Source organism: Triticum dicoccoides, chromosome 4A (genome assembly GCF_002162155.2).
Source record: "Triticum dicoccoides isolate Atlit2015 ecotype Zavitan chromosome 4A, WEW_v2.0, whole genome shotgun sequence".
Classification (NCBI taxonomy): domain Eukaryota; kingdom Viridiplantae; phylum Streptophyta; class Magnoliopsida; order Poales; family Poaceae; genus Triticum; species Triticum dicoccoides.
The window spans coordinates 461,646,166-461,718,254 of record NC_041386.1 but is presented as its reverse complement, the minus strand read 5'-3'; positions in this window follow the sequence as shown (position 1 = coordinate 461,718,254).

The window sequence follows — 72,089 nt, the reverse complement described above, 5'->3', positions numbered from 1 at the left end:
CGCCTTAATAGCCTAGCGTTAGTTTAGGGCTTATTTATTTCCTAGTCTTCTTTTCCCCTGGTTTGCTAGTGGCCGCAACAACCATGGGCCATATATGGACCGTGGTAACCTTGACCCTGCTACGAGCCGTAGGATCCATGGGCCTCCTACGGGTCATCTTTAAATGGGCCTCCAACACGGCCATAGAATCGGTGGGCCTTAGGCCGTCAGATAAATGGGTCTACATGGGTGGTAAAAGGGCGTAATTGGTATCGGCCTAGTATGGTAACAGGTCGTTAACAGGCCGGAGGACAACAAATGCTTAATTCTGTCACAGGCATAACGGGTCGTTAATGGGCCAGAATATAGGACGGGCTGGAAACGGCGCAACGGGTTAACAGGCCAGAAACGAGCCGACTCTTGCCACGGGCCGAATTTGGCCCATTAGGGGCACATGCCAGTAATGGGCCGGAAGTAATCGAGTGTGGCACCCCGGCTTAGAGAAACCGGAACGCCCCGTATTCCAGCCCAGAGATCGAGGAGAAGTCTTCTGGAATACGACACTACTTAGCATAGAAAAAATCAGCTCTTTATTACAAGCTATGTGGGTACAAGGGAGATTACATCGGCACGGCGACACTACGCCTGCCACGGTTACTCCATGCAAGCAGCAGAACAACACGATGCAACAGAATAACTCTAGCAGCAGAACAACGACGACGATGATGAACTCCACTCCACAGGGACTCTGGCTGGAACGCTTATCCTAGCTCGCAAACAAGGAATCCACGATAACAAGCAATCAAATCCGGCATGACCTGCAAACTGGCATGACACGCCAGGTCAGTACATTGAATGTACTTGCAAGCTCACAATAACCAGAAGCATTCAAGACAAACAACAACATGGCAATTACAGGTTAAGCACGAATTATCATGAGATCATCAGGATAACATGGCATGAACAACATGAACATGATACCACTAGAACAATATGAGCATGGCATGAACCTATAAATCTGATGATACCAGGATGCAATATGATGACACTATATGCACCATTTATTCTGCTCGAGTTACATCGTAACCATCACATGCATCACTTACCAACCTCATACATCACACGACAACTCAGGATCAAATCATGCTTGGTATAAACAATACCGTAGTAATCATTAAATGACCACAAGGACCTTGATCTTTACCCATGATTCTCGCACACCATCACGAATATCCAACAACTTGGTATCCTCGATACCACCGTGATCATTCACAGATCACAAACGGAACCACTCTTGGCTCAACGGGTTACCTCGTAACCAAACTGTGATCATTCACGGATCACATAACGAACTTATCTCATCATCGAACCAGTGTTGTTATTAATCAAGTTATTATTAATACTGTTGACCCATAGTGTGACCAACTACGAACTGGGCCCTTATCCGCGGGCATGGCTATCGATAGATTCAATATACACTCTGCAGAGGTTAGCACACTGTACCCACACCACGGAACCCATGGCCTTGCACTCCCATTCGGGTGGACCAACGGTGTTCTGACAAAACCGTCCTACTACTATGACACTCTCCCGGCCACTCCAACCAACTCCCCTTTGGGCTAAGTCATGGGTGGCCCCGTGCCTACCAAAGGCACCAACGGCCACCGTCGTGGCAAACATAAACGGTCCCAAACAGGGACAATGGATCCATACTCAACAACGGGCACACAAGGCTTATGCCGTCCTACCTGATCAGGGTAGCGCCCACGCATAAGCTTCCCTCGTTGGAGGCACTGGCGAGAGGCATGATAATAGACCCAGTTAGGACCTTCCCATAAGGCAAGCGTGGTTGCACTGGTCAACTCGATATGGTGGCACGATGACTCAGCCAACAGTTGTTCAAGTTCAATTTAATCCGGTTAAACTTGAATGCAATATGCTGAGCCATGATAAAATAACATGATGCAATTACAATGCATGAGCATGATATCAACATGAGCATGAGCGTACAACATAACTATCAACCATATCAACAATTAATCACATCCAACTGAGCATGGCATAATGACGAGCATGAATATCACAAGTACAACACTACTCATAGCATAACATGACCACTAGCATCAACAATAAATACCATGCAAGAACACATTAATAACATTACCGAGTAAACACTTAACCAACTAGTAGCAAAGGAACAATGCATATTAACAGTACTCGGTAACCGACGTTAGTCATGCACCAAAGAACATGACCACCCCAACAGGTACTATTATCAAGCATGGCAATATGAAAGTAATACTAGCAAGTAGTTCATGATAACAATGTGCAAGAAAGCATAGCATGATGGTAACCACCGATCCATAAGCATAACCGAACTAACGACATCAGTAGCAAAACAAACATACAATTATTAAAGATTCAAGTTGAAACCAAAGCTACTGCATGGCTATCATGCAAATGCTGGTTGTGGCTTGCCTGGGGATGAAGAAGGTTCTGGGAAGAAGTGTGGAATGATCGCGGACGGAATCGCCGGAAAGGTTTCTCTCCCGAAGGGGGCTAATTAGGGGCAAGGGCAAAATGGTCATTTTCAGTATGCCAAAACATAATGAAAGTGACACCAACAGAACAGTCTCGATGAGACGACGAAGTGAGCGTTGGTTTCACCTCAATCAGAGTTACGGTTGCGGAGTTATGAGGTGTAGAAGATGAGGGACCTAGCTATGAATGTTTTCATCACCAACAAGTCCCTGGCGGCTGAAAATAGAAAACGGATTTCTGAAAATATGCTTTTGGAATAGAGAAAGCGAATTCTTGGTGGCAGAAGAAGAGAATACATTCTCCAGAAGAGAAAACGCATTCCAGCCAAAGAAGGAAAGAAATACGCTTTCAGAGTTCTGAAAGTGCATTACAAGAAACCATCTCCACTTAACATATCATGGGCCCGAGGCATGAGAGGCTTACAGGTGGGACCCAGGGGGCAGGGGCCAGGCTGGCGCTCGTCTTCTTCCTCGCTAGCTCTGCCCCGAGCGAGACAGAGACGAGGCAAGGCAAGGCGGCAGGACACGATGGGGCCGGCCGGCTCCAGCGGTCTCCGACCCGGCCGAGGGCACCGACTGGACTGCGGGGCCGCGGGGCACCCGTTCAGAGGGGAAGGGACCGCCGGGGAGGCCCGGGACAGCGGCGGCGGGCGGCGCCATGAGGGGACAGAGAGGCACGGGCGGTGGAGGAACTCGACGGTGCGGCCACTCCCGCGACCAATAGAGGGGTGGGGGAGGATCTACGGGACGTGGGGAAGCTTGTGGTGGCGACGGAAGAGAGGGAGGAGCTCCGGATGGCCGAGACGGGGTAGTGGCCGAGAGGTGGAGGCGGTGGCCGAACGTGGGGAGGCACGGCCAGAGGCGCTCCGGCGAGGGACGATGTGGTGGGGTCACTCTCGGAGACAAGGGGGACTCGTTGGACAGCTCGAAATGACGAGGGGAGGTTTAGTTTGGCCGGAACCAAGCCGAGGCCGAGGCGGCCATGGAGGATGACAGCGAACAACGGCGACTTCAGAGGGCAAATGAGGCGGGGGAGGGATGAATGGGCTGCGGAGGGGTTCGGGGGTCCTATATATATGCCCCGGGAAGGCTCTCGAGCTCACAAGAGAGCTTGAGCAGTGCTATAATGGAGGTCAGTGGCTGGGCATCGCACGGGCATGGAGCTAGCGGAGCATTTATGGCGAACCAGGACGAGGCACCGATGCAGGGCGACGCAGTCCAGCATGTGCGAGCTCCTGGACAACGTTTGAGGTCGAGAAAAGGAGGGAGTGGACAAGCATAGTGGCCGGAACAAGCCAAAGCACGCGTTTAGCCATGATGCAAGCGTGATCACCACGCGCACTGGCACAAGCGGCGCGCTTTGGCATGGCCGACCATGTCCAGTAGATAGACCGTCGTGCCTTGAGTCTAAATGAAGAAATAATTGGGTCCAGGGGCAAAGAATAGATTTGCACTTAGCTCCAAAGTAAATCAACAGAAGGTGTTTGTAACTTACTGTGGTGACACCAGCTTGGTAACATGGTAAATAATTTGTCTGGTGATGGTAACATGCTAAGGTGATTAAGATGGAAAAGTTTCAGCTCAAGAAGAGGAGTTTAGCTAGTGGTTGCTGTAGAAACCACCATAATGGACAGAATTTGAAATTTGGATGATGCACTCGTATGGATAGTCAAGTTGAGCTGAAATTGGGCATGGCCTAATTATTTTAATATATGAGGATGGCCAAAAAGTTTCATGCCATTTGGATGAACAAAAATAGCACTTTCTTCATATAGCTTTGCTCTAGACAAAAACTTGGAAAAATTGCACATGGCAAATGATGTAATGGATTGAATCAAATTTTTGTGGAGAGTGTTTATATGGATAAGAGAATTCCCTGGAAAATTTTCAGCTTAAGTGAAGCAATATAAAATATAGTTGCTTCACAAACTGAAAATCTGACCAGAAACTAATATTTGGAGCTGGGCTCACTTAGATGAGTTACATGAGCTCATATTTGGTGGAGTGTCATGATTAGATCATATGAAAGATCTTTCAAAAATTCAACTCATTTGGATATGCCTAGCTTGTACTTCCTTCACAATCATTTCCCTCGGGCAGGAACTTTGAAAAATTGCTCAGGAATATTTACTTGGCAAATTTAGTTGAATTTTAGCATGGGGCAATTATATGGACAAGAAAAGGTGTCAAAAAGGTTGGGGTCAATTGGGCAAAGATAAATGGCACTTGCTTCACAATCTGCCACTCAGGATAGAATAGGAAAATAATTAATTGAACATGATGGAAAACATGGCAAATGAAATATTTTTCCATATTTTAGGAAGATATGACCCAAAAAATTTATGAGAATTATTTGGGAATTTTGGGAGTGATGGAAATATAGGTTGCTTCACAACCTAGGGCTTAAAGGATTATTCCTTTAATAGAAAAAGGAATATTAATAAAAAGAATATTGGGTTAGGTCAAGGATGGAAATGACAAGGTCTTGGGAATATGAAAGGATCGATATGGTTGACTAGAGGGGGGGTGAATAGGCAACTACCAATTTTTAGCTTTTCTTACCAAATTAAACTTTGCATCAAAGTAGGTTGTCTAGATGTGCAACTAGGTGAACAATCTATATGATGCAACAACAACAAGCACACAAGCAAGCAAGGGAACAAACACTAAAGAGCTTGCACAAGTAAAGGTAAGAGATAACCAAGAGTGGATCCGATGAAGACGAGGATGTGTTACCGAAGTTCCTTCCTTTTGAGGGGAAGTACGTCTCCGTTGGAGCGGTGTGGAGGCACAATGCTCCCCAAGAAGCCACTAGGGCCACCGTATTCTCCTCACGCCCTCACACAATGCGAGATGCCGTGATTCCACTATTGGTGCCCTTGAAGGCGGTGACCGAACCTTTACAAACTAGGTTAGGGCAAACTCCACAACTTAATCGGAGGCTCCCAACAAGACCATGAAGCTTCACCACAATGGAATATGGCTCCGAGGTGACCTCAACCGTCTAGGGTGCTCAAACACCCAAGAGTAACAAGATCCGCTAAGGATGAGTGGGGGAATCAAAAATCTCACGGTGGAAGTGTAGACCGGGGCCTTCTCAACCACTCCCGAGCAAATCAACAAGTTTGGTTGGCTAGGGAGTGAGATCGGGCGAAAATGGAGCTTGGAGCAATAATGGGGCTTTAATGGTGGAAGAGGTAGATCAAAGGGGGGAAGAAGACACCCTTTTATAGTGGGGGGGAACAATCCAACCGTTACCCCCCACTCAGCCCCGCAGAGAGCGGTACTACCGTGGCGGCAGGGCGGAACTACCGCTCATAAGCGGTACTACCGCTCCCCCTCAGCGGTACTGTCGCGCTAGAAGAGAAGGGGCTGGGGCTGGGACCCAGAGCGGTACTACCACAGAGGCAGGGCGGTACTACCGCTCACAAGCAGCACTACCGCCACTACTACCGCAGCTAGTACCGTAAAACCCGACACGAGAAAATGCGCACTCGAGTCGAGGCGGTAGGAGCACGGAGCCACAACGGTACTGTGGCTGAGGCCAACCAGCGGTACTACCGCTTACTGAGCTTCAGCCGTACTACCGCTATACTGCAGCTGGTGCCGTAAAACCTGACACGAGAAAATGCACACTCGAGTCGAGGCGGTAGGAGCACGGAGCCGCAGCGGTACTGCAGCTGAGGCCATAAAGCGGTACTACCGCTCCGAGGAGCGGTACTGCCGCTTAGTGAGCCTCAGCGGTACTACCGCTGTGGCCCGCGGTACTACCGCTGGGTCCAGGAAAAAACACAAAGGGGAGAAAAGAGAAGCTCCAAAGAGACGGAAAGAAACGGTGGGTGTGAGAAGAACGTGTATGTGTTGATTCCACCCAAACCATACCGAAGCAGATCCCCTCTTGATAGTACGGTGACTACTACGAAACTTAGTCCACCAACAAAGTCACGAAGGAAGCTACACCGTCTTAAGTAGAGCGCCGAGGGGAAATAATCGTTTCGTGCCGAAGGATGAATATCTGAAAGAACTCAAAGCACCCGATTAGTCCGCAAATGCATTGTCATCAATCACCAAAACACCGTAGGGATAAATATGCCCTTACAATCTCCCCCTTTTTGTTGGATTGATGACAATACGGGATTTGCACAGAAACGAGTAATGACATAGAATGCAAGAGAACCCACGTCTCTAAAAATAGACGGGCTCCCCCTAGATGTTGTGCACACTAGATAAGTGCTTTGGACTACACGGCACACATACTAGGATCACGACTCCCCCTATATTTTAGAGACCAACAACCTAAGCAAGATGTATGAGAACAACATATATGATAGGATAAGCATGCAAGCTATAAGATACCGAGGTGCATAACACATAGATAAGATAACAAAGGTAGCATATGTCTTACACCATATGTCTGGAACTTAGGTCTCACAAGCACAAAACCAAACAAAACCAACAACGAGAAAGCAAACGAACGACACAAAGACACACTCGCAAACACAAATCCCTAAACTCTCTCCCCCTTTGGCATCGAGACACCAAAAAGGGCAGAGAGGGACACTACGACTCCAGGTGATGGGCGAGGAAGGTCCTGAACATCACATCTCTGCATCTTCATCGTGGGTTGAAAAGTGCTCGGCATCGGAGTCGGTCTAGTGACAGTTCTGATGAATACAGTCCTCCTCTTCAGTGATCTGTCCCTCAGACCCACTGACAACTGTGGCTCCCAACTGATGCATGATCTCCTTGTGGCGCGTCCTGGCATTCTTTTCCGCCACATGAGTCATGTACTGACCATGGGACTCCATGCAGAAGAGCTTCTTCATCTTGCGCTTGAGCTTCTGGGCCCAAGATGGTTCTGCACTGGAGTGGCTAACGTCCTCATCATGGGCATCAGGAGCCGCCTCACCCTCAGTTCCCATGGCAGCAGCAGCAGCAGACGGGCCCCCCGTGGCAGCAGTAGCAGAAGGACCCCCTGTGTGAGGCGCTGACCAGTTGTCCTTCTTCCTCAGATGCTTGATCTCATGTGACACCAACTCTCCAGTTTCTAGCAGCACTCTGGGATAAGTCTGTGCCCAGGCCCTCTCAATGAGCCTCATGATGAAGGGACCATAGATAGGACACTTGCGCTCAGACACAGCAGATACAAGTTCAGACCACATGACATGAGAGATATCCAGGCTCTCTCCAGTGTTTGCTTCCTTCTCATGCTGACAGAAAAGGAGCATGTCCACGAGGTAGGAGTGAACCTGATCCAGATTCCCAATGCGAGGGAAGAGAGTCTCACGGAATATGCGATGAAGAATGTCCAGATACGAACACAGCTCGTAGGTCTTCTTCTCAGTGACAGGGTGAACCTTCACAGTGCAGTAGGGCCAAAGAGCTTGCTTGTGGGTGGAAGTAACATGGCGGTGAGGACGGAAACCGACAGGAGTCTCAAGCCCGTTATCCACCACATCAAGTAACTCCATGAACGCCCGCCACTTGACAGAAAGCCGCTTGCCATTGGTCATCCAAGTCAGAGTCCTGTCGCTATCTGTTCCAAGATGGACGGTGGCATAGAATTGAGCCAACAAATCCGCATTGAAATCCTTGTTGAACTGCATGATCCTGAGAATGTTCAGCTGAGTGCACATCTGAAAGGCTTCTCCAAAGTACTCTGGATCCTTCTCCATAGCATCGGTGTCAATGGAGCGAACATCAACATAGAGATTCTTCTTGGCCTTGATCACATCAAAGTAGATGGCAAACTAAAAATGGTTCCAGAACGGACGGTTGACCAAAGTGGGTTCTTGGTCCACCGTATAGGGGTTGCGGCGACGCTTCTCCCAAAACTCCTTGCTGTTCATCTCAGTCACAGCCTTCCCTTTTGGCTTGTTGGCGGCTCGCTTCGATTGCTGAGGAGGTGGAGGAACAGTTGCAGAAGCACTTTCTGGAGGCGGTTGGGTGCTCGAGGAACCACCGGCAGGCTCTGAGGTCCGGTAGCGCTTGGAGGTGGCACGCCCGGGGTTGATACGGCGACCTTGCTACTCGGAAATGTCATCACCTGGAGCCAAACACAAAAGGAGGCAAAACAACCAGAAGAAACGAGCATAAGCCAACAAACACAACAAAAAGATCAAGGGAAGGTAGGAGAATGATGTAAATTGGCATGCAGCGGTAGTACCATGACCTGCCCGCGGTAGTACCACCCCAAGCGGTAGTACCGCCCCAAAGGTAGTGGTAGTACCGCCCTAGGCCAAGCGGTAGTACCGCTCCAAAGGGAGCGGTAGTACGGCTTGAGGCGGATACACAGCAGTTTCAAAGCGCGAGGCGGTGAAACAGTGGTTTCCTACTACCGTGGACAGATCCGGCACTACCGGCCTACCAAATTCAAAAATATTCCTACCAAACATCAATCTAGATGATCTAGTTGCCTTCTCCAACCAACTCAAGCCTAGATTTAGCCAAAAATCTAGAGATGCAACCACCATTGCCCCTAAGCACAAGATCTAAAAGCAAGACCAAAAGAGAGAAGGAACGTGGGCAATACCGGCATCCATGGCAAGAGGACGAGGTGGGGATTGACTCCACCGAAGGAAATGGAGAGGAACGCCCCGAAGGAGGAGATCCACCGGAGCCCTTCCGCGGCGGAACGATGCTGGAGAGAGGGAGAGGCACGAGGGGGCGAGCGAATGGGTATGGGGGAGAATAAACCTCCCCCTGCCCCGATAAAAACCCCTGGCCCCGCCCCGCAGTAGTAGTACCGCGCTGGGGAGCGGTAGTACCGCTCATAAGCGGTAGTTCCGCACTGGTGTGGCGGTAGTACCGCTTAGCACGGTAGTACCGTCCATCACCAGCAGTAGTACCGCTTATCAGCGGTAGTACCGCTCGCCAGCAGCGGCAGTACCGCCCAGCACACCGCGGCAACTAGACTACATGGCTTAGCTCAAAAAAAACAGAAAACCCGCAACGAAAAGCAAAAGAACACACCAGCAAGAGGCCAAGAAACCTCTCTTCAAGAGAGGGCGGTGGCCGAAGCCACCTATGTTTGAGTCAAGAGGTATGGCGCCGCGAAGATTTTAACCTTGGGCCCATGACTAAAACTCGTCTTTTGAGCACATGTGCCATCAACAATGGCTAAAGTGAAAGACTTGATCAATTTATGCATAATGGGGGAGGGAGAGTTCATTGAGAGAACAACACTCCCCCTATGTCCATGCCTACACCTAAACTAGACAACAAATTGAGCGTGGTAGGGTGTGCACGGGTTCAAGCAACATTGCTCGAATCAATGATATTTAGCTCATGCCTTAACTCGCGAAATCTTGCTTCATCCAAGGGCTTCATGAAAATATCTGCAAGGTTGTCATGAGTGTTGACATAGTTGAGCTCGATCTCTCCTCGCCTAATGTGATCCCGGATGAAGTGATACCGAATCTCAATATGCTTCATCTTGAAGTGTTGCACCGGGTTGAGAGAAATCTTGATGGCACTTTCATTGTCACACCAAAGAGGCACTTTGTCACAAGTGACACCGTAATCCTTTAGAGTTTGCCTCATCCATAAGAGTTGTGCACAACAACTACCGGCCGCAACATACTCCGCTTCGGTGGACGAGAGAGATACACAACTTTGCTTTTTGGAAGACCAACTTACCAACGAACAACCAAGGAATTGGCATCCTCCGAAAGTGTACTTCCTATCCACTTTGTCTCCCTCCCAATTGGAATCCGAGTACCCTACAAGCTTGAAGTTTGATCCTCTTGGGTACCATAAGCCAAAGTTTGGGGTATGAGCCAAATATCGAAAGATTCGTTTGATGGCCACATAGTGACTTTCCTTAGGTGCGGCTTGAAACCGTGCACAAATTCCCACACTCAACATGATGTCCGGTCTAGATGCACAAAGGTAAAGCAAGGATCCAATCATGGAACGGTATACCTTTTGATCCACCACTTTACCATTGGGATCTAGATCAAGTTGGCACTTGGTGGGCATTGGGGTGGAAGCCGGCTTGACGTCACTTAGCTTGAATCTCTTGAGCATGTCTTGAGTGTATTTGGATTGATTGATGAAGGTTCCTTCTCTTCTTTGCTTCACTTTGAACCCTAGAAAGAACTTCAACTCCCCCATGGAGGACATCTCGAACTTTGAGGTCATGAGAGCGGCAAATTCCTCATTGAAAGCTTTGTTAGGAGAACCAAATATAATATCATCAACATATAATTGGCACACAAACAACTCCCCTTTGACCTTCTTAGTAAAAAGAGTGGGGTCGATTATCCCAACTTCAAACCCACGGTCTTGTAACAACTCGGTAAGGTGGTCATACCACGCATGTGGGGCTTGTTTAAGGCCATAGAGTGCCTTATCGAGTTGATACACATGATCGGGAAAGTAGGGATCCTCGAACCCGGGGGGTTGCTTGACGTACACCAATTCATTAATGGGACCATTAAGAAAAGCACTCTTCACATCCATTTGATGTAACTTAAAGTTATGATGAGAAGCAAATGCAATCAACATGCGAATGGATTCAAGACGAGCAACGGGAGCAAAGGTTTCACCGTAGTCGATACCCTCGACTTGGGAGTAGCCTTGTGCTACCAAACGAGCCTTGTTACGAATGATAATCCCATGGGAATCTTGCTTGTTCTTGAATATCCACTTGGTTCCAATGACATTGTGGTTCCCCGTTGGCCTTGGCACCAATCTCCACACTTTGTTGCGCTCGAAGTTGTTGAGTTCTTCATGCATGGCATTGAGCCAATCCGGATCTTTGAGCGCCTCATAGACCTTGTGAGGTTCCACACAAGAGACAAACGCGTGATGCTCACAATAATTTGCTAATTGTCTACGAGTGCTTACCCCCTTTCTTAAGCTTCCAAGCACATTCGTCATGAGATGATCCTTGGTGGAGAGCTTGGAAGCAACTTTGGTGGCACGACGCTCTAATTCCTCCTCAGTGGTGAGTTGAGGAGCGGTTACTTGATCATCTTGAGCGTCGTCATGAGCTTGTTCTTGGTCTTGAACTTGCTCGGGGGAGAGAACTTGACCTTGAGCATCACTTGGTGTGTCAACACCGTCTTGAGTATGATCTTGCCCTAGGTCTTGTTCATGAGGTTGAGGGCCTTCACATTGTTCTTCGGAAGCGTGTGGGCCTTGGGTTGGTGATGGCTCCACTTGAGTGGAGCATTGTCCTTCTCCTTCGGCCACAAGGGGTTCCTCAATGGGTAGGATGAAACCAACACCCATTCTTCTTATGGCTTGAGGAGGAATTTCATCACCTACATCACAAGTGCCACTTTGCTACATTTGGGAGCCGTTATTATCATCAAACTCCACGTTACACGTCTCCTCAATAAGTCCCGTGGATTTATTGAGGACACGGTAAGCATGAGAGTTTGTAGCATAACCAACAAATATGCCCTCATAAGCTCTAGCCTCAAATTTAGACAACTGAACACCTTTCTTGAGAATGAAACACTTACACCCGAATACCCGGAAGTACTTGAGGTTGGGCTTGTTACCGGTGAGTATATCATAAGGAGTCTTGTTCAAACCCTTGCGGAGGTAGAGCCGATTTGATGCATGACACGTGGTGTTGATGGCTTCGGCCCAAAAGTTGTACGGAGACTTGAACTCCGCCATCATGGTCCTTGCCGCATCCATCAACGTCCGGTTCTTCCTCTCCGCAACACCGTTTTGTTGAGGGGTGTATGGTGCGGAATATTGATGCTTGATTCCCTCATCACTAAGAAATTCATCCAAGGTGTAGTTCTTGAACTCGGTGCCGTTGTCACTTCTTATTGTCAAGATCTTTGCATTGTGTTGATGTTGTGCTTCATTGGCAAAGTCAATGACGGTTTGTTGGGTCTCGCTCTTCCTCTTGAAGAAATACACCCACGTGTACCTTGAGTAGTCATCCACAATCACCAAGCAATACTTTCTACCTCCAAGACTATCAAAGGATGGAGGCCCAAAGAGATCCATGTGAAGGAGCTCCAAAGGCCTCTTTGAATAAATGATAGTCGTGGGAGGGTGAGCCTTCTCATGTAGCTTTCCTTCGATACAGGCACTGCAAGCACGATCTTCAGCAAAACTAACATTCGTTAGTCCACGGACATGGTCCCCCTTTAGGAGACTTTGCAAAGATCTCATATTGACATGGGCTAAACGGCGATGCCAAAGCCATCCCACATCAACTTTAGCCATTAGGCATGTCGCGGTCTTAGTGGGTCGCTCCGAAAAGTTAATCACATATAGACCGTTCTCGACATGCCCAACAAAGGCTACTTTAAGAGTCTTGCTCCACAAGAGGGCCACGGTATCGATATCAAAGAAAGTGGCAAAGCCCATGATTGCAAGTTGACGAACGGAAAGTAAATTGTATGCAAGGGACTCAACAAGCATGACCTTCTCGAACGTGAGATCATGAGAGATGACCACCTTGCCAAGTCCCAATACCTTAGAAGATGAGGCGTCACCCCACTCGACATTGGTGGGCATAGATGGAACCTTGTGCACGTCCACCACCAAGTCCTTGCTTCCGGTCATATGATTTGTAGCTCCGCTATCGAGCAACCATGATCCACCACCGGAAGCAAACACCTACAAGAGATCAATGCTTGGTTTTAGGTACCCATTTTGTAATGGGTCCTTTGATGTTAGTAACAAGGGTCTTAGGAACCCAAATAGACCATTCAATGTGCTCATGAAGAGAACCAACAAATTTGGCATAAACATGCCCATCACTAGCACGGCACAACACATAAGAAGGATTAAAATCGCCGACTTTGTTGGGTGAGGTGACATTGCCCTTCTTGACTTTGTTCTTCTTCTTCTCCTCAGGGACACTCTCTCCCGCCCTCACAAAGGTTTGCATGAGGGGAGGAGGTCGTTTGGTCTTGTCATTCTTCTTCTTGTTTTTGGAGTCGGGGACGTACCCAACCCCTTCCTTCGCCACACCTCCCTTTTGGTTGATCAAGAGATCATTGAGGTTCTTCTTGCCTTGTATGCAAGTCGCAAGGCCTCTCTCAAGTTGCTCCTTCAACTTAGCATTTTCCTCAACAAGATGTATATGCTCACAACACGGGTTAGTAGCATTTGCATTATCAATTAAAACCATATGAGGAAAAGTTGCTTTCTCCTTAGTTAGCTTCACTTGGAGTTGATCATGAGACTCCTTGAGACTAGCTTGAATACCCTTCAAGGCCGTGTGGGCCTTGTCAAGTATATCAAACTCCTCTTTGAGTCTAGCAAGATCAACTCCGAGTTTGGCCTTCTCGGAATTTAGCACACGAGAAACAACGAGGGCATGATCATAATCTTTCTCTAACTTAGCATGATCACCGTTGTATGACTCCTCAAGAGCCAAACGAAGACCACGCTCTTCCTCAAGAGCATTGGAAAGATCTGAAATCTCATCGGCATAGTCACGACTATGCCCTTCCATCTTTGAGATGGTGTCTTTGTGAGCCTCGATCATGTCATTGGCCTCACCAAGTTGTTCCAAGAGAGCAACAAAGTGCTTCTTGGATTTTCCCTTGAGTTTGCCCATAAAGGCCTCAAACTCATTAGCCTCCACATTAGCTCCCTCAACTTCATTAATGCTCTCCGATGGGGAAGGATGATTAATGATGGTAGTTTTGATGTTGGAGGTTACCTTGTTGGTGGCTTTCGCCATGAGGCACTTGGCGTTGATGCTCTCGTTAGGTGAGTCGAAGAGAGACACTCGTGACATTGTGGCGATGGCGATGGAGGCCATGGCAACCGACTCATCATCTTCATCATCGTCATCATCCTCATTGTACTCTTCTTGCACAACCAAGGCCTTGGGAGGAGTCTTCTTGGTGAAGTTGTTCTTGTTGGGGAACGACTTGGCCTTGTCCTTCCGGATGAGTTTGCCACCATTGTCTTCCCTCTTCTCATATGGGCATTCTGCAACGAAATGACTCACGTTGCCGCAATTGTAGCAAGTCCTTACACGTTGCTTGCCCCTCGTGCCACTCGAGGTGTTTTTGCCAAAGTTGTTCCTCGAGTTTTTCTTGCTCCAAAATTGCCTTGAAGCAAGTGCCATGTGTTCATGATATGCATACTTTGTATCTTCGGGGTTGCTCTCTTTCTCTTCCTCTTCTTCTTCTTCCACGGCGAGCTTGGCCTTCAAAGCAAGGTTAGGCTTCTTTCCCCGTTGAGAACGGAGCACCGCATTGTCGGCGGTCTTGTCCAAAATGTTCATGGCAACAAACTCATCCAACACCTCGCTTGAGGTCAAAGTGTGGAAGTTCGGTCTTTGGCGGATGACGGAGGACATGGCCTTGTGGTAGGGCATCATTTGCCTTGAGGAATTTGCGCTTGATCCAATTGTCATCCGTGTCCTTGCTCCCGTGATCTCGTAGTGAGACCGCGAGTTTGGTGACTCTCCGATAAAGCTCACGAGGTTCTTCATCTTCCTTCATTGCAAACTCATCGGCCTCATCTTGTACCACTTCATAGTTGGAGCGTTGAATGCTTGCGCTTCCCCGGTAGAGAGACACGACACAATGCCATGCATCTTTGGCCAAGGCGAAGGGACGAAGATGAGGTAGGTCTTCAGGTGGAATTGCATCTTGAATCATGAAGAGAGCATTCTCATTGAATTGATTGTCCGCGGCTTCTCGAGGAGTGAAGTTGCTTGGATCATGTGGGTAGAAACCTTCTTCAATGATTCTCCAAAGGTTAGTGTTCACATGATTTAAATGACGTTTAAAGTGGTAAAACCAAGAATCAAAATCCTCATTTTTCACAATCTTAGGAGGAGGACCAGCATGATTCAAATGAGTAGAAGGAACAGGTCCACCATACACAAGTGGTGGTTCCACATGGGCAAAGATGCCGGTGCCATTCTTGCCACTAGAAGAAGGAGCCTTTTCACTACTAGCTTCCCCCTTGTCGGGGATAGCATCCGACACCTTGTTGGTGGGATCCCCCACTTTCAACGGTGCGGTGGATAGTTTAAGCCCCTCAAGAAATTTAGTAAACATGTTTTCAACTTTGGTCATCATGGAGGTTTTCAATGTCTCCAAGGCTACATTGAACTCCTCACGAGAGACCGAAGTTCCCCCATCGCCCGTAGACGAGATAGGATTCACACCGGAGTGTTCCTCCGCTCCGTCTATGGTATCAACCATACTCTTTGGACGGTAAAGTCCTTAATAAAGAGACGAGGCTCTGATACCAATTAAAAGGATCGATATGGTTGACTAGAGGGGGAGGTGAATAGGCAACTACCAATTTTTAGCTTTTCTTTACCAAATTAAACTTTGCATCAAAGTAGGTTGTCTAGATGTGCAACTAGGTGAACAATCTATATGATGCAACAACAACAAGCACACAAGCAAGCAAGGGAACAAACACTAAAGAGCTTGCACAAGTAAAGGTAAGAAATAACCAAGAGTGGATCCGGTGAAGACGAGGATGTGTTACCGAAGTTCCTTCCTTTTGAGGGGAAGTACGTCTCCGTTGGAGCGGTGTGGAGGCACAATGCTCCCCAAGAAGCCACTAGGGCCACCGTATTCTCCTCACGCCCTCACACAATGCGAGATGCCGTGATTCCACTATTGGTGCCCTTGAAGGCGGCGACCGACCCTTTACAAACTAGGTTGGGGCAAACTCCACAACTTAATCGGAGGCTCCCAACAAGACCACGAAGCTTCACCACAATGGAATATGGCTCCGAGGTGACCTCAACCGTCTAGGGTGCTCAAACACCCAAGAGTAACAAGATCCGCTAAGGATGAGTGGGGGAATCAAAAATCTCATGGTGGAAGTGTAGATCGGGGCCTTCTCAACCACTCCCGAGCAAATCAACAAGTTTGGTTGGCTAGGGAGTGAGATCGGGTGAAAATGGAGCTTGGAGCAATAATGGGGCTTTAATGGTGGAAGAGGTAGATCAAAGGGGGGAAGAAGACACCCTTTTATAGTGGGGGGGGGGGAACAATCCAACCGTTACCCCCCACTCAGCCCCACAGAGAGCGGTACTACCACGGCGGCAGGGCGGAACTACCGCTCATAAGCGGTACTACCGCTCCCCTCAGCGGTACTGCCGCGCTAGAAGAGAAGGGGCTGGGGCTGGGACCCAAAGCGGTACTACCGCGGAGGCAGGGCGGTACTACCGCTCACAAGCAGCATTACCGGCACTACTACCGCAGCTAGTACCGTAAAACCTGACACGAGAAAATGCGCACTAGAGTCGAGGCGATAGGAGCATGGAGCCACAACGGTACTGCGGCTGAGGCCAACCAGCAGTACTACCGCTCCGAGGAGCGGTACTACCGCTTACTGAGCTTCAGCCGTACTACCGCTATACTGCAGCTAGTGCCGTAAAACCCGACACGAGAAAATGCGCACTCGAGTCGAGGCGGTAGGAGCACGGAGCCGTAGCGGTACTGCAGCTGAGGCCATAAAGCGGTACTACCGCTCCGAGGAGCGGTACTGCCGCTTAGTGAGCCTCAGCGGTACTACCGCTGTGGCCCGCGGTACTACCACTGGGTCCAGGAAAAAACACAAAGGGGAGAAAAGAGAAGCTCCAGAGAGACGGAAAGAAACGGTGGGTGTGAGAAGAACGTGTACGTGTTGATTCTACCCAAACCATACCGAAGCAGATCCCCTCTTGATAGTACGGTGACTACTACGAAACTTAGTCCACCAACAAAGTCACGAAGGAAGCTACACCGTCTTAAGTAGAGCGCCGAGGGGAAATAATCGTTTCGTGCCGAAGGATGAATATCTGAAAGAACTCAAAGCACCCGATTAGTCCGCAAATGCATTGTCATCAATCACCAAAACACCGTAGGGATAAATATGCCCTTACAGAATGTTTTGAGGATGACAAGCCACTCTGGAAAGAAAGAAGCGGTCATCTTCTTCAATTTCCAGACCACATAGCCACGGAAAAAGAAAACTCAAGCAAAAACTTCAGAAAATCAAAAGAAAAAGAAAGGGCCAAAATTCAGGCTGTGACATCAAGGGCCGGAAAGGATCCCAAGAATGTATGGGCCGTTAGTAGGTAGAAAGCTAACACGGGCTGGAAATGAACATGTGAATCATGGGCCATTAACGGGTACAAAGAAATTTACTGTTCATTATGGGCTAGAGTCATCGTGGGCCTCTAAAGGGCCTAAAGATACGAAGGCCTCATATGGGACGAAATACGTTGTGGCCATACATGGGCCGAAAGTGAAATGGGCTGGTGTTATATTCGACGGCCCACATGACGTTGTTGGGCCTATTTCGTGTAGGCCCTGACAGGCCATGAGTTATCGGGCCGTAAAATGGGCTATTTGCGAAGAGACCGTTAATAGGCTTTTCATGGGCCAGCCTGCTATCTTTTGACCAAGTCAAATGGGTCGTCCTTTGTAAGCTAAATGGGCCAGTGGTGGGCCGTCGCACGTGTCGACATATCATTGGCGCCTATCTGACCTGCTGACAAGCTAACACATGTTTCCTCCGGCCAATCAGAATTTTACACGTGGAAATTTCCCATTGGTCCGGGCTGTTAGCGGGTTATCGGATCCAAAACTGGACCCGATAGCTTAACGGCGTCCTGTTACAGTGGATGCCACATGTCGGTCACCCTTGACGAAAGCACTTCTGTGATGCACGATTTATCATCATGGAAGTGGACACTTCTGTGATGATAATTATGGTAATGTCATGGAACACTTCTACGACAGCACAGGTATGACTATCTTGATTCTGTCATGAAATTGTCATGGATGTACATGCATGATAGAAAACGTGACCTACTGTGACAAACACGTATCATCACGAAAGTGTATTTTTTTGTAGTGATGCCAGCGGGCTAGCGTAGTACTGTATCTCGGGGAAGCTGGCTACGACATCAAGCTTGTCGACAGCGACGACTTCACGCGGGCCATGTCAGTGGTTAAGTGATCCATCCCCAACCCCTCTGGTTCAACCGCGTCGATCTCTTCGACGGCCCTGCCGCTGATCTCCTCTGCCAAGTGGTCAAGGATTTGCGATCCTTGTACGCCATCGAGCCCATTTTGTCATTTCTTAAGGACACATTCTACGGGGGCGGCTTGGGATCCTTAATTGCCAATTCAGATCTCATCGACCACGACCACGAGGAGGGCACCCACAAAGGTTCTTCCAAGGTGAAACAACCCATCTATGACATGAGAGAGCACACCATGGGTATGTGCTCTTCCAACTAGAAGGATCTCATCCATGACATGTGAGGCAACATTCTATCAGCAAATCTTACCTTTTCTAGCTTGCCAACCCATACCCTTTGTTGTAGTAGCATTTGCCGTGCGGTGCTTTAACTGTGTCGTGTTTAATTATTTCAGTTATGCAAAAATGTATTGTTCAATAGGGCTATGTGATGTTTAAGTATGAATTGTCCACTTCAGTTTCATGAATGACTATATTTGATTGTTTATAGTGAGTAGATGCCTTGTTTATATGTATTTGGTTGTTAGGTTGGTTGCAGTGAGCATTTTTCCAGTTATCGAGCAGATGCCTTGTTTATATCTATTTGGTTCTTAGGTTGGCTGTAGTGAGCATTTGTCCAGTAATCAAGCAGATGCCTTGTTTATCTTATTTGGTTGTTAGGTTGGTTGCAGTGAGCATTTGTCCAGTTTTTAAGCAGATGCCTTGTTTATCTATATTTGCTTGTTAGGTTGGTTGCAGTGAGCATTTGTCCAGTTTTCAAGCATATGCCCTGTTTATCGGTATTTTCTTGTTAGGTTGGTTGTAGTGAGACTCTGTACAGTTTTCAATGGCTATATTTGGCTGTTATACTAATCATTTATGGCTTGTTTATTTTAGTCATTCACAATGTGATGTTCATTATGTGCAAGTCAGAACCGTGGCGCTCGACTGCATCAATACCAGTTTGAACGGCTATATTTGGTTCTAGTTATGCCTGGTGTAGTTAATACATACCCTTTATTTCAGTTTTACACATTTATCCAGTGTGATGTTTAAGCATTACCTATGTTATATTCATTTTCAACAATACCAGTTTGAAATGCAATATTTGATGGTTGTTAAGCCTGTTGTCGGTAATTGCCTTCCATTTTATATCTGCTTTAACAGCATGGTGAAACCAACACATTCAAGCAATCATTTGGAGATGATGTTGTTTACCTTTGCTATATTTGTTTGATGTTAAGGTTGCTGTACTTATCATGCCTTTCCACTACTTATGCAGGACAACAACGGGAGTGGCCACCATTTTTCGCCAAGGTTAGTTTCACCCCTCGGCTTGTACTCCCCCCGTCGTTCCATAATGTAGTGCATATAGATCCAGGCCTGGACACTTGTTAGCTTCTAATATTGACTTGTTGCTTGTATGTACATATGCCCTTGGCAAGGATCCATGCATCGACCCTTTTTGCGTATGGGGCAATGAGATATTCATGAACAAGCATCAAGTGAGGAAACTGATAAGGATTATTAGCAAAAAGATACGAATGGTGGCAAGCAAATTATTTTTTATGCTCTATCCAACACAAAAGTGAGCTGTAGGATGGTAACTACAAACTCTGCAACCTTCTCTTTTTACCGTCCATAATGAGTTGTTAGACAACAATGTCTGAATATTTTTCGTTCGCAGTGGTTCCCGAAGCAGTTCACTCAAGATTACCTTGCAAAGTACATGATTGGTGGACACACAATGAAGGTTAAAGTATTTCATCCAGACTACGATGAGCATCGAGAAATCCTAATGAAGACAGTGAAGGATGGATGGGCAACCATCACAAGGGGTTGGCCTAGAGTCGTGCGCGCATTACGCATGGAGGAGGGCACAATATGGGCATTCCGCTTCACCTTCTCCAGCAACCAGAATGTCTTTAGCCACTCTCTTTACAGTCTTTAGTACAACTGTGGTTCATCATTCTTTACTTGATGCTTCTGTAGTTCTTCAATATATGTACATGTGCATCGAATTATGCATTCGTGGTTGAACCTATATTTGTAATAAACATGGTTGGATATGAAATAAGTGATTGCCTACTTTCAAATTCAAAACATGTGATTTTTAAATTAGGGATTAATTAGGGATTACACTGCACATGGTTTGCGAAAGCGAAATGTCTGTGATAGATGTAGAGATCAGACACGTTTCTAGGATCCACTACGTGTGTGATCAATCTCTAATGCACACACGGCCAACCAAGAAAACCGTGTGCGATTAACAACAGCATCGCACATAGTTCTTTCTTATTAAATGTTTGCGATGGTTACCTTATCACACACGCTTCGCAATTATGGACTGTTTGTGATGTTGTGCGCATCGTAAACGTTTGGTCATAGTAGAACATGTGCGATAGGTCGATCATCCGACGCGGGTACGACGGATGAATCGTGTGGGATGTATTCAACCTTCGCATACAGTTTTATAGCGACAACCGTGTGCGCTCTAACATTGAATCGCACACAGTCGAGGAAAAGTAAATGTGTCTGATTGTCTACTTCTATAATTGTAAACTATTTGTGATGGGTTGTGCATCGTAAACATAGCACCACAGAATACCGACCGTGATGGCAATGTGAGCACAAACGAGTAGGGAGTGTTGTATATGCATCGAGGCTCCCTATCGTTGACGGTTTCTGGGTCGTGTGGGAAGAACCCCCTACCGCAGTCACTCACTTGGTGACGGTTCAGAACACCATCGCGGAAAGGGGTTAAAAACCATTTGTATAGCACCTCGCTGTACCAATGATATGTTCAAGAATTACATAAGCACCAAATAAAGAATGATGAACCACAGTTGTATACTTGTACTATTAAAGTCGGTAAAGAAAGAGGCGAAATACATTCTGGTTGCTGAACAAGGTGAAGCGGAAAGCCCATATTGTTCCCTCCTCCGTGCAGAAGGCACGCACGACTCTAGCACATCCTTCACTGCCTTCATGAACACATCTAGATAGTCATCGTGTTCTGGTAGAAATACTTTAACCTTTGCATGCCCACCAATCATGTATAATTTGAGATGTAATCTTGAGTAAACCGCTATGGGAACCACTACAAAGGAAAAAATATTCAGACATTGTCATCTAACACAACTCATTATGGGCGTTAAAAAGAAGGCTGCAGAGTTATGACTTACCATCCTGCAGTTCATTGTTGTCTTGGATAAAGCGTAAACAAATAGTTTAATTGCCATCTTTTGACCCATTTTACTAACAATCTTTATCAGCTTCCTCACTTGATGCTGGTTGATCAATATCTCATTTCCCCATACGCAGAAAGGGTCGAACCACAGATCTTTACCAATGACATATGTACCTAAAAGCACCAACTTAATATTAGAAGCTAACACTGGTGCGCGTCGGTCCTAAACAAACGGTTTAAAACCCCTTTCCGCGATGCATTCAGAACCGTCGCCAAGTGAGTGTAGGCGATAGGGGGGTCCTTCCCACACGACCCACAAACCGTCGGGGATAGGGCCCCTACAGTACTCCTACTCGTTTCTGCTTGCATTGCCATCGCAGTCGGTATTCCGTGGTGCTACGTTTACGTTGCGCGACCCATCACAAACGGTTCACCGTTAAGAAGATTAGTTAATTGTAGTACGAGTGTCGGACAGGATTACAAAACGTCAGATCATCGTAACATCATCGTACACGACAACTATCGCACACAGTATTTTGTGGTGCAACATTTACGATGCATACTTCATCAGAAACATATCATGGTTGCGAATCGTGTACGATAAGGCAACTAACACAAACGTTTAGCTTGCCCGCACCGTTTGTGATATTGTCTGACATCGCACATGCTTTGCAAACGGCAATTGTGTGCATGCTTGCACACGTTTCCTTTCTGTGAACCATCTCCGATTATGATGCATATCGCAAATGTTTCTATTTTACCAACCGTGTGTGCCGTAACAACTTGGAGAGTGTAATTTCATCATAATTTAATTGCTGCATTTCCAAATTGTACCGGATTTGGACTTGAATTTGAATGTATGCTACATCTTTATTCATATCCATTAGGTTCAAACAACCAATGCATTATTCGATTCATAGGTGCATATGTTCAAGAATTACATAAGAATCAAATAAAGAATGATGAACCACAGTTGTATACTTGTACTATTAAAGACGGTTAAGAAAGAGGCAAAAATATTCTGGTTGCTGAACAAGGTGAAGCAGAATGCCCATCTGTAGGATCAAAAGTATGTCTAGAGGGGGGGGGGGTGATTAGACTACTTGACCAAATAAAACTTAACCTTTTCCCAATTTTAGTTCTTGGCAGATTTTAGCTATTGTAGGACAAGTCAAGCAATCATCACACAATTCAAGCAAGCATGCAAAGAGTATATTGGCAGCGGAAAGTAAAGCATGCAACTTGCAAGAATGTAAAGGGAAGGGTTTGGAGAATTCAAACGCAATTGGAGACACGGATGTTTTTCCCGTGGTTCGGATAGGTGGTGCTATCCTACATCCACGTTGATGGAGACTTCAACCCACGAAGGGTAACGGTTGCGCGAGTCCACGGAGGGCTCCACCCACGAAGGGTAATGGTTGCGCGAGTCCACGGAGGGCTCCACCCACGAAGGGTCCACGAAGAAGCAACCACCCACGAAGGGTCCACGAAGAAGCAACCTTGTCTATCCCACCATGACCATCGCCCACGAAGGACTTGCCCCACTAGCGGTAGATCTTCACGAAGTAGGCGATCTCCTTGCCCTTACAAACTCCTTGGTTCAACTCCACAATCTTGTCGGAGGCTCCCAAGTGACACCTAGCCAATCTAGGAGACACCACTCTCCAAGAAGTAACAAATGGTGTGTAGGTAATGAACTCCTTGCTCTTTTGCTTCAAATGATAGTCTCCCCAACACTCAACTCTCTCTCATAGGATTTGGATTTGGTGGAAAGAAGGTTTGAGTGGAAAGCAACTTGGGGAAAGCTAGAGATCAAGATTAATATGATAGGAATGGAATATCTTGGTCTCAACACATGAGTAGGTGGTTCTCTCTCAGAACATATGAGTTGGAATTGTGTATGTGTTCTGATGGCTCTCTCCACGAATGAAGAGGAGGTGGAGGGGTATATATAGCCTCCACACAAAATCCAACCGTTACACACAGTTTTCCAATCTCGGTGGGACCGAATCAACAAACTCGGTCGGACCGAAGAGGTAAACCTAGTGACCGTTAGAGATTTTCGGTGGGACTGACATGCAACTCGGTAGGACCGATATGGTTAGGGTTTGGGCATAATGTAATCTCGGTGAGACCGATTACACAAACTCGGTGAGACCGAGTATGGTAATAAGCTAACCAGAGAGTTGGTCAGGCAAACTCGGTGGGACCGATTTGCTCTTTCGGTGAGACCGAAAAGTTACAAAAGGGAAACATAGAGTTTACATTGCAATCTCGGTGGGACCGATTCGCTCTTTCAGTGAGACCGAAAAGTTACGAAAGGGAAACAGAGAGTTTGCAATCCCATCTCGGTGAGACCGAGATCCCTATCGGTAGAACCGAATTGCTAGGGTTTGGCAGTGGCTTATGACAAGTGAAACTCGGTGGCACCGGATAGAAAGAATCGGTAGGACCAAGTTTGGCTTAGGGTTTAGGTCATATGTGGATATGGGAAAGTAGTTGAGGGTTTTGGAGCATATCACTAAGCACATGAAGCAAGAGACTCATTAAGCAACACCTCATCCCTCCTTGATAGTATTGGCTTTTCCTAAAGACTCAATGTGATCTTGGATCACTAAAATATAAATGAAGAGTCTTGAGCTTTTGAGCTTGAGCCAATCCTTTGTCCTTAGCATTTTGAGGGTTCCACTTTCACATCCATGCCATGCCAATCATTGAGCTTTCCTGAAATAGTCATCTTGGAATAGCATTAGCTCAATGAGCTATATGTTGTTATGAATTACCAAAACCACCTAGGGATAGTTGCACTTTCAATCTCCCCCCTTTTAGTAATTGATGACAACATATAGATCAAAGCTTCAACAAATGATAATAAGCATGAAATATATCGTCGCTTTGAGAAGTATGTGACAAGTAAGAGCTCCCCCTAAATTTGTGCATATTTAAAATTTGCTTTGGACTGCAAATGCACAAAGAGTTAGAGTCATGGGTTACTCTTCCATGTCACATACATCTTGGTGGAGCGCTTAAAATGATAAGAATGAAATACATGCACTCATCACCAAGAATAGTGAATGATCACATAAGATAGATAAGATGATAATATTAAGCAAACATTAAGTGTAGCTTATGATCAAACACATGATCATCAATGTCTCACGAGCAATGACATAGTATCTCACACAAAAGCAAACAAAGTTCGAAAAACCACCAAATAAAACAAGAGAGAATAAAAGCAACACTCTCTCTCGAAGCCTACGATCTATACATTTTCTCCCCCTTTGGCAACAAGTTACCAAAAAGTTCCTAGAAAATGCATAGTGCTAAGTCGACACTCAGGCTTGATCTTCAGGTGGTGGTGGAGTCCGGAGCACTCCAAGGACGAAGCCTTCTGTAGACGTGGTCGGAGTCGAGGCTGAAGTGGACGCTGGAGCGGTGGAACTGAGGCTGTAGCTGGTGCAGACGCCTCTTCTTCTTCATCCTCATCAGAAGAATCTCTCCTCATGGAAGGCTTGCCAACAACTCTGGCAGTGGTAGTTCTGGCCCTCTTCTTTTTCTTGTCCTGGCAAATTTCTTCCTCTTCACATTCCATAGTGAGTTTCATAGTTTCCTCAGGAACAGCCTTCCTAGGCTTGGAGGTAGGAACTCTCCTAGTAGGTGCCTTTTTGTGCATTCCTGGCTTGATGGCTGCAGCTGAGCCATACTCTTTCTTGAGCACAACTCTCTTGGAAGTTGCTTCCTCTTCTGCCACATAATCCTCATCTTCTGAGTCTGAGGTTCTCTTCTTTCTCTGTCTTGTGGCAGCTTTAGGCAGATTGCTAGGGGTGCTCCTGCTGCCATCATCTGAGGAACTTGAGGGACTAGTGCCCTCACTCATCTGCACTTGCTGCTTTGACAAGTTCTGGCTATCACTTTGGTCTGACATGATGCAAACTCTGACTGCTGACCCTGTGAATAGGTTATAGATGAGATAGAGTGGATAAGCATCACAAAATGCAGAGATTTTTGCAAAAGAATAATTCAAACACTTAGTTTTAGTTTCCCACTGAAAGCATCTCGGATCTACCGATTTCTAAAACTCGGTGATACCAAAGCAGTTTTGGCACCTAAACTAGTGAACTCGGGTAGACCGAGTCATAGTTCGGTGGCACCGAGACTGCTAGGGTTTCACAGAGTTCCAAAATCGGTCACACCAATAAGTAATTCTCGGTCAGACCGAGTCTCACTTGTGCAATGGCATAAGCCAAATCGGTGGGACCGAGTTTTTCAACTCGGTGGGTCCGAGATGGTTTCGGCGGAAACCTAACCCTAAAATTTTCGAATTAAACCTAATCTACGAGTTCATTGACTGGATAGAAGTTTAACAAACGTGGCAAGAATCATGATGATCACAATGTGCTAAGAATCGGATTGGGGAATAGCACAAAGATCGAGTCCATACCCTAGTTCGGCGGAGACTCGCTACGGCGGCAACGGCGGGGTTGAATTTCCGTTGACGGCGACGGAGACCAGCGACTGGAGGCGGCTAGCGGCGAGGAGACGATCCGAAGACCAAGTTGGCAGAGCAGGCTATCGCGCGGGCGAAGGGGTTCGGAGAAATTTCCAAATTTTTGCCCGTGACTATATATAGCCCGACCCTGTCGGTGTGACCGAGTGGAACAACTCGCTGGCACCGAGATGCAAAACTGTATATAGTTGTTGCAACTCGGTGTGACCGAATGGTTCAAATCGGTTGCACCGAGATCGAAAACCTAGATCAACTTAATGATCTCGGTAGGACCAAAAGTAGGGTATCGGTCAGACCGAGAATCATAAAGAGGTTTTGGAAGTTTAAGTCTATGACGAATCGGGGACTCGGAGCGCTCCTCACACAGAGTGGTTCGAATCTGACTTGATCAAATTTTGTGATGTAGCATGAATAGAGTTTGAGACGAGAAAAGCATAGATAGCCAAAGGAGGTTCTTAGGCATTCTTGTCCCTCCACTTGGCAAAAGGAAATAAAACCAAACAATCAAAACAACAAGTGGATGTCCTCGAATGAGTAAAATATGCAACCAGCATGCTCACACAATAAGATGGCAAATGAAATATGTGACAAGGCATGCACAACCAATTCTAGCATCTATCAAGCAATTTGCGATGACAAGGTCATCTATATATGAGTATATTGACTTAGGAGTCAAGTGAGAACACTTGATCATAGGTCATACTCATCGTTTAAGCTCAAGTGGGGTTACCACTTTTACATAAAGCATTGTTGTGTTCACATCTTTAGAGTTGCTTTAGCTCAAGTCTTAGAGTAAAGCTCCCCCTAGATGTGATATCCCCCCTTAGTGGGATGAACTAACCTCGGGTTTTGTCGATGATGACTTCATGTAGATGTTGAAGATGTGGATGCTCAATGTTGATGTAGATCACTTGGAGCTATCCATTTGAGTGAATTGCACTTTCAATACCTACATGGGTTAGTCCCACAAGGAACAAACAAGGATATCCATAGACATAGAGTGATGCACACACAAGATGATGTCCATGAAAACTTTTAGGTTACCTTGTCCCTTGTCTTACCAACAAGAGGGTTTGTGACTCCTTGAACTAGTGCAAGATGTGGAAGTTGATTGCACTTGTTCTTGCCAAAATGATAAGAGTGAAGTATGTTGGTGGAGTCACCCTCAAGAACTCTCTAGTTCTTGTTCTTTTGGATCCACACCATCTTGATGGGAATCCTTGGAGTTGTAGTCGTACTTGATGAAGTGGAACTTGGAGTAGTCTTGGGAATCCACTTGACTAAGGTCTTAGGAGCTTCTTCAAATGCATCAATTTCCTCTTGAAGCTTGTCCTTGCCTTTTTGCTTGTAGACTTGTGGTGGAAGATCATCTTGAGCTTGTGTCCCCTTCAAAGAAGTATCATACTTCTCTTGTTGAGGAACAAACTTTGTCTTGGGGTATTGATCTTCTTCCCACTCAACTCCATTGGCATTGAACTTTCGTTCAAAACCAACACCTTGATTCTTCCGGTGCATTCCTTGCTTGCGCACAATTTCCTCAAATTGCTTACTCCCGGCAAGGCTTTTGTACACTCCTTTCTCTATAATTCCCTTCAATAAGCTATTTTCTTGCTCAAGTGTAACTTGGCTAAGAGAATCATTAGTGGAATCAAGAGAACTACTAGAAGCAACAATATTGGATTTAGCATGATCATTGTTACTGCTAGAGGAAGAATCTTTCTTGTTCTTGTTACTAGACTTGACTTGAGGCATGTAAGTGGATAAGAGTAAACGCTTGGCAATGTAAGAAGAACTTTTCTTGCGGAGATCATCATTGATTGCTTTTAAGAACTCATGCTCTTGCTCAAGATTGAGCTTTTCAAAGCGTAATTTCTCATGAGCTCTTAAAAGTTCTCGATGATCTTCGAAGATAGTTTCATGAGCTAACTTAAGAGTGTTTAGTTCTTTAGTTAGAGCCTCAATCTTCTCCTTATCATTGTCATTCGTTTTATCTTGATTAGCATGATTAATTGACGTTTCATCATAGTATTAATCACTAGAGTTGTCAACAAGCAAATCATCACCTAACAGGTCATCTTCATCACTATTGAAATCAACATACTCGGGGTGTGTTACCTTAGGACCTTTGGCCATGAAGCATCTTCCAATTCCTTCATTTGGTGAGTCAAATATGTCGTAGGAGTTGGTTGACACAAGTGCTAGACCGGCAACACCTTCATCTTGAGTATCTTCGGAGTCGGAGTGATAACTTCTCTCGGAGTGGCTGTCGGAGTCGGAGCCGGATACCCATTCACCAACATGAGCTTGATGTCTTCGTTTTGTGTAGCTCCTTGATAATTTTTCCTTCCTTTCCGAATCCTTGCTTCTCCGTGAGTATCTTTGTTCATAACGATCATCTCTACTCCTTCTCTCTCTTGGTGGTGATTCTTTGCTTCTTCTTTTTGGAGAATCTTCTCTTCTCTTGTAGGGAGCCGTACACTCATTGGAATAGTGTCCGGGTCTTCCACAACTGTAGCAGTTTCGCTCTCGACTAGAAGATCTTTTGTCATTGTAGGACTTTGACTTGAAGCTTCTATCTTTGCTTCTACTCTTGTAGAACTTGTTGAAGTTCTTCACCATTAAGCTCAATTCTTCATTGAAGTTTTGTTTCTCACTTGATGATGTAGGGGCTTCACATGAGGCTTTGTAGGCACCACTTGATTTGTTGTGAAGTTCCTCTTTATCCTTAAGTGACATCTCATGAGCAACAATTCTTCCAATCACCTCCGTTGGCTTGAGATCTTTGTAATTGGGCATCATTTGGATCAATGTGCACACGGTATCATATTTTCCATCCAAGGCTCTTAGAATCTTCTTGATGATGAATCTATCGGTCATCTCTTCACTTCCTAAGCCGGCAATCTCATTTGTGATGAGAGCAAGCCTAGAGTACATTTCAGCGACACCTTCACCATCCTTCATTTTGAACTTGTCAAGTTGACTTTGAAGCACATCCAACTTGGATTCCTTGATGGAGTCGGTACCTTCGTGCATATCAATCAAAGTGTCCCAAATTTCCTTTGCATTCTCAAGACGGCTGATTTTGTTAAATTCTTCGGGGCACAATCCGTTGAAGAGAATATCACAAGCTTGAGCGTTGTATTGCAACATCTTCAACTCATCCGCGGTAGCTTCATGGTTTGGTTCTTTCCCATCAAAGGAGTCACCTTGCAAACCAACACACACAATAGCCCAAACGGTGGGGTTATGTCCAAGAATATGCATTTTCATTTTATGCTTCCAACTAGCAAAATTAGTACCATCAAAGTAAGGACCTCTACAGTGATAATTTCCCTCGCTAGACGCCATACTCTCCTAGGTTGTGAAACCAAGGCTATGACCACCAAAAGCTATGGAGATCAAAGCAAATGGAGACCAAAGCTCTGATACCACTTGTAGGATCGAAAGTATGTCTAGAGGGGGGGTGATTAGACTACTTGACCAAATAAAACTTAACCTTTTCCCAATTTTAGTTCTTGGCAGATTTTAGCTATTGTAGGACAAGTCAAGCAACCATCAAAGAATTCAAGCAAGCATGCAAAGAGTATATTGGTAGCGGAAAGTAAAGCATGCAACTTGCAAGAATGTAAAGGGAAGGGTTTGGAGAATTCAAACGCAATTGGAGACACGGATGTTTTTCCCGTGGTTCGGATAGGTGGTGCTATCCTACATCCACGTTGATGGAGACTTCAACCCACGAAGGGTAACGGTTGCGCGAGTCCACGGAGGGCTCCACCCATGAAGGGTAATGGTTGCGCGAGTCCACGGAGGGCTCCACCCACGAAGGGTCCACGAAGAAGCAACCACCCACGAAGGGTCCATGAAGAAGCAACCTTGTCTATCCCCCCATGGCCATCGCCCACGAAGGACTTGCCTCACTAGCGGTAGATCTTCACGAAGTAGGCGATCTCCTTGCCCTTACAAACTCCTTGGTTCAACTCCACAATCTTGTCGGAGGCTCCCAAGTGACACCTAGCCAATCTAGGAGACACCACTCTCCAAGAAGTAACAAATGGTGTGTAGGTAATGAACTCCTTGCTCTTGTGCTTCAAATGATAGTCTCCCCAACACTCAACTCTCTCTCATAGGATTTGGATCTGGTGGAAAGAAGGTTTGAGTGGAAAGCAACTTGGGGAAAGCTAGAGATCAAGATTCATATGATAGGAATGCAATATCTTGGTCTCAACACATGAGTAGGTGGTTCTCTCTCAGAACATATGAGTTGGAATTGTGTATGTGTTCTGATGGCTCTCTCCACGAATGAAGAGGAGGTGGAGGGGTATATATAGCCTCCACACAAAATCCAACCGTTACACATAGTTTTGCAATCTCGGTGGGACCGAATCAACAAACTCGGTCGGACCGAAGAGGTAAACCTAGTGACCGTTAGAGATTTTCGATGGGACTTACATGCAACTCGGTAGGACCGATATGGTTAGGGTTTGGGCATAACATAATCTCGGTGAGACCGATTACACAAACTCGGTGAGACCGAGTTTTGTAATAAGCTAACCAGAGAGTTGGTCAGGCAAACTCGGTGGGACCGATTTGCTCTTTCGGTGAGACCGAAAAGTTACAAAAGGGAAACACAGAGTTTACATTGCAATCTCGGTGGGACCGATTCGCTCTTTCGGTGAGACCGAAAAGTTATGAAAGGGAAACAGAGAGTTTGCAATCCCATCTCGGTGAGACCAAGATCCCTATAGGTAGAACCGAATTGCTAGGGTTTGGCAGTGGCTTATGACAAGTGAAACTCGGTGGCACCGGATAGAAAGAATCGGTAGGACCGAGTTTGGCTTAGGGTTTAGGTCATATGTGGATATGGGAAAGTAGTTGAGGGTTTTGGAGCATATCACTAAGCACATGAAGCAAGAGGCTCATTAAGCAACACCTCATCCCTCCTTGATAGTATTGTCTTTTCCTAAAGACTCAATGTGATCTTGGATCACTAAAATATAAATGAAGAGTCTTGAGCTTTTGAGCTTGAGCCAATCCTTTGTCCTTAGCATTTTGAGGGTTCCACTTTCACATCCATGCCATGCCAATCATTGAGCTTTCCTGAAATAGTCATCTTGGAATAGCATTAGCTCAATGAGCTATATGTTGTTATGAATTACCAAAACCACCTAGGGATAGTTGCTCTTTCACCATCTTGTGCCCTCCTCCATGCAGAAGGCACCCACGACTCTAGTCCAACCCCTTGTGATGGCCGACCGCCCATCCTTCACGATCTTCATGAAAACATCTAGATAATGATCGTGTTCTGGCAGAAATACTTTAACCTTTGCCTGCCCACCAATCATGTAGTTTGAGAGGTAATCTTGAGTAAACTGCTTTGGCAACCACTACAAAGGAAAAAAGATTCAGACATTGTCATCTAACACAACTCATTATGGGCAGTAAAAAGAAGGCTGCAGAGTTCTTACTTACCATCCCGCAGTTCGTCGTTGTCTTGGATAAAGTGTAAACAAATAGTTTAATTACCATCTTTGGACCCATTTTACTAACAATCTTTATCAGCTTCCTCACTTGATGATGGTTCACCGATATCTCATTGCCCCATACGCAGAAAGGGTCGAAATGCGGATCTTTACCAATAACATATGTACCTAAAAGCACCAAGTTAATATTAGAAGCTAAACAACAATTACACAATGATGTAGTACAACACTCTTTTATAATATGTCTATATACATCCGTATGTGGTAGTCCATTTGAAATCTCTAAAAAGATAAATATTTAGGAATGGAGGGAGTATCTTATAACATCTAATATACTCACATATTAGATGAATTAACATCTTACATTATGGGCCGGAAGGAGTTTAGTTCATTCTTACAAATTATCTGCTGTTGTATCCACGGGTTACAATTAGTTTGAGCTAGTTCAGGCTCAAATATCCCTAAAGTATATCTAAACAAGAGGGCTAGTTTAAGCTAGTTGCATCTATAACCCACCCAAAAAAACTAGTATCCAACCCAAGAGGTGGTAATTGGAGCTAGTTCTCCTAGTGCATTTATTGTCAATCTAACCCTGCCATCCAAACAACTCTTTGGATGGATTTAGTTCAGGGTTAGTAATGAGCTAGAAACTAACTCTAACCTCTAGCTAAGTTGAGTATCCAAACAAGGTTGTGTTGTTATTGTTGCTGCTATTGCTCTTCTACGTATATCTAGACATCATTAGAACACTAATGTAACACTCTTCCTATTTGCTATGTAGCCTAGGATTACATATTTAGACATTAAGTACAGTGCATGTTGCTATGTAGCCTCAGATATATTACATATGGCCCTAGTTAACCTTGGGAAAAATGGGTTGCAGATATATTCAATTAAAAGTCTGATTCACCGATTAGTCCCTTATCAGCCACCGGCCTGTATGGTACCATCTACCGATATCCTGAATAGTGAGCAGATATAAGCCATGGGATGAAACCAACCTCGATGGAAAACAATAGTCGTTCCCAAAATTGTCCTGTGTAGGTACATCAAAAAGCATGTTAAGCACAACAGGCTAAACATCAACCAAAATTACACATGGCAGACAAAATAATCTCCAAAAGATAGCTTGAGTGTGCAGGTTTAAGCATGCTAGTAAAGCAAAACAAGTGGAAAGGTGTGCTAACTGCAACAGGCCAAACATTTAACAACAAGCAAACATGGTCATTCAAACTGGTATTGTGCCGATCTAAGTACACTGGTTATGGTTAAATAAAAATGGAAAGGCGTGTTAACTACAAGATGCAGCAAGCAAACGTAGTCATTCATAGTGGTATTGTTGAAACTAGTACTGATGAAATCGAACTACACAGTTCATACTTGCACATATAGAACATCACGCTGTGAATAACTGGAATAAACAAGGCATACTACGAACAACCAAAGATAGCATTTGAAACTGAACATATGCTAACTACAAACAACCGAACAATCAAAAAACTTTAAAAGAGGCATATGCTAGCTATAACAGCCTTAACATCAAGCAAATATACGCATTCCAATCGGTATGTTTAAAACTAGATTGATGAAATGTACTGCACAGTAAATAATTGCATATATAGAGCATCACATTGTGAACAACTGAAATAAACAAGTCATACTGCAAACAACCAGATATAGCAATTAAAACTAGACATATTCTCACTACACTACAAAAGGGACTCGACAAAACAAATCATGGGTTTCCCGCTATGAAGAGGCACGACAAAACAAATCATGGGTTTCCTTACTTGTCATGGATGGGCTCATTCCCGTGGGAAGAGCACGGACCCTGGATGCACTCCATGTTGTCGCAGATGGGCTCCTTCCCCTTGGAAGAGCACGACTGTAGGGTGCCCTCCCTGATGTCGTAGAAGGGCGCTTTCCCCTTGGAAGAGAAGTGCTACGTCTTGAGCTTGCGTTGGTTTTCTCCGAAGAGGAAGGGATGATGCAGCAGAGTAGCGTAAGTATTTCCCTCAGTTTTTGAGAACCAAGGTATCAATCTAGTAGGAGGCCACGCTCAAGTCCCTCGTACCTGCACAAAACGATAGCTACTCGCAACCAACGCGATTAGGGGTTGTCAAGCCCTTCATGGTCACTTACGAGAGTGAGATCTGATAGATAGAATATTTTTGGTATTTTTGATCTAAAGATGCAAGGTAAAAAGTAAAGGCAAAGTAAATAGCAAAACAATATTAAAGTGATGGAGATTGATATGATGAGAATAGACCGGGGGCCATAGGTTTCACTAGTGGCTTCTCTCAAGAGCATAAGTATTCTATGGTGGGTGAACAAATTACTGTTGAGCAATTGATAGAATTGTGCATAATTATGAGAATATCTAGGCATGAGCATGTATATAGGCATCACATCCGTGACAAGTAGATCGAAACAATTCTGCATCTACTACTATTACTCCACTCATCGACCGCTATCCAACATGCATCTAGAGTATAAGTTAAAAACAGAGTAATGCCTTAAGCAAGATGACATGATGTAGAGAGATAAATTCATGCAATATGAAATAAACCCCATCTTGTTATCCTCGATGGCAACGATACAATACGTGCCTTGCTGCCCCTTCTGTCATTGGGTAAGGACACCACAAGATCGAACCCAAATCTAAGCACTTCTCCCATAGCAAGAACTACCAATCTAGTTGGCCAAACCAAACGGATAATTCGAAGAGACTTGCAAAGATAACCAATCATACATAAAATAATTCAGAGAAGATTCAAATATTATTCATAGATAGACTTGATCATAAACCCACAATTCATCGGTCTCAACAAACACACAGCAAAAAGAAGATTACATCGAATAGATCTCCATGAGAGAGGGGGAGAACTTTGTATTGAGATTCAAAGAGAGAGAAGAAGCCATCTAGCTACTAACTATGGACCCGAAGGTCTGAGGTAAACTACTCACACTTCATCGGAGAGGCTATGATGATGTAGAAGCCCTCCGTGATGACGTCCCTCTTCCAGTGGAGCTCCGGAACAGGCCCCAAGATGGGATCTCGTGGATACAGAAAGTTGCGGCAGTGGAATTAGGTTTTTGGCTCCTGTTCTGATCGTTTGGGGGTACGTGTGTATATATAGGAGGAAGAAGTACGCCGGAGGAGCAACGAGGGGCCGAGGTAGGGGGCGCACCCTAGGGGGGCGCCCCCACCCTCGTGACCGCCTCTTTTGTTCCTTGGAGCAGGGTCCAAGTCTCCTGGATCACGTTCGGTGAGAAAATCACGTTCCCGAAGATTTTATTCCGTTTGGACTCCGTTTGATATTCCGTTTCTTCGAAACACTGAAATAGGCAAAAAAACAGCAATTCTGGGCTGGGCCTCCGGTTAATAGGTTAGTCCCAAAAATAATATAAAAGTGGAAAATAAAGCCCAATATAGTCCAAAACAGTAGATAATATAGCATGGAGCAATCAAAAATTATAGATACGTTGGAGACGTATCAGGCATGCCCAAGCTTAATTCCTGCTCGTCCTCGAGTAGGTAAATGATAAAAAGAGAATTTTTTATGCTGAGTGCTACTTGGCATAATTTCAATGTAAATCTTCTTAATTGTGGTATGAATATTCAGATTAGAAAGATTCAAGACAAAAGTTTATATTGACATAGAAAATAATAATACTTCAAGCATACTAACAAAGCAATTATATATTCTCAAAAAAACATGGCTAAATAAAGTTATCCCTACAAAATCATATAGTCTGGCTATGCTCCATCTTCCCCACACAAAGTATTTAAATCATACAAAACCCCGATGACAAGCCAAGCAATTGTTTCATACTCCAAGAAATTGTTTCATACTCTAACTTTTTCAAAACTTTTTCAATCTTCAGGCAATACATGAGCGTGAGCCATGGATATAGCACTATAGGTGGAATATAATGGTGGTTGTGGAGAAGACAAAAAGGGAGAAGATAGTCTCACATCAACTAGGCGTATCAACGGGCTATGGAGATGCCCATTAATAGATATCAATGTGAGTGAGTAGGGATTGCCATGCAACGGATGCACTAGAGCTATAAATATATGAAAGCTCAACAAAGGAAACTAGTAGGTGTGCATCCAACTTGCTTGCTCATGAAGACCTAGGGCAATTTGAGGAAGCCCATCATTGGAATATACAAGCCAAGTTCTATAATGAAAGATTCCCACTAGTATATGAAAGTGATAACATGAGAGACTCTCTACTATGAAGATCATGGTGCTACTTTGAAGCACAAGTGTGGTAAAAGGATAGTAACATTGTCCCTTCTCTCTTTTTCTCTCATTTTTTATTTTTTTTATTTTTTATATGGCCTTTTTTTTATTTGGGCTTCTTTGGCCTCCTTTTTTATTTTTCGTCCGGAGTCTCATCCCGACTTATGGGGGAATCATAGTCTCCATCATTCTTTCCTCACCGGGACAATGCTCTAATAATGATGATCATCACACTTTTATTTTTCTTACAACTCAACAATTATAAGTCGATACTTAGAACAAAATATGACTCTATGTGAATGCATCCGGCGGTGTACCGGGATATGCAATATGAAAATGATGAATGTGTCATGATGAACTAGATGGTGGAAAGTTGCATGGCAATATATCTCGGAATGGCTATGGAAATGCCATAATAGGTAGGTATGGTGGCTGTTTTGAGGAAGGTATATGGTAGGTGTATGATACCGGCGAAAGTTGCGCGGTATTAGAGAGGCTAGCAAGGGTGGAAGGGTGAGAGTGCGTATAATCCATGGACTCAACATTAGTCATAAAGAACTCATATACTTATTGCAAAAAATTAGAAGCTATCAAAGCAAAGTATTACGCGCATGCTCCTAGAGGGATAGATTGGTAGGAAAAGACCATCGCTCGTCCCCAACCGCCACTCATAAGGAAGACAATCAATAAATAAATCATGCTCTGACTTCATCACATAACGGTTCACCATACGTGCATGCTACGGGAATCACAAACTTCAACACAAGTATTCTTTAAATTCACAACTACTCAACTAGCATGACTTTAATATTATCACCTCCATATCTCAAAACAATTATCATGCTTCAATCTTTTCTTAGTATTCAGCACACTCAAAAGAAAGTTTCAAAAATCTTGAATACCAAGCATATTATTATTAGGCAAATTACCATGCTATTTAAGAGACTCTCAAATTAATTTAAGTGAAGCATGAGATATCAATAGTTTCTTTAAAACGAATCCACCACTGTGCTCTAAAAGATCTAAGTGAAGCACATAGAGCAAAATTATCTAACTCGAAGGATATAAATGAAGCACATAGAGTAAAATTATCTAGCTCAAAAGATATAAGTGAAGCACACAGAGAAAAATTATCTAGCTCGAAGGATATAAGTGAAGCACATAGAGCAAAATTACCTAGCTCAAAAGATATAAGTGAAGCACATAGAGTATTCTATCAAATTTTAATTCATGTATGGCTCTCTCAAAAGGTGTGTACAGCAAGGATGATTGTGGTATACTAGCTAACAAAGACACAAATAATACAAGACGCTCCAAGCAAAACACATATCATGTTGGTGAATAAAAATATAGCTCCAAGTAAATTACCGATGGAAGTGGACGAAAAGAGGGGATGCCTTCCGGGGCATCCCCAAGCTTTAACTTTTTGGTGTCCTTGGATTATATTGGGGGTGCCATGGGAATCCCCAAGCTTAGGCTCTTGCCACTCCTTGTTCCATGATCCATCAAAAGAATTCACCCAAAACTTGAAAACTTCACAACACAAAACTCAAAATAGAAAACTCGTGAGCTCCGTTAGCGAAAGAAAACAAAAGACCAGTTCAAGGTACTGTAATGAACTCATTCTTTATTTATATTGGTGTTAAACCTACTTTATTCCAACTTCTCTATGGATTATAAACTATTTTACTAGCCATAGATTCATCAAAATAAGCAAACAACACACGGAAAACAGAATCTGTCAAAAACAGAACAGTCTGTAGTAATCTGTAGCTAGCGCAAGATCTGGAACCCCAAAAATTCTAAAATAAATTCATGGACGTGAGGAATTTACCTATTAATAATCTTCAAAAATAATTAACTAAATAGCACTCTTCAAATAAAAATGACAGCAGTTCTCGTGAGCGCTAATGTTTCTGTTTTTTACAGCAAGTTCAACAAGACTTTCCCCAAGTCTTCCCAACGGTTCTACTTGGCACAAACACTAATTAAATACAAAAAACACAACCAAAACATAGGCTAAATAATTTATTTATTACTAAACAGTATCCAATAGCAAGGAATAAAAATAAAATTGGGTTGCCTCCCAACAAGCGCTATCGTTTAACGCCCCTAGCTAGGCATAACAAGCAAGAATAGATCTAGGTATAGCCATCTTTGGTAGGCAATCCATAAGTGGCTCTCATGATAGTTTCATATGGTAATTTTATTTAATTTCTTGGAAAGTGTTCCATGCCCTTTTTTAATGGAAATTGAGATCTATTATTCCCTTCCTTCATATCAATAATTGCACCAACCATTCTAAGGAAAGGTCTACCAAGAATAATAGGGCAAGAAGGATTGCAATCTATATCAAGAACAATGAAATCTACGGGCACATAATTCCTATTTGCAACAATAAGAACATCATTAATTCTTCCCATAGGTTTATTAATAGTGGAATCCACAAGATGCAAGTTTAGAGAGCAATCATCAAAATTACGGAAATCTAGTAAATCACACAAAGTCTAGGGAATAGTAGAGACACTAGCACCCAAATCACATAAAGCATAAAACTCATAATCTTTAATTTTAATTTTAATAGTTGGTTCCCACTCATCATAGAGTTTTCTAGGGATAGAAACTTTCAACTCAAGTTTTTCTTCATAGGATTGCATCAAGGCATCAACAATATGTTCGGTAAAGGCTTTATTTCGACTATAAGCATGTGGAGAATTTAGCACGGATTGCAACAAGGAAATACAATCAATTAAAGAGCAATTTTTGTAATTAAATTCCTTGAAATACAATATAGTGGGTTTAGCAACATCTAGATTTTTATTTCTTTCCATCCCACTTTCATCAATTTCATCATTAAGATCTAAACACTCCAAATTTTTAGAACGCCTTCTAGGTAAAGGAAGATCATATCCAGTTTCATCAAGATTCATATTGCAAAACAAAGATTTAATTAGAGACAGATCAATAACTTTTAGATCTTCATCATTAATTTCATAGGAATTAGAAGAACACGCTTTAATAAAGGCATCTTTGGAAGCACGCATCCTAGCGGTTCTTTCTTTACACTCATCAATTGAAATTCTCATGGCTTTTAGAGACTCATTAATATCATGCTTAGGTGGAATAGATCTAAGTTTCAAAGCATCAACATCAAGAGCAATTCTATCAACGTTCCTAGCCAAATCATCAATCTTAAGCAATTTTTCTTCAATCATAGCATTACAATTCTTTTGCGAAGAAATAAATTCTTTAATATTTGATTCAAAATCAGAGGGCATCTTATTATAATTTCCATAAGAGTTGTTGTAGGAATTCCCATAATTATTAGAAGGATTACTAGGATATGGTCTAGGATTAAAATTCCCTCTATAAGCGTTGTTACCAAAATTATTCCTACCAACAAAATTCACATCCATAGATTCATTGTTATTCTCAATCAAAGTAGACAAAGGCATATCATTAGGATCAGAGGAAACACTCTTAGTAGCAAATAATTTCATAAGTTCATCCATCTTTCCACTCAACACATTAATTTCTTCTATCGCATGCACTTTTTATTAGATGTTCTTTCAGTATGCCACTGAGAATAATTAACCATAATATTATCTAGGAGTTTAGTAGCATCTCCTAAAGTGATTTCCATAAAAGTGCCTCCCGCGGCCGAATCTAAAAGATTTCTAGAAGCAAAATTCAATCCGGCATAAATTTTTTGTATAATCATCCACAAATTCAAACCATGAGTCGGGAAATTACGTATCATTAATTTCATTCTCTCCCAAGCTTGTGCAACATGTTCATGATCAAGTTTTTTAAAGTTCATGATATCGTTTCTAAGAGAGATGATCTTAGCGGGAGGAAAATACATAGAGATAAAAGCATCTTTGCACTTGTTCCATGAATCAATACTATTCTTAGGCAAAGACGAAAACCAAGCTTTAGCACGATCTCTAAGCGAAAAAGGAAATAGCTTCAATTTAACGACATCATTATTGACATCTTTTTTACTTTGCATATCACATAAATCAATGAAGCTATTCATATGAGTAGCGGCATCTTCACTAGGAAGGCCGGCGAATTGATCTTGCATAACAAGATTCAACAAAGCAGTATTAATTTCACAAGATTCAGCATCGGTAAGAGGAGCAATTGGAGTGCTAAGGAAATCATTATTATTGATATTGGTGAAGTCACACAATTTGGTAGTATCTTGAGCCATCGCAACGAACAAGCAATCTAACACACGAGCAAACAAAAAGGCAAATAGAGAGGGAGGATAGGGAGAGAGAGAGGGCGAATAAAACGACAAGGGTGAATTGGGGGAGAGGAAAACGAGAGGCAAATGGCAAATAATGTAATGCGAAAGATAGGGATTGTGATGGGTACTTGGTATATTGACTTTTTGCGTAGACTCCCCGGCAACGGCGCCAGAAATGGCTCGTTGTCGGGAGTAAATCTTGACTTGCGCGAACCTCCCCGGCAACGGTGCCAGAAATCCTTCTTGATACGTCTTGAGCTTGCGTTGGTTTTCCCCGAAGAGAAAGGGATGATGCAGCAGAGTAATGTAAGTATTTCCCTCATTTTTTTAGAACCAAGGTATCAATCCAGTAGGAGGCCACGCTCAAGTCCCTTGTACCTGCACAAAACGATAGCTACTCGCAACCAACGCGATTAGGGGTTGTCAAGCCCTTCACAGTCACTTACGAGAGTGAGATCTGATAGATAGAATATTTTTGGTATTTTTGATATAAAGATGCAAGGTAAAAAGTAAAGGCAAAGTAAATAGCAAAACAATATTAAAGTGATGGAGATTGATATGATGAGAATAGACTCGGGGGCCATAGGTTTCACTAGTGGCTTCTCTCAAGAGCATAAGTATTCTACGGTGGTGAACAAATTACTATTGAGAAATTGATAGAATTGTGCATAATTATGAGAATATCTAGGCATGATCATGTATATATGCATCACGTCTGTGACAAGTAGATCGAAACGATTCTGCATCTACTACTATTACTCCACTCATCGACCGCTATCCAACATGCATCTAGAGTATTAAGTTAAAAATAGAGTAACGCCTTAAGCAAGATGACATGATGTAGAGAGATAAATTCATGCAATATGAAATAAACCCCATCTTGTTATCCTCGATGGCAACGATGCAATACGTGCCTTGCTGCCCCTTCTATCACTGGGTAAGGACACCGCAAGATCGAACCCAAAGCTAAGCACTTCCCCATGGCAAGAACTACCAATCATACATAAAAGAATTCAAAGAAGATTCAAATATTATTCATAGATAGACTTGATCATAAACCCACAATTCATCGGTCTCAACAAACACACCGCAAAAAGAAGATTACATCGAATAGATCTCCACGAGAGAGGGGGAGAACTTTGTGTTGAGATTCAAAGAGAGAGAAGAAGCCATCTAGCTACTAACTATGGACCCGAAGGTCTAAGGTAAACTACTCACACTTCATAGGAGAGGCTATGATGATGTAGAAGCCCTCCGTGATGACGGCCCTCTTCCGGCGGAGCTCCGGAACAGGCCCCAAGATGGGATCTCGTGGATACAGAAAGTTGCAGCGGTGGAATTAGGTTTTTAGCTCTTGTTCTGATCGTTTGGGGGTACGTGTGTGTATATATAGGAGGAAGAAGTACACTGGAGGAGAAACAAGGGGCCCACGAGGCAGGGGGGCGCGCCCTAGGGGGGGCGCCCCCCCACCCTCGTGACCGCCTCTTTTGTTCCTTGGAACAGGGTCCAAGTCTCCTGGATCATGTTCGGTGAGAAAATCACGTTCCCAAAGATTTTATTCCATTTGGACTCCGTTGATATTTCGTTTCTTCGAAACACTCTGTCGGTGTCAAAAACCGGCGGATCTCGGGTAGGGGGTCCCGAACTGTGCGTCTAGGCAGATGGTAACAGGAGACAGGGGACACAATGTTTTACCCAGGTTCGGGCCCTCTTGATGGAGGCAAAACCCTACGTCCTGCTTGATTAATATTGATGATATGGGTAGTACAAGAGTAGATCTACCACGAGATCAAGGAGGCTAAACCGTAGAAGCTAGCCTATGGTATGATTGTTGTCCGTCCTACGGACTAAAACCCTCTGGTTTATATAGACACTGGAGAGGGCTAGGGTTACACAGAGTCTGTTACAATGGTAGGAGATCTACATATCCGTATCGCCAAGCTTGCCTTCCACACCAAGGAAAGTCCCTTCCGGACATGGGACGAAGTCTTCAATCTTGTATCTTCATAGTCCAGGAGTCCGGCTGAAGGTATAGTCCGGCTATCCAGACACCCCCTAATCCAGGACTCCCTCAGTAGCCCCTGAACCAGGCTTCAATGACGACGAGTCCGGCGCACAAATTGTCTTCGACATTGCAAGGCGGGTTCCTCCTCCAAGTACTTCATAGAAGATTTTGAACACAAAGGTAGTGTCCGGCTCTGCAAAATAAGTTTCCACATATTGCCATAGAGAAAATAATATTTCACAAATCTAATCTGCTGACGTATTCCATAGCGTGACATCACACCACGGCCAAGTCTTTATTCGAATCGTTTTACTGTTCTACCTCAGCGCGTTTAGCGAGGCGGTTTCCTTGGCACGTCTTGTCAAAGCAGAGATCGTGTCCCCTTATTCCGGGATTCTCATCAATACGGGTGTGGGTAACCCAACCGCGCCATTGATTATGGCACTTGGGAGATAAGCGAGTTTTACCAGGCTGGTGGGGACGCATAGTCGCGTCCACCCATATAAGGGGATAGGGATCCACCTTTTCATCCACGCCTTCTTCCTCCTTTGCCTATCAATTTCCGCGCACTCGAGCTCCAGCGCCCAAGTCCGCACACCCCACCTCAACCTTCTCCAGCCATGTCCAGAGCGGGAGGCAAGTGGATGGTCTCCTCCGTTACGGAGGGACACATCAAAAAACTGAGGAAGGCCGGATACTTGTCTAACGACATTGCGCACCGGCTTCCAGAAGAGGGGCAGCTCATCCCCACCCCTAGGCCCCATGAGAGGGTGGTGTTCCTCCCCCATTTCCTCCGCGGACTGGGCTTTCCTCTCCACCCATTTGTCCGGGGGCTCATGTTCTACTACGGCCTGGATTTCCACGATCTGGCCCCGAACTTTGTCCTCAACATCTCGGCGTTTATCGTCATGTGCGAGGCTTTCTTCCGCATCCGCCCCCATTTCGGCCTATGGCTCAAGACTTCCAATGTCAAGCCGAAGGTGGTGCACGGCACCCAAGCAGAGTGCGGAGGCGCCATGGTGGGCAAGATGCCCAACTTCCTATGGCTCGAGGGCTCCTTCGTGGAGTCCCTAAAGGGGTGGCAGTCGGGGTGGTTTTACATCACCGAGCCGCGCGACCCTGAATGGGTCGCAGCCCCCGAGTTCCGATCCGGACCCCCTATGCGGCTCGCCTCCTGGAAAGAGACGGGCCTGTCGTGGGGTAAAAAAGGAGAGCTGACCAGACTCCAAACATGCGTCCAAACCCTGGTGGACAAGAAGCTCAAACTTGTCAACGTAGTCCAGGTTATGCTCATCCGCCAGATCCTCCCGTGTCAACAACGGGCTTTCCGCTACCGAGGATCGCGGATTCAGCACGCAGCGTCACGCTCGTGCGGTAAGCTGTTTTTACCTTTTACAGGGTATTAGTCTTTCATAATTTGACTCCATGCGGGATCTAAGCTCCCTTACCTTTGACAGGATTGGCAGGAGACCTCCGGACAGATCAACTGTCCGGCTCCTTTGCCAGAAGGCCCAGCGGATGTTCGCTTGGCGAAGCTGTTGGTTCCGGCACCCTACGTGGTGCCGGAGAAGAAGGCCAAGAAGAAGGCCACGGGGACTCGAAAGAGTGCCCGGCGCCAAGAGGTGTCGGATTCATCATCCGACGACTCCAAGGCGCACTCCTCCCATGAAGACGAGGAGGAGGAAGAAGAGACCTCTCCCCCTCCAGCGGGGGGAGGGAAGAAAAGGAAGGCCGCCCCAACCGGGGAGGCCGAAGGGTCCAAGAGGGGAAATACCCCTCCTCCGGACTACTCCACCAACGCCGACGACGACGAAGAGGAGTGGCCGCACATGGCCAAGCCCCTGGCGAGATCGTAAGTATCCGGATACCAGAGTGATTCATAGTATTCCCCCATTGCACAGCTTTTCCTTACGTCGAACATGTCTATGCAGTCCGCCCAAGGCCGGGCTCGACGAGTCATCGAGCAGCTCCCTGGATTCGTCGGATGTGAATTCGCTTCTGGCGGCTACCTCCCCCCACCCTACGGACGACGCCGAGGTGGCGTCCCAACAGGTTCCAAGCCAGGAGGAGGTGGTCCTGGAGGCGCCGCAAGGCAACCTCCCGGACTCCAGGCATGAAGGGGATATAACCCCCAAGGGCTCTAAGTCCAGCTTTGAGCCGGACACCGCGCCAGAACCTTCAACGGTTCCGGACTCCGGTAGGCATCCTCCTTCCAAGAGGAGCAAGCCTACCGAGCCGGTGACCTCCGCCCAACTGGAGGCATCGGACAATTTGCTGGAGGTGCTTAACGGCGCCTCCATCGACAAGGAGCACCGCACTATTATGAGTGCGGTGATCTAGAAGGTTCAGTCCGCCAAGAGCGGACTGACTGAAGCCTGTGCCAGCCTTCTAACAGGCTTTGAGGTAAGTAAGGAATATGTAAAAATATTACCGCATAGACAGTAGCCCCTGATGCTCTGTTTGGTGTTCGGAAAGAAAAGCCGAATAGAGGATCTAATAACATTCGCAGGAGTCTAACAAAAGTAAGTCAATATGCGTATGCAGGCTTCGCAGCTAGCATCCGCCGCACAGACAGCGGAGGTGGGCACGCTGAAGCAGAACCTCGAGCGGTCCGAGCAAGAGCTCGGCCTAGCCAAGTAGCAGCTCGAGGAGAAGGAAGGTAAGAAATACCTTATTGAAATATGTGAAAGGTTCAATTGCAAAAAGTGACAGGATTAACGCGGCTATTGTAGGAGCCACAACTGAGGTGGCGACCCTTAAGCAAGCGCTGTCCGAGGCCGAGAAGAGGGCGGCCACGGGGCGCACCGAGCGGGAGAAGCATGAGATGCAGGTTGGCGAGGTGCGGCAAGAGCTCCAGGCTCTCATGAAAAAACATAAGAGTTTGGAGCTTGACTCGAAGACGCGAGAGTCTGAGCTCGTGACGGCCATTGAAGATGCCAAGTCTGCCAAGGCCAAAGCCCAGAAGGCCCTCCAGGAGGTTGAGGCAATAAAAAAGATAGCGGCGGGTAAGGCATTCTTTATGCAAAGCAAGCACATAAAAGTGAATTACTTGTTACTTACCCAAATCCGGAGCTCTCCAGGAGCATTCGCAGACTTGCCCCATAGCGTGTTGGATGCCGCCGCCTTCTACCGAGCCGAGGAGGGAAGCTCGACGGAGAAGGTGTTCTGGTCTCAGTATGCTAAGGCCGAACACCCGGTGCCCTTAAGCAACCAGCTGAAACAGCTGGTCGAGCTCCATAAGGTGGACGAACAGGCCATGAAGGGCCTCATAGTCCGGCTGTGGCCTGGAGAGGCCATGCCTGGGAGCTACTTCGGGCTGGTGAGGTGGCTGGTGGAGGCTTATCCAAGGCTCGAAGTCATCAAGTGCTCCGTATGCATCGAGGGTGCCCGTAGGGCGCTTGCCCGTGCGAAGGTGCACTGGGGCAAGCTGGATGCTGAGAAGCTTGTGAAAGACGGGCCACAACTGGGCAAGGAGCATCGCAAGCCCGAGATGTATTATGAGGGCGTTCTGAAGGGTGCCCGCCTTGTGGCGGATGAATGTTCCATGGATGTAATTTTTCAGTAAACTCGCCCATTTTGTCCTGTGCGCTGAAAACTTGTTCATGTGTGCTAAGCAATGCTTTTTGAATTTAAAATATTACCTTCTGTGCGGCCGTTTATCAAATTTGAGAGATGGCGAGTCGTCGGCTTCTGCCCCCATGGCACGAGTGCTGGGGTGTTCGGGATAAACATGAGCGCTTTTTTTCCCATTCTTGGGTCCTTCGAGGGAGGCGCTCAACACAATGAACAAGGCAATCGGACTATAATGCTTGAACACTCTCGCTTAGCCATATAATTCTATAATTTTAAATTTCGGCGAAGCCCCTAGTGTTCGGAAGACCGAGTTCGGGGCGCTATCCACACCTAGGACGGACAAAGCCAACTCCTCGCTCTAAGCGGCATAAGTCTTTAGGGACTCGAAAACCTCTCGAACAGCGACCAGCCCTCGCCTCATCATGACGGTCAGTTTTAGCTTTCTCTACTGAGGTGCTTAGCCCAGCTCAACTGGGGCATAATCGCAGTAGTTCTCCTAGTGCTACCTTAGCCGATATAACGGAACGTAAGGTACCAAAACATAGGAGCCGGGTAAACCCAACTATTGAGCCAAGACATGATTCGGAGCCGATGCATATAATGCTATAAGTTCGGGGTGCCGCGCTTGTGAAAGTGTTCGGACTTCTCACACCGTATTGTGGGGTACTTAAGCCCCTGGTGTATTGGCCGTACCAAAGTGTACGGGTGCAACATGTCATTAATGAACATATATTCGTAAAAAAGAGTAATGCAATAATAGACGGAAGCTATGCATTGTTTATTTAAAAAAGGCTGCGATCAAAGCAGGATGATACAAATAGTGCGATAAGCAAAAGATGGGACTATCAAATATGTCCTTTCCAGGGGCGAGTTGCGGAATGTTATGCGAAACAGGTATACTGCTCGTTATAGAGACCACCTTAGAGTTCCGTAGTGCGGCGTAGCTTTCTGCTCCCCTGGTTGTTGTATCTTTTGTGCGGCAATTGTACTGCCGGGCATGCCTTCCGAAGAGTGGAGTCCTGAAAGTAAGAGAAATTGAAAAAGTCGGCAGCCCCTAGTGCGGTTTAAGCCGTGTTTCGGGCGTGCCGTGATTGTGCCCCTCCCCTTTTGCCCATGGTATTTCCAGAGTGTAGTTATGTACGCGCAACACTGGTTTCGCAAGTTCGCGAGGGCTAGGGTTGGGGCCGCATTGCTACGCTTGCTCGGAACGTGCCCGGTGGTCTTGTTGTAGGTTACTCCGGGCGCGCTTGACGGTGTCCAGACGTTTAATGGCCGGACTGGAGAATTGCCTTGAGAGGCTGCTTTGTACTTCCGCTGCGATAGCCGCCGTATGCTCCTCCGTTCGGAGAGAGCATTCGGTGTTTCCATTGACCGTGATGACTCCTCGAGGGCCTGGCATTTTGAGCTTGAGGTATGCGTAGTGCGGCACCGCATTGAACTTGGCAAATGCGGTTCGCCCTAGCAGTGCGTGATAGCCACTGCGGAACGGAACTATGTCGAAGATTAACTCCTCGCTTCGGAAATTATCCGGAGATCCGAAGACTACTTCAAGTGTAACTGATCCTGTACAGTTGGCCTCTACACCTGGTATGACGCCTTTAAAGGTCGTTTTAGTGGGTTCAATCCTCGAGGGACCGATGCCCATTTTCCGCACTGTATCCTGGTAAAGCAGGTTCAGGCTGCTGCCGCCGTCTATAAGGACTCTAGTGAGGTGAAATCCGTCAATAATTGGGTCTAGAACCAACGCGGCGAATCCGCCATGACGGGTGCTAGTGGGGTGGTCCCTTCGATCAAAAGTGATCGGGCAGGAAGACCATGGGTCTAACTTTGGGGCGACTGGCTCCATCGCATATACGTCCCTTAGCGCACGCTTCCGCTCCCTCTTGGGGACGTGGGTTGCGTATATCATGTTCACCGTCCGCACTTGTGGGGGAAAACCTTTCTGTCCACTGTTGTTCAGCGGCCGGGGCTCGTCCTCGTCATCGCTATGCAGCCCCTTGTCTCTGCTTTCGGCATTTAACTTGCCTGCCTGCTTGAACACCCAACAATCCCTGTTGGTGTGATTGGCTGGTTTTTCGGGGGTGCCATGTATCTGGCATGAGCGGTCGAGTATTCGGTCCAAACTGGACGGGCCCGGAGTATTTCTTTTGAATGGCTTTTTCCGCTGACCGGGTTTAGAGCCTCTTAATCCGGCATTAACTGCCGTATCCTCAGCATTGTCGCCGTTAATGCAGCGCTTTTGCTTGTTGCGACGCGACCTGCCACTGCTATCCTTGGTATCCGAATTACCAGGGCTCTTGGTCATGTTATTGATGCGAGCTAGCCAGCTATCTTCTCCCGCGCAAAAGCGGGTCATAAGTGTCGTGAGGGCTGCCATAAATTTTGGCTTTTCCTGTCCTAGGTGCCGTGCAAGCCACTCGTCGCGGATGTTATGCTTGAAGGCTGCTAGGGCCTCTGCGTCCGGACAGTCGACGATTTGATTTTTCTTGGTTAGGAACCGTGTCCAGAATTGTCTGGCCGATTCTTTTGGCTGCTGAATTATGTGGCTAAGGTCATCGGCATCTGGTGGTCGCACATAAGTTCCTTGGAAATTGTTGAGGAATGCGGCTTCCAGGTCCTCCCAACAACCAATTGATTCTGCTGGCAAGCTGTTAAGCCAATGCCGAGCTGGTACTTTAAGCTTGAGTGGGAGGTATTTGATGGCGTGTAGGTCATCACCGCGGGCCATGTGGATATGAAGGAGATAGTCCTTGATCCATACCGCAAGATCTGTTGTGCCATTATATGATTCGATGTTTACGGGTTTGAAACCCTTAGGGATTTGATGATCCATTACTTCATTTGTGAAGCATAGGGGGTGTGCGGCGCCTCTGTATTGGGCTATATCACGACGCATCTCAAATGAGCTTTGTCTACTGTGTTCGGCCCTGCCGGATTGACTATATCCGTAGTGACGATTACCGTCTCATGTCGTGGGGCGCCCACGTGATCCGTAGATTGATCTTGTTTGCCTTGCCTTGTCCTCCAATATATCTCGCAGGTCTGGCGCATTTTCCCGTGCCTTGGTATTTTTTGAGCGGCACCGGGGTGCGGCTTGAGTGAAGGGCCAAGAGGCCTCTCTGTCGCGGCCACGGGGTGGCCGGTCGGCCGCATCATGTGCTGGTGATGTAGGTTTAGGTGCTTCCTCCTCTAATCGAGGTAGCAGCCTGTGCTTTGGGTAGCTCTTGGAGGGGCGTTCGCGTTCATACTCTTCGGCCGCAAGGACCTCAGTCCATCTGTCGGCTAGCAAATCTTGATCAGCTCTAAGCTGTTGCTATTTTTTTGAGGCTGCTCGCCGTGGCCATAAGCCTGTGTTTGAAACGCTCTTGTTCAACGGGATCCTCTGGCACGACAAATTCGTCGTCGTCGAGGCTTGCCTCGTCTTCGGAGGGAGGCATATAATTATCGTCCTCAACCTCTCTGTCTGCCGCTCTCTCATGAGGGCTGGCTTCTCCATCCTCCTGTGCTGAATCTTGCTGCAGGTGGTTGTCTTCGGCACTGTCCGGGGTGTTATTATCTCCCGTGCCGGAATCACCATTTTTTCTTTGGCGGTATTTAGAGCGGCGCCATTGACGCCGGCGCTTAGGCTGCTTCTTGGAGGGGTCATCCTCCGCTGTTCCATCGCCATTGCCTTCTTTTGGGGTGTCCACCATGTATATATCATACGACGAGGTGGCTTTCCAGTGCCCTATAGGTGCTGGTTCTTAATTGTCTCCTGCATCGGCGTCCACACCGTCGATGTCTTCGGAGTCGAAGTCGAGCATGTCGGTTAAATCATCGACAATGGCTACGAAGTGGGTGGTGGGTGGGCTTTGAATTTCTTCATCATCCGCATCCCAACCTTGCTAACCATAGTCTGGCCAGGGCTCTCCTAATAAAGAGAGAGACTTTAGTGAATTCAGAATATCGCCGAAGGGCGAGTGCTGAAAGATGTCCGCGGCGGTGAACTCCATGATCGGCGCCCAATCGGGTTCGATCGGTAGGGGCGCGGAGGGCTCGGAGTTTGGAGAGGAGTCCGGCTCCTTGGAGTCACGGGCTTCGCAGAGAATAGGGCTGGTGTTCGGCTCGATCGCCGTAGAGATTGCAGCCCTCGAGGCGGTGTCTAACCACCCATCCTCGATTGGCGCAGTTGGTTCCGAATTAAGGGTCGGAGCTGATGCGGGTGCAGCCTCCAGGGCACTGTTCGGCAGCAGAGCTAGATCATGCCCATCGTGACAGTGCGGCGCGCTCGGCTGCGGCTCGAATCCGTCGAAGATCAAGTCTCCGCGGAGGTCCACTGTGTAGTTTAAACTTCCAAATCTGACCTGGCGGCCAGGGGCGTAGCTTTCGATCTGCTCTAGATGGCCAAGCGAATTGGCCCGTAGTGCAAAGCCGCCAAATATGAAGATCTGTCTGGGAAGAAAAGTCTCACCCTGGATCGCATCGTCGTTGATGATCGGAGGAGCCATCGGGCCTAAAAGTGACGACATAGAGGAACTCTCAATGAAAGCACCAATGTCGGTGTCAAAACCGGCGGATCTCGGGTAGGGGGTCCCGAACTGTGCGTCTGGGCGGATGGTAACAGGAGGCAGGGGACACAATGTTTTACCCAGGTTCGGGCCCTCTTGATGGAGGTAAAACCCTACGTCCTGCTTGATTAATATTGATGATATGGGTAGTACAAGAGTAGATCTACCACGAGATCAAGGAGGCTAAACCCTAGAAGCTAGCCTATGGTATGATTGTTGTCCGTCCTACGGACTAAAACCCTCCGGTTTATATAGACACCGGAGAGGGCTAGGGTTACAGAGAGTCGGTTACAATGGTAGGAGATCTACATATCCGTATTGCCAAGCTTGCCTTCCACGCCAAGGAAAGTCCCTTCCGGACACGGGACGAAGTCTTCAATCTTGTATCTTCATAGTCCAGGAGTCCGGCCGAAGGTATAGTCTGGCTATCCGGACACCCCCTAATCCAGGACTCCCTCACACTGAAATAGGCAAAAAACAACAATTTTGGGTTGGGCCTCCGGTTAATAGGCTAGTCCCAAAAATAATATAAAAGTGGAAAATAAAGCACAATATAGTCCAAAATAGTAGATAATATAGCATGGAGCAATCAAAAATTATAGATACGTTGGAGACGTATCAAGGAGCTGGGCTCTTTCCCCTTGGAAGAGCTGGAGAGGGTGCCCTCCTCGTGGTCGTCGTCGATGAGGTCTCACTTGGAAGCTATGGATCCCAAGCCAGAATAGCAGAACGTGTCCTTCAGAAATGACAAAAGGGGCTCGATGGCGATGTAGAATGGCAAATTGTTGACAGCGAGCCAGAGGAGATCAACAGCGGGGCCATGGATGAGATCGACGGTGGTTAAACCTGAGGGGTTGGGGTGGGCCACTTAACCTATCACACAGCCCGCCTCAGGGCGTCGCTGTTGATGACCTCGATGTCATACCGGCGGACGAGACATGCCCGCATACTCTAGCCCGCTGCTTGAGTGCCTGCCGCCAGTAATGGTCGTCAGCTTCCTCGGCGATGTCGGGCGAAGAGATGGCTATACACCTCTTTTGGGCCAGTCGCTCCTCGAGCTCCACGGGAAGCGTAGCCGGGCTGAGGCTGCGATGCTCTGGAGTGGGCGATGGGGATGGGGATCTGTGGGTAAGGGGCGTTTGGCAGGCGTCATCTAAGAAACTCAGGGCGCCCTGGATATGGAGATCGGTGGGTAAGCTGCACGCACTACAAAAAAAGACACATCCATGACATTTTGGGCCGAACGAATTTTTTTTCTATCATACATATGACACTTCTATGACGATAATTGTGTCAAAACCCGGTATCATCATAGATGTGGTGGGCTCCTACTTCTATGACAAAAATCATGACAGAAAATGGGCTTTTTATCCTGGGCGGGCCGGAGACGCAGCTGCATGACATTCTTTGGGCCGTCCATGACGGAAAAAACCGTGGTAGAAGCAAGGGCGAGGAAAATTTCGGGGAGTTCCCGGTTACGGTGGGAGGTCGGGGGCTGAGCGATGCACGTTTCTCTCGTACACGTACGCGCGTGTGTGCGAGGCGTTGGCTCTAAATGAACCCGAGCGAGGCGTTGGGCTCTAACTGAACCCGAGAGATTGCACTGCAGGCTATGCGTTATTGAACCCGAGCGATCGATCGGTGGCTGTTAACTGAACCCGATCGAGCGATTCCTTCGCTACTGCTGCTAACTGAAGCCGATCGATTGGATGAACAGTGAGCGTTGGGGGGGGGTGGATGAACAGTGAGTGGTGGCGTTGCCTCTGGATGAACAGTACCCCGTGCTGTGGTGGAGGGCTGGATGAACAGTAGACGGTGGAGGGGTGCCCGTGGAGGGGTGGTTGAACAGGACCTCGTGGTGTGGAGGGCTGGATGAATAGTAGATGGTGGAGGGGTGGTTGAACAATAGCCGGTGGAGTAGCGCGCGGTGGAGGCTAGATGAACAGGAGCCCGTGGAGGCTGGAGGAGGTCGACGGTGGAGATGAACAGTATCCCGTGGAGTCCCGTTTTGCGGTACGCCACACCCCTCCCGATGAACAGGACCCTCGTTTCGACCGTAGGAGGTCCGTTTCATCCGTTTTGAGGTACGCCACACCCCTCCCGATCAACAGGACCCCCGTTTCGACCGTAGGAGGTCCGTTTCCTTTGTTTTGCGGTACGCCACACCCCTCCCGACCAACATGACCCCCATTTCGACCGTAGGAGGTCAGTTTCCTCCGTTCTGCGGTACGCCAGGCCTTGTTTCCATCGCCTGTTCCGTCCAAGCCCTCCTGATGAACACGACCACGCATTCCGTTCCAACCCAGCCGGTTGGCTCCCACGCGTTCCGTTGCCTCCCGATGAACACGATGCATTCCGTTGCCTCCCCATGAACACGACGCATTCCGTTGCCTCCCCATGAACACGACGCATTCCGTTGCCTCCCCATGAACACGACGCATTCCGTTGCCTCCCCATGAACACGACGACGACGTTGTTTCTCCGTTCCGTCCCAGCCATGTACACGAGCCATGGCCGTACGTATGCGCGAGTAGGCATTCGAGACCCCGCCCGTATGTACACATACGTGGCCGTATTTTCTTTCTTGCACCCTAGTCGCTGTACGTACGTGTACATGCTACGTGTGCGCCTCTACTACGACACGTTCGCGACCAGAATGACAATGCTACGTACGCTTCGACCAGGTGGGTCCCGACTGTCAGGCACTTCCTTGCCTGCGAAGATGTAGCTGGTGGGTCCCAGCAGTCAGGGGGGCGAATCGTTTTTTTGCCTGGATGCACTTCCTTGCGTGCGAAGGTGTAGCTGCTGGGTCCCAACAGTCAGGGGGGGCGAATCGTTTTTTTTCTTTCGGACGCACTTCCTTGCGTGCGAAGGTGTAGCTGGTGGGTCCCAGCAGTCGGGGGGTGAAACGTTTTTTTTCGGATGCACTTCCTTGCGTGCGAAGATGTAGCTGGTGGGTCCCAGCAGTCAGGGGGGCGAATCATTTTTTTCCCGGACGCACTTCCTTGCGTGCGAAGATGTAGCTCGTGGGTCCCAGCAGTTAGGGGGCGAATCATTTTTTTCGCGAAATACGGTGGCCCGTCCGGTGGGTCCCCACTATCAGGTGGAGGTATAATTATTTTGCGCGTAATAAGGAGGCACTTCCTTGCGACTGCCGTGGACCCAGCTGTCAGCCTCTCCACGTACAGTCCATGTCCGATGGAAGTCGTTCCTTGACCACGTTGACCACGCCGTGCGGAGAGCACCAGGGCGGTGGACGATGGCGAGGCCTAGGAAGGGGACGACGCGGAGCCGGGGAAGACGCTGCAGTGGATGCACACGCGGAGAGGAGTATGAGGGTTCACTGGTTCGGCTGCGCTGTCGTCGCCGCAGAATAACAGGGGGTGTGGGTGAGTGGAGGGATGGCCTGGCCAGCGGTGGGAGTAGTAGGGGGCGGTGAGGCCTCCACGGCAGCACAGCCGGCCATGGGAGGCAGGAGCAGGCGGCACGACTGGTGCTGCTTTGGGCGGCTGGAGCAAAAGAAGACCAGAGGTTGAAGAAGCACGACGGCCGTTGGATTGACATCGTACGGTCACTGCAGCTAGAATCATTTATATTGACTAAGTTGACAAAGCCCTTGGTATGTCAACTTAGTAGGCCACAGGTCATCTTCCGGAATGGTGCGCCCCAGATGTCAGGGGGAGGAATCATTTTTTGGGCGGGTGAAGCTAGAATATCCGAGATTGAAGAAGAAGCACGGCATCCGTTGGATGGACATCCAACGGCCACTACTACTAGAACCGTGTGTTGACTATAAGTTGACAAAGCCTTGCATACGTGTCAACTCTGTTTTTTTAGGGGACGCGCCAACTTAGTAAGGCCAGAAGTGTGTGGCAGAGCACTTATAGCCCATTTGAGATTTGTAAGAATGTGTAGCCCATTTTTGAATTCTAATGGAATTTACTACATCCCATTTATAGTTTGTTAAAAGTACAGCCCATTTCAACCAACCGTTCAAAACAGAATTCAATAAAATTTCCCACATTTTGATGGGATCCGAAATATTTTTATCCCAAAATTTCTAGTCAGATTAAATACAATTTCAATATAAATTTGTATTACGTAAAAATCCAACGAAACATTGCGCTCACAACAATTAATGAAATTAAAATTTTCAATATCCAAAAATAACATTTTATAAAGTAATCACGTGTTTGGTGCATTTTTTTATAGTTACTGCCCAGTTTTTATAATTACAACCCATTTATTATTTCTTAAAGCCCATTTTCTTGTTAAGCCTAATGCATCCCTCCTAGGAAAGATTTGCAGCCCAGCGGGGCGGAGAATAACAACTTGACCTTGCCTGGGTATTCCTAAAAAATGTATAGCTGGGCTAGCCATTTTCAACTTGAAAAAAATTAATATCTGGGCTGGATATCTGGCCTAGGCTAGACGGGCCATAGCCCGCCCAGTTAATACCTGCAGCGATGTTTTCGTTGTTGTTCAGAGGAGAAAAATTAATATCTAGGCTAAACATCGAAAAACTCTGCAGTGCTCACACCTCAAAAACACAAATACTACTCGAGCTGCTTGGTCCTAGCTGTCGGCCGCTTCTTGTGCAATTCTCTCGTTTATTGACTACTCCCTCCTTTCCGGTTTATAAGGCTCAATTCAAAAATCTCTCCAACCAAGGTAGATGATGAGTGGTGGAATATTTTTTGTAGTTTGCAAAAGCACCCAATTAATGCTCTTGTTTTCCTCAAAAAATTATGTTTACGAATGCATTAATTGCAATGCATGCATGCATGCATAAAGTGCATGCATTGGTCATTTTTCTCTTAATACTTGCATGCAATGATTTAATGCACCATGAAGTCTGAACATGTAATGGGGAACAACCAAATTGAGTGTTATAAAATGGAAAAACTAAAATTTTGAGATAAGCCCTATAAACCGGAAAGGAGGGAGTACCACATAGGTTGACAATGGTGTGGGACCGTGATGTCAGGAAACCAGGAGGAAGCAAAATAAATTATAGTTATATATATATATAATAAGGAGGCACTTGCGTACGTGAGGCTATGGACCTGGTGGGTCCCCATTGTCATCCTCTCCAAGTAAAGTCATCTCCTCGCCGCGCGCGCTTTCCGCCCGAAACAGTCAGCGCCGCCCTCCCCGCTTCCCGGTGCAGGCGATTGCTCCGCCTTCAAACGACACAAGCGTCGTCCGTCCGTCCATCTGCCGCCCACATTAATGATACACGGCTGCCGAGGCGGCTACTCCGGCGCCACACGTCCGTCCCTCCGCCTACCCACCATTGCTATATAAATTGCTGCGCCGGCCATAGCTGCAGTCATCCGCATCCGTTCCCTTTCTCCTGTCCACACCACTACTGCCCACCATGGCTTCCTCACGCTCCAGCGCTCTTCAGCACGGGCGGACGACGGACCACAAGGAGGTGGCAGCCATTGCTGTCGACCGGCTGGCCGGCAGGTAGCCGGAGGACAACGACGTCCCAATGGAGAACATGGTAGTCGACGATCCGGCGCCAACCCCCTCCTCCGCGCCATCCTCGACGGTGCATTGAACCATGACCATCGGCGAGGCCCATGCCCAATATATGGACAGGGTGAGGCAGATGCGTGAGGAGCAGTTCCGGGAGGCGCAAGCCGACGCCACCTACAACCACCATCTCCTCGACGAGCACCTACAGGTGGAGGAGCAAATCACCACGGAGCGGGCGGAGCAGGAGGCGCTGCTCGACTCGTACCGCTCCGCCCGCAAGGGACGCCTCGAGCGCTGGCGGTACCGCATGCAGGTGGCAGAGGCTGCGGCCGCCTACAAAGAGGCTAGCAAAGAGGGCGATGAAGCGGGCAAGGCGCTGTTTGGCGAGACCGAGGATGAGGCAGAGGACAATGCCGGCTCCGACGAGTCCCCGCTCCGCTGGCGTCGACGAGGCCCCGCAGTGCCAACAACAAGGCAGAGGACATCGCCGGCTCCGCCGAGGCCCCACCCCACCAACAACGAGGCATAGGACACCGCCGGCTCCGCCGAGGCCCCGCCCCGCCAACAACGAGGTAGAGGACATCGCTGGCTCCACCGAGGCCCCGCCCCGCTGCCAACGAGGCCGCGCCACACAGAAAACGAGGAAGAGTAGAACACGGTAGGTCGCCGCCGCTCGGGTCCAAGTAAGGCCACCGATGCTACCCTCTGGTTGATGCCAAACTAGGTGGGTTGACCATTGACGGCCGGTTAGCTTCTTGGCGGCGACATGGAGTCGGAGAGCTGCGCTGGAGAAGAACGCTGCTTCTACTTAACTGCTGGTACAGTTGGCTGACTGACACATGGGCCCAACAGGCCACATGTCAGTTACGCAACTGCACCTGTGATACGTCTCCAATGTATCTACTTTTCCAAACACTTTTGCCCTTGTTTTCGACTCTAACTTGCATGATTTGAATGGAACTAACCCGAACTGACGCTGTTTTCAGCAGAACTACCATGGTGTTATTTATGTGCAGGAGCAAATGTTCTCGGAATGACCTGAAACTTCACGGAGACACTTTTCAGAAAATAAGAAAAATACCTGGCAAAGATGAAGTCCAGGGGGGCCACCGTCTTGCCACGAGGGTGGGGGCGCGCCTGCCCCCCTAGGGCGCGCCCCCTACCTCGTCAGCCCCCTGTTGCATCTCCGACTCCAACTCCACCTCCATATATTGAGTTTCAATGAGAAAAAAATCAGAGAGAAGAAATCATCACGTTTTACGATACGGAGCCGCCGCCAGGCCCTAAAACCTCTCGGGAGGGCTGATCTGGAGTCCGTTCGAGGCTTCGGAGAGGGGAATCCGTCGCCATCGTCATCATCAACCATCCTCCATCACCAATTTCATGATGCTCACTGCCGTGCGTGAGTAATTCCATCGTAGGCTTGCTGGACGGTGATGGGTTGGATGGGATCTATCATGTAATTGAGTTAGTTTTGTTAGGGTTTGATCCCTAGTGTCCACTATGTTCTGAGATTGATGTTGCTATGACTTTGCTATGCTTAATGCTTGTCACTAGGGCCCGAGTGCCATGATTTCAGATCTGAACCTATTATGTTTTCATCAATATATGAGCGTTCTTGATCCTGTCTTGCAAGTCTATAGTCACCTATTATGTGTTATGATCCATTAACCCCGAAGTGACAATAATCGGGATACTTACCGGTGATGACCGTAGTTTGAGGAGTTCATGTATTCACTATGTGTTAATGCTTTGTTCCGGTACTCTATTAAAAGAAGGCCTTAATATCCCTTAGTTTCTGTAAGGACCCCGCTGCCACGGGAGGGTAGGATAAAAGATGTCATGCAAGTTCTTTTCCATAAGCATGTATGACTATGTTCGGAATACATGCCTACATTATATCAATGAACTGGAGCTAGTTCTGTGTCACCCTAGGTTATGATTGTTACATGATGAACCGCATCCGGCATAATTCTCCATCATCGATCCATTGCCTACGAGCTTTCCATATATTGTTCTTCGCTTATTTACTTTTCCGTTGCTATTGCTATCATCACTACAAAATACCAAAAACATTACTTTTACTATTGTTACCTTTTGCTACCGTTATCACTACTATCATATTACTTTGCTACTAAATACTTTGCTACAGATATTAATTTTCCAGGTGTGGTTGAATTGACAACTCAGCTGCTAATACTCGAGAGTATTCTTTGGCTCCCCTTGTGTCGAATCAATAAATTTGGGTTGAATACTCTACCCTCGAAAACTGTTGCAATCCCCTATACTTGTGGGTTATCAAGACTATTTTCTGGCGCCGTTGCCGGGGAGCATAGCTCTATTCTTTGAGTCACTTGGGATATATATCTGCTTATCATTATGAAGAACTTGAGAGATCCAAAAACCAAGATCTATCCCTCAACTACGAGGGTAGGTAAGGAATTGCCATCTAGCTCTTCACTTGATTCACCTTCTGTTATGAGTAAGTTTGCGACACCTACACCTGCTTCTGCTATTCGTTCCGATATGTCGCATGTTATTGATGATGCCACTTCTGCTATGCATGATACTTATGATGAAACTACCTCTATGTCTGATACTACTATGCCACTTAGTGATTTTCTTGATGAATAACTTGCTAGGGCTAGAGAAATTGAAATTATTGAATCTGATGACACTGATGAAAGTGATGATGAAGAACCACTTGCTATACCTAAGGCTTATGTATTTGATCAAGATGCTTCTTTAGCCATTTTAGCTTGCAGAAATAGAACTGAACTTAAAAAATTATTAGCTAAATGGAGTAAGCAATCCCTAAATGATAGAATGAAACCTGACCCTACTTTGGCTACTTCACCTATCTTTGTTACTGATAAGGATTATGAATTCTCTGTTGATCCTGATATAATTACTTTGGTTGAATCTGATCCTTTTCATGGTTATGAATCTAAAACTGTTGTGGCGCATCTTACTAAATTAAATGATATAGCCACCCTATTCACTAAAGATGAGAGAACTCGCTACTTTTATATCCTTAAAATATTTCTGTTTCTCATTAAAGGGTGATGCTAAGATATGGTTTAATTCTCTTGATCCTAGTTGTGTGCGTAGTCCCCAGGATATGATTTATTACTTCTCTGCTAAATATTTCCCTGCTCATAAGAAACAAGCTGCTTTAAGGGATATATATAATTTTGTGCAAATTGAAGAAGAGAGTCTCCCACAAGCTTGGGGTATGCTTCTCCAATTACTTAATGCTTTGCCTGATCATCCTCTTAAGGAAAATCAAATACTTGATATCTTTTATAATGGACTAACCGATGCCTCCAGAGATTACCTGGATAGTTGTGCTGGTTCTGTTTTCAGGGAAAGAACACCAGATGAAGCTGAAATTCTATTGAATGATATGTTGACAAATGAAAATAATTGGACACCTCCGGAGCCAATTCCTGAGCCTATTCCTAAACCAACTCTGAAGAAGAGGGGTATTCTATTTCTGAGTCCTGAAGATATGCAAGAGGCAAAGAAATCTATGAAAGAAAAAGGTATTAAAGTTGAAGATGTTAAGAATTTACCTCCTATTGAAGAAATACATGGTCTTAATTTACCGCCTGTTGAAGAAACATATAATCCAAATCCTTCACCTATTGAAGAAACTCATGGTCTTGATAACCCGACACAGGTAGTAAAGGTAAATTCTCTCTATAGATACGATAATGCTGAAATCCCATTTACTAAATTTATGGCTAAGCAAGAAGATTTTAATGCTTATTTTGGTATACAATTGAAATACAATTCAAATATGCTTGAACACTTAGGTGATTATATGGCTAATGTTAAAGGTGAACTTAAACTTATTACTAAACATGCTTCTATGGTTACCACTCAAGTAGAACAAGTACTTAAAGCTCAAAATGATTTGATCAATGAATTGAATAGTAAGAATAATGATTATCCTATTAGAGTGGCTACTAGAACTGGTAGAATGACTTAGGAACCTTTGTATCCAGAAGGCCATCCTAAGAGAATTGAGCAAGATTCTCAGAGAAATAATATAGATGTACCTAGTTCTTCTAAAAAGAAGAAAAAGAAAAACGATAGGACTTTGCATGCTTCTAGTGATCCTATTGTTGAAACACCTGAGAATCCAAATGATATTTCTATTTCTGATGCTGAAACACAATCTGGTAATGAACCTGAAACTAGTGGTAATGTTAATGATAATGTTCATGATGATGCTCAACCTAGTAATGATAATGATATATAAATTGAACCTGTTGTTGATCTTGATAACCCACAATCAAAGAATCAACATTATGATAAGAAAGACTTTGTTGCTAGGAAACATGGTAAAGAAAGAGAAAGAGAACCGTGGGTTCAGAAACCCATGCCTTTTCCTCCCAAACCATCCAAGAAAAGGGATGATGAGGATTTTGAGTGCTTTGCTGAAATGATTAGACCTATCTTTTTGCGTATGCGATTAACTGATATGCTCAAAACCAATCCTTATGTTAAGTATATGAAAGATATCACTACAAATAAAAGAAAGATACCGGAAGCTGAAATTTCCACCATGCTTGCTAATTATACTTTTAAGGGTGGAATACCAAAGAAACTTGGAGATCCCAGTGTACCAACTATACCATGCTCCATTAAAAGAAATTATGTTAAAAACTGCTTTATGTGATCTTGGAGCCGGTGTTAGTGTTATACCTCTCTCTTTATATCGTAGACTTGATTTGAATAAGTTGACACCTACTGAAATATCTTTGCAAATGGCTGATAAATCAACTGCTATACCTGTTGGTATTTGTGAGGATGTGCCTGTTGTAGTTGCAAACATTACTATTTTAACGGACTTTGTTATTCTTGATATTCCCGAGGACGATAGTATGTCTATTATTCTTGGAAGACCCTTTTTGAATACTACAGGGGCTGTTATTGATTGCACTAAAGGCAATGTCACTTTTCATGTTAATGGTAATGAGCACATGGTACACTTTCCGAGGAAACAACCTCAAGTTCATAGTATCAACTCTATTGGAAAAATTCCATCGATTATATTTGGAGGTTTTGAATTTCCTATTCCTACTGTCAAGAAGAAATATGATATTCTTATTATTGGGGATGTGCATATCCCCGTTGAGGTAACATGGTGTTATTCGAAATTTCTCCAGTTCCATGTTATTCGGAATGAGTTCGTTAACAAGACTTGATCAACCTTGTTAGTGGATTCCTTTTGATGATCATGAGATGGATGAAACTAGAAGGCACAACCTTCTGTATCCTACTTTTACTTTCTGTTATTTATATTAAATAAAATAAAAATAAATAATTTTCTGCCTGTTATCTGATTATCCGTGCAATATAAAAATACCTCGAAAATAAAAGTTCTCCAAATGCCCTGAAAATTAAATATGATTTTTTCTAGAATATTTGAGGATTTATGGAACAAAGAACACACCAGGGGGGCCAACCACCTTGCCACGAGGGTGGAGGGCGCGCCCCCTGCCTCGTGGGCCCATGATAGCCCTCCTCCACTTATTCCTGCACCCACACACTTCATCTTCCTCCCACAAACACGAATAACCAGCTCAAGCACGAGTTCTAGCTCATCTTGCTGCCATTTCCTATCTCCTTGCTCAAAGCACCTCTCACAAAACTGCTTGGGGAGATTGTTCCTTGGTATGTGACTCCTCCACTGGTCCAATTAGTTTTTGTTCTAGTGCTTTATTCATTGCAAATTTTTGCTGCTTAGGTGACCTTGTTCTTGAGCTTGCATGTCAAATTTATATGGTTAAAAGTAGTTTTGATGCATGATATAGGCCCTAGGCACTTCTAGGAGTAGTTGTTATCAATATTATTGAGTTTGATTTACTTTTATTTTGAAGTTACTAAAAATTTCAGAATTTTTCAGAAATGATGAGGAGACTTTGGAGGGGCTCATCGAGCCAAAGCTCGAAGGAAAAGGCCCCGAAGCCTAAGTATAATTTGCCTCGCACCGCGGAGGTTCGGGCGTGTGAATTTTCTTCCGAGGATTTCTTAAGAGCAGCCGGGATTTATGAAGATTTTCATGAGTTGGCTCAAACTGCAGGCCTTACCGCTTTCCTCCACGACCAATGCGATCAGTATCTCTTTCTCACAAATAGCTTTGTGCAAAACTTTCATTTCCATTCTAGGAACTCACCACTTATGGTGGAGTTTCATTTATATGATGAGCATAAGGAGATGTCACTTTATGATTTTTGTCGGATCTGTTTAGTCCCTTTTGTGGGCAAAACAGAAGAACCACATCGTGATGATGTGGAGGGATTTATTTACACTATCACTGTAGGGGAAACAAGGAAGGTTTCCGATGCATGAATCACTAGCATACATTTTCCTGTTCTATGCTACTTTGCATTATTTGCTAGTCCTTGCTGAATTGGTCACGAAAACTATGGAAACCTGAGTATACCTGATATTATTATTTTGCACCATGGTTTATACGGTGATAACTCTTTTAGTATGGGCATCATTATTGCCAAACGGTTAAGTCTGAACCGTACCAAGGGCCCCATCTTTGGAGGCATCTATGCTACACGCCTAGCTTCACATTTTAACATACCTATTAGGCATGCTGAGAAGGAAGAAAAATTGCTGCCTCGTGTTTATCTAGATTATAAAAGTATGGTATCACATGATTTTATTGTTAATAATAGGGAAGGAGAGCTTAAATATCAATTGTTCTTTAATAAACATAATCCTGAGACTATTACCTTGCCTGCTCCTTCTTTGTTTGATTTGACTGTAGGCACGTACCTTATTCTATTGACGGCTATCCACGCCTACCGGAACCCTGCACCAGCCGAGGAGCCAGAGCCGAAACCACAATTTGATCCTTCACGACAGTCTAATTACCAGTGGGATCCGGAGATGATTGTCAGCCGGTGGCAATCTGAGCCTTCTTCTTCCTCATCACAGTACGACCCCAACAACTATTATTATGGATATCCGCCAGGCCAGCCGTGGCCATAGACCAACTTAGGCCAAAAGCCTAAGCTTGGGGGAGTACGTATTTCTCACCGACATTACATTTATGCTCACACACTCATTGCTAGATGTCGGTGCTCATACTTTTTCATTGTATCATCCATGCTAGTTTATTTTCCTTTTCATGCTTTCTTCCTGTTTGTTTAGTAAACCTTAAGTGAAACCAAAAAAATTAGTTGTAGCTTTTAATTAATTTACCTTCCCATGCTTGCAGTAGTAATTAAAAAGAAAACCCAAAAAGATTTCCTGTTCTTCTTTTGCTTGTTGGGAGCTTTCTCGTGTAAATAGTTTTATTTCTTTTCTTTTCTTTGGGGGTCGATAGGAGAAGACCATAATTAAATTGTTGAAGTGGTTCTTATATGCATTATTGTTTATCTGACAAAAGAGCCCATATTGCCTTGTCTTCTCCTGTTTATTGAATGCTTGCAGATTCCAGCTTAGTCCAATGCACATGCACTATTATTATTATTCACATCGTTCGGTCGTGGAAGTGAAAGGCAATTATGATGATATATGATGGACTGGCTGAGATGAGAAAAGCTGGTATGAACTCGACCTCTTTTGTTTTTGTAAATATGATTAGTTCATCGTTCCTGATTCAGCCTATTATGAATAAACATGTTCGCAGTGACAATTAGAGATCATAGTTTCTTGTGCCATGCTTGATTATCTATGAGTTGTAATGGTTGACCTTGCGTGCCAACATGCTATTAAAATGGTTATGATGTGGTATGATAGGGTGGTATCCTCCTCTGAGTGATTTAAGTGACTTGACTTGGCGCATGTTCACACATGTAGTTGAAACAAAATCAACATAGCCTTCATGATATTTATGTTCATGGTGGATTATATCCTACTCATGCTTGCATTCAGTGTTGATTAATTTTAATGCATGTTCATGACTATTGTCACTCTCTAGCTGGTCGCTTCCCAGTCTTTTGCTAGCCTTCACCTGTACTAAGCGGGAATATCGCTTGTGCATCCAAACTCCTTAAACGCCAAAGTTATTCCACATGAGTCCACTATACCTACCTATATACGGTATCTACCTGCTGCTCCAAGTAAATTTATATGTGCCAAACTCTAAACCTTCAAATAAATATCATGTTTTGTATGATCGAATAGCTCATGTATCAACTAGGGTTATTTGTATCTTCCATGTTAGGCGGGTTATTCTCAAGAGGAGTGGACTCCGCTTCTCACTCACGAGATAAATGGCTGGTCACCGGGATGCCCAGTCCCATGCTTTATGCAAACTAAATCAAAATAATTGCAAACAAAACTCCCCCTGGGACTCTTGTTAGTTGGAGGCACTCGTTGTTTCAAGCAAGCCATGGATTGATGCTTGTGGTGGAAGGGGGAGCATAAACTTTACCATTCTGTTTGGGAATCGCCTATAATGTGTGTAGCATGGAAGATATCGCCATCTCTTGGTTGTTATGTTGACAATGAAAGTATACCGCTCAAAATATTATTCACCTCTGTTTCAAAACCGAGCTCTGGCACCTCTACAAATCCATGCTTCCCTCTGCGAAGGGCCTATCTATTTACTTTTATGCTGAGTCATCATCCTCTTATTAAAAAGCACCAGTTGGAGAGCACCACTGTTATTTGCATTCATTACGGTTAGTTTACATTGAGTATGACTTGACTGGATCTTTTTTACCATGAATTACAATGTCTAGTCAGTCCTTGGTCTTTAAAGGTGCTCTGCATTTATGTTTTGCGGTCTCAGAAAGGGCTAGCGAGATACCATCCTGTTATATCATATTATGATTGTTTTGATAAAGTATTGTCATCCGAGCTTTATTATTATGGCTCGCTAGTTGATTATGCTATTGATATGAGTAAACTTGAGACCTATGCATTATTGCAAATGTGGTTAGTTATAATCTTTGCTGAAAACTTGAATGCTGGCTTTACATATTTACAACAACAAGAGCAAATAGAGTTTGTAAAAGTTTTTCTTTATCACTTTTAGTTTGTCAACTGAATTGCTTGAGGACAAGCAAAGGTTTAAGCTTGGGGAGTTGATATGTCTCGAACGTATCTACTTTTCCAAACACTTTTGCCCTTGTTTTGGACTCTAACTTGCATGATTTGAATGGACCTAACCCGGACTGACGATGTTTTCAGCAGAACTACCATGGTGTTATTTATGTGCAGGAGCAAACGTTCTTGGAATGACCTGAAACTTCACGGAGACACTTTTCAGAAAATAAGAAAAATACCTGCCAAAGATGAAGGCCAGGGGGCCCACCGTCTTGCCACGAGGGTGGGGGGTGCGCCCCCCCACGTCGTGGGCCCCCTGTTGCGTCTCCGACTCCAACTCCACCTCCATATATTGAGTTTCGATGAGAAAAAATCAGAGAGAAGAAATCATCGCGTTTTACGATACGGAGCCACCGCCAAGCCCTAAAACCTCTCGGGAGGGCTGATCTGGAGTCCGTTCGGGGCTCCGGAGAGGGGAATCCGTCGCCATCGTCATCATCAACCATCCTCCATCACCAATTTCATGATGCTCACCGCCGTGCGTGAGTAATTCCATCGTAGGCTTGCTGGACGGTGATGGGTCGGATGGGATCTATCATGTAATCGAGTTAGTTTTGTTAGGGTTTGATCCCTAGTGTCCACTATGTTCTGAGATTGATGTTGCTATGACTTTGCTATGCTTAATGCTTGTCACTAGGGCCCGAGTGCCATGATTTCAGATCTGAACCTATTATGTTTTCATCAATATATGAGCGTTCTTGATCCTGTCTTGCAAGTCTATAGTCACCTATTATGTGTTATGCTCTGTTAACCCTGAAGTGACAATAATCGGGATACTTACCGGTGATGACTGTAGTTTGAGGAGTTCATGTATTCACTATGTGTTAATGCTTTCTTCCGGTACTCTATTGAAAGGAGGCCTTAATATCCCTTAGTTTTTGTAAGGACCCCGCTGCCACGGGAGGGTAGGGCAAAAGATGTCATGCAAGTTCTTTTCCATAAGCACGTATGACTATGTTCGGAATACATGCATACATTATATCAATGGGCTGGAGCTAGTTCTGTGTCACCCTAGGTTATGACTGTTACATGATGAACCGCATCCGGCATAATTCTCCATCATCGATCCATTGCCTACGAGCTTTCCATATATTGTTCTTCGCTTATTTACTTTTCCGTTGCTATTGCTATCATCACTACAAAATACCAAAAACATTACTTTTACTATTGTTACCTTTTGCTACCGTTATCACTACTATCATATTACTTTGCTACTAAATACTTTGTTGCAGATATTAAGTTTCCAGGTGTGGTTGAATTGAAAACTCAGCTGCTAATACTCGAGAGTATTCTTTGGCTCCCCTTGTGTCGAATCAATAAATTTGGGTTGAATACTCTACCCTCAAAAACTGTTGCGATCCCCTATACTTGTGGGTTATCAACCTGCAGTTAAGTCACTGAAGCTTCTGTTCGGCTCAGCGGGACACAGGTGGGTAGCTTTGGTTAATTAATTATACCTCCAGCGCACCCCTTTTTAGTTGAAGAATGTATGAAATGTAATGAAATCTGACATGTTTATATGAAATCCGACCGTGTATGAATGGATTTATTTCGATTAGTTCGAATTCCTGTATACTGGCATTGGATGAACATGCAAAACAATACATACTAGCATTATTCCCAGGGTGATCACCTTGTTTGTAGCAGTTTCACATGTACTCCCTCCGGTCCTTTCTAGTCTGCATACAAGTTTTGTCTGCAGTCAAAGTATCTCTACTTTGACCAATCTTATACAAAAAAGTATGCACTTTCACAATGTGTGAAGTAAAAAGGAACAGAAGGAGTACAAGAAGTTTGAGCAGCTTTTTAGCGTTTCTGTACATTGCAAGCAAACACACAGGCCTGACAATTCATAGAGAACATTCAAAACAATCTATGATTATGCATCTCAGCGACTCACATGTCAGAGGCAATATTTACTTCACAACTAAAGAATAAAGAAAAAATTGATTGACGCTGCTGACAGCAAAGGGGTCCCATTCGAAAATATCAAATGCATGTGTTGCTAAAATCAATGAGAAAATTTTGACAAGGTTGTCCCATTCCAAAATATCAAATGCCTACGATTGTGGAATGGGTAGGGTTTGCCATCAGTTCGGACATTGACATGGCACCTCGTGCTAAATAAACCAGTTGTTCTTTTAGTGCAGTTCCACCAAAATCAACCAAATTCGCGCGTAGCTTGTATGATTTTGCCCTTATATGTTGCAACGCCTTGAACTTATCGATACCTCCTTTCTTGTGGTGGAAATGAATGATTTGATGTATTCATGAACATTTTGTGCAGTTCCCATTGAAATCAAGCTGAGCACCCCTGTTTGCACAAATACAAAAAAGTGATTAGTATAAAGCAAACTGTACTATGAATTGACAGTTTGAACAGGCACATACATGGTCCATGTAGAGCACACTTTTAGAAAAATGGAACTCACTAGAAAGAATCCTAGAACAACATTGTACTCGCGCATCACAGCAAAAAGATGGAGATTTGTCAGTCCTTCTGAGCTGAAGTTAGTTTGGTCTTGTGGGGAGTAATGTAACCATCCTTCAACTGCTCCTTCTGATGATAAGATAGACATGGCTTCTTCATCCTGGCATAATCGGAACTAGTCACTTCACGTACTCCATATTCTTCTTCATAGGAAGATGATCCTGTTGTGCAAAGACAGGAGGACTACTAAATGCTAGCATCCCTGTTTTCTCGAAAAAAAGGAAAGGAAATATTTAAAATAGCACATATGAAGCACTTCTCAAGGACAATACCACTTCTTCATGATAGTATCTAAACAGTTGCACAACACCAATAGAGATGACAAAGCTCAATCATATGGATGAAATCAGTGGGCGAGTACCAACCTTTGTTAGGAGGCTTATTGTGTAGAGCATACAGCTGAAGCACTTCTCCGGAACCATCTGTTGCTATCTATGGTGGTGGCCATGCTTACTATATACTCCTCGATTAGTTTAATGTTTCCAACATCTTCTTGTGCAGTTCCACTAAAATATATGGTATCTTCAAAGAAGATCCCTGTTTGCACAAGTTGAGATAATTACATATTACATTAAGAGTGGCATCAAATCAGTGGCAAAACAATTGCTCGTTCCAGCCATAGCAATAAATTAAGATGCAAAACTATATCATTACTTGTGTCATCACAGTTCCAATGCTTCATTGCAGCACTGGGAGTTGATTTTTGTTTTTCTTCCGCTTGTTCTTCCCCTTCATCACTTGGTTCAATAACAGACAAGCTTCACCTTCAATGTAAGATTTGGCATGTCAATTAGGGAGCACAAGTATAGTACTAAACTTATTTTTTTGATGAAAGTGGCAAAATACACGCCAGCAGTTGTGAAATATCCTTATCTTACCTCAATGGGATATTACGGTGCACATACAAATTGGAAGTCTTGTCTCCATTTGTGCAGTTCACTAAAATCAAGCAACATTATCATACAAGTAGCACGACATATGAAAGCACACTCCAGAATCATGTGAAAGAAGGCTAGTACTGACCTGCATGATGTGGAATTCAAACAACTCACAAGAAGAAGATCTGAACCAAATTCACCTTAACGGATAGGAAGTAAGATCTCCTCTTGTGCAGTTCCACTAAGATCAAGCAATCAAGCAACGTTGTCGGTGTGACATTTTGGTTGAACTACACAAAACACTCATAAAATAGAAGTGTTTTGTGCAGTGCAACAAAAGGTCACAATGACAACAAGGTGAAGTAGATAACCCTGTTTACACAGAGGTGCAAAGGAAACAATTAGTGGTCAATAATGGTGGATGACACAGAAGCCAACAAAAAGAAGCATCTACCTTATCTAAATGGGAAAGAAAGCAAGACAGTAGCATTTCTTAACGGTGGCATTGATTAATATTAACATAGAGATTATATTAACAATAAAATTTGTTAAACATGTAATTTGCTTTTAACTGTGGCATTGCATCAATTTTCCAGTGGCATTATTAGAGGGTGTTTGTTTACAGGGACATTTTGGTGTAGGGACTAAAAAAAACTCTGTGTCAGTCCCATCTAAACCAAATAGTAGGGACTTTTAGGACTAAAAGTGGGCATGTGGGACTAAAGAAAGAAGACCCCGAGGGAGTCTTTTTGGGACTTTTTCCAACAGTTGCCCCTGCCACGCATCACACCTTGTCTCTATTAGTTCATTACTAGGGGTAACATGGTCTTTTAGCATGTCATTTAATAACCTCTAGTCCATGTTTAGTCCATGGAACCAAGCAGGTAGGGACTAGGTAGTTTTTAACCAAACATGGCCTTAGATTAACAACAGCTAATGAGTTGCACGGGACAGTGGACGCACCAGCACCATGTGCATCTACCGATGTACTGTGGTCATGCACAGTCTATTGCAACAAAGAACAAACAACCAAGGAGCATATTTGTGTTGGTCCCAGTTTTGTTATCTTTAGACACCTTTCCCTATGTGAGCGCAACAAATCTAGTCCTGCTCAAACTCTACAGCCTTGTCCATTCCTTTCCTCTTTGAACCACATCCTAGATTTATGCGATACAACCTTCCCCACTACTTTCCCCCATTCCTTTCCTCTTTGAACCACGTCCTAGATTCATGCTATACAACTTTCCCCTTTCATTTCCTCTTTGAACCATGTCCTAGATTCATGCTATATACAACTTTTCCCACTACTTTCCCCCACTCCTTTCCTCTTTGAACCACGTCCTAGATTCATGGTATACATGTAGCTAGAGCAATGCATGTGGAGTAAGTAAATTATACCTTAAGGTTCTTGGGGCATGGTTCGGTGGGCGACGGGACGACGGCGAAGAAGAAGGGGTCGGAGGCCCTCCCGCGCCGCCGCTGGGTGGAAAGTGAACAGCTGTGCCGGTAGTCCCTCGCCGATGGCGACATCATTAAGCCTCCTTCACTTCCCGGCGGACGGATCCTGCTGGCTCTTTGAGCAGCATTGAGGGGAGAGAGAGGCCAACGAAGTCTTGTTTAGATCTGGAGAGGGCGAGAGAGTGTGAAGAGAGCAACAACTCCCTCCGTTCCAAATTACTCGTCGAAGAAATGGATGTATCTAGAACTAAAATACATCTAGATACATCCATACCTGCGACAAGTAATTCGGAAGGGAGGGAGAGGGCGAGAGAGTGTGAAGAGAGGAACTACAAGCACTGAGGCTCCAGCGTGTATATATATACTAGAGAGAGAGAGTGTGAAGCGTGCAAACCTAGAAAACATTTTGACCAGTCAAAGAATCCTCCTGGCACAAATTATGCTCAAGTGTAGTTATTGAACCCGAGACCTCAAGTTAGAAGGTGCAACGGGACCAAGGTGCGTGTGTGTGTGCATGTGTGTGTGTATAACAGCATGTGTGTGTTAGAGAGAGCAACAGATCGACCTACTCCTACAGAGAGATGTTGTGTAGTGTACGATTTTAGCCGCGAGAGTCGGTGCATCCTCTCGTTTCCGGGCGTGTCCTGTAGGGACATGCGAATAGCTGCCACGCCCGCTCCTGTCGGGGAAGCTGATCCACCAACACCTATGGGGACCGGGCCCCTTTCGGTTCGGAGGGGGGCGGAGGCCGCACAAAGAGCGGATCGAGGCAGTACACGCGAGCAGTTTTACCCAGCTTTGGGCCGCACGGATGCGTAAAACCCTACTCCTGCTTGTTTGTGTGTATTGAATTCTTGCTCAGGAGCGATGGACGCTGCCAGACCGAGCGTGAGAGTGTTCCTGATGTTTCGAACGAGCCGAACCTCCTCTACGTTGCGCCTGGGCCTCCTTTTATACTTTCAAGGGGTCACCGACAGGTGGCAACGTAGACTAGAAGGGTAAAAATGGAAAAGGATGCGGTAGGTGTAGCTACCGCTGCTGTGGACACAGTGCACCCTACCTAACTCTGACGGCAGGGGACAAGGTCATTAAATGCCCATCTGAGTTGCCTAAACAGTGCAAAACGTGACCGTTAGGAGCGCCACCGTTTGCCACGATGGCCTTCTCTTCATCTCCGCTTGCCACCGCGCACCCCTAGCTGCGCAGCCTCCTGCCACGTGTGCTTGGGAGAGTCCTAGAGCGACACGTTAGCAGGTGTGCTGGAGCGTGGGCACGAAGTGGGGGTTTCCCGCGGCAAGCTCCTTGCCGCGGTCGTCGTCTTGTCGTGTTTGGGAGCTTGTTGCTCACCGGGCCTTGCCGGGACGCAGGGCGCGTCGCGGCAAGCTTTCTTGGTATGCCTTGAGTGGCCTTCCCGGCAAGCTCCTCTTGCCGGGGTCTTGTCTCTTCCCAGCAAGATCCTCTTGCCGGGGCCTGGGTTGGCCTTCCCGGCAAGCTCCTCTTGCCGGGGCCTTGGTTGGCCTTCCCGGCAAGCTCCTCTTGCCGGGGCCTTGGTTTGAGTACTTTGTTCTTGAATGGTCTTCAAGGGAACCACGGAGGGTCTTGGCGGTCACCCGGCAAGCCTTGCCGCGGGATGCTGCGACCGCCTGTGCACAAGTTCGGGGTACTAGGGTACCCCTACTCTAGTACACCGACAGGAGCCCCCGGGCCTGGGCCAGACACGGTGCCGGCCGCTGTTGGGCCAGGCCCAAAACAGTGCACGGGCACGCGCGGCCCAGGTCACGCCGCATATCTCTCCGCTCCCACCGCGCACGCCCAGAACGGCACGCGTCAAATGCGGCGTCGTGGGTGACGCGGGCGGCATGCGCGGGGCTAAGCCCCTCGAGCATGCGTCAGGCCACGATGATGGGGACGGTTCACGCCCTCCTCCCTAAACGGAGGTAGGCGTGGGGGCGTGGTGCATTTACTGGACGGGGCCGGTGCGCGGTTTTCGGGACGTCCACTCCCCGCGATCACGAGGCGGAGCGAGGCCGCCTCATCCGTCGCCTTGGTTCTGCATCCCCGCCACGCGGCTCCCATGCGCTTGGGGTCACGGACGGTGGAAGTGGGAAACTGGGCCGTCGCGAGCAGAGGCAGCGGGTTGGCCCCGACTCCCTGCTCTTCCCGTGCCTTGATTCGCTGAGCGGGGCGGCCGAGCCCGGGGTGGAAGGCTTCGGGTACTCTTCCGACGAGGAACTCCAACCCAGCGCCAAGCTCACTCTGTTCTTCAAAGGCGTGGCGGCGGCGCTCCAGCAACTCCGGGAACGGATCCCAAAGCAGTTGGCCGACGAGTCACGCTCGATTTGTGCCGGAGTTCTGGAGAAGGTGCTGGTGAAGGTGGCCTTCTGCAATCCGGGCCTCAACCTCACCAACGTCCTCAAGAGGCTGCCGGCGGACGCCGATCTTGACGCA